The 60948-nt window shown below is 40.5% G+C and overlaps 2 protein-coding genes across 5 annotated transcripts; both read left to right on the top strand.

Moving 5' to 3' along the window:
- Nucleotides 1–1904: 1904 nt before the first annotated feature.
- Nucleotides 1905–22862, top strand: EMB1220 (pre-mRNA processing ribonucleoprotein binding region-containing protein). Of its 4 annotated transcripts, none has more exons than XR_734550.3 (10): nt 1905–2057; nt 2772–2842; nt 10661–10726; nt 10937–11074; nt 12172–13064; nt 13150–13220; nt 20368–20470; nt 20623–20698; nt 22262–22440; nt 22524–22862. XR_734550.3 is itself a non-coding variant. In XM_010253001.3 (9 exons), the coding sequence occupies exons 2-9, from the start codon at nt 2840–2842 to the stop codon at nt 22367–22369; spliced, it is 1458 nt and encodes a 485-aa protein (XP_010251303.1). In that variant the 5' UTR covers nt 1905–2057; nt 2772–2839; the 3' UTR covers nt 22370–22862. The 4 variants fall into 4 exon arrangements, 2 of the variants coding, with proteins under 2 accessions (XP_010251303.1, XP_010251304.1); XR_016083789.1 differs by lacking the exon at nt 1905–2057 and adding an exon at nt 2316–2422; XM_010253001.3 differs by having other exon boundaries at nt 22262–22862.
- A 27225-nt stretch (nt 22863–50087) lies between these two features.
- LOC104593234 (cyclic nucleotide-gated ion channel 18-like) lies at nt 50088–59987 on the top strand. Its single transcript, XM_010253000.3, has 6 exons — nt 50088–50795; nt 54142–54354; nt 55074–55384; nt 56691–56802; nt 57876–58112; nt 59031–59987. Exons 1-6 carry the CDS (start codon nt 50352–50354, stop codon nt 59793–59795), a joined length of 2082 nt encoding a protein of 693 aa, XP_010251302.1. The 5' UTR covers nt 50088–50351; the 3' UTR covers nt 59796–59987.
- Nucleotides 59988–60948: the final 961 nt, after the last annotated feature.

Genomic DNA, 60948 nt, shown 5'->3' with positions numbered 1-60948 from the left:
CAGCGTACAAACTGGGTGCTGCATCTGTTGGTCTGGTTCTTCGGGACCATGGTTTTTAAAACTGACCCGGTGACCGAACCGGTCAGGGGTCCGGTTAATGGGTTGAACGGTCTGACTGTTTGAACCGAATGCTTGACCTATTCTGATTAAAAAAAATGGTCAAAACCGTTCAAACAATTAACCACCTGGTTCAACGATTCACTGACCAAAATCAATGGTTTTGAGGAAAATTCAATTTTTGAGAAAAACGGAACCGAACATTCCCAGTTTTTCTGGTCCGATCCGATTTTAAAAACCGAGTTCAGGACCATAACGGTGCTTTTTTGTTAGCTAGAGCTTTCCCTGTGTGGGAGCTCTGTCATGACTGAAGGAATGGCTCTCTCTCTCTCTATATATAAAGGTCTCTTATTAATTCAAGAGCTCCAGTTATCAAATGTTATTATTGAAGGTGATGTTTGCAGTATTTTCCAATTCATCTTGGTGGATGCTCCTATCCAATGTGGCCGTGCAAAAGTCTATTATGTCACTTTTGTTCATGCTCAGTGAGTTGTATGTGCCAGACGACAAATGTTGCTGCTCATTTAGTTGTCAAACGGGGTTTATCTCTTTCTCTTATGGACCATTAAACCTTTTATTTATTTATTTCTTCTCGGGTAATACTATTGCAAAGAACCAACGAAATCTTGCCATGGGCTTTTCCATAAAAAGAAAAATAAAAAGAAAAAGAAAAAGAAACATGGCCATGCTATGATGCTAAACGCCCAATTGCCAACTAATTTGGGAGTCAGATGGCCCGATGGGTTAAACTCAGTTCTAGGGGTGTCTACAGTTAGGTTAATTGAACTATGGGTAATTTTTGCAAATTGAACCAGTATTATTGGTTTTTCCATTTCTCTAAATTGAAATCGAATAGAAAACACGGTTAACCAGTCCATCGGTTTTGGTTTTTGACTGGTTTGGTTCTTCGATTTTTTGGTTTTTTATATTTATAATATATTTTATAAATATATGTATAATATTATGTTTTAGATAATAAATGATATATAATATATTATAAATATTATAAAAATATATAATATATTTATAAATAGATTATTATAAATATAATATATGTATATATTTATATATAATATATAGAAAATATGTGACATATATTAAAAATATATAAAATATACATATAAATATATATACTAGTCGGTTCGATTAACCACCATTTTTTTTGTAGGTTAATCGAAAACCAAACCAATCCTTTGGTTTTTCAAAACCAAACCAAAATTGAACCGATTAATTCAGTTAACCACATTTTCTTGTTCAATTTTCTTGGTTCAGTTCAGTTTTTCATGGACACCCCTACCTAGTTCCTGCCCATGGGCAAAAAATGTAGCTAAGGCTGTGTTTGGTTGTAATGCAAGTTTATTTGCACTAGTACAAAAGCATGGAAGTGCAAATGTAAATAAAAACTACAAATTCTTGTTTAATTTTGTTTTGGGTTTTACTTCATTATGCTTAATGTCTTAATTTACTTCATTTGTACTACAGTCAAACAAAATAAGCTAAAATTTAAAACAAAAATATTGTAGAATTCTTAGTTCCACTACAATCCTAAACAATTCAAAGTGACAAATACCCCCCACACTAAAACACTAATGCCCGCCGTAGAGCTGAGAATTCTTAAGGTGTACTTTATTATTAATATTTAAGTATACGAGTATATAGTTACCTTTTTGTTTTTTTCACGCGGATGTGTGAATTGGATTGAATCGGATTTTATCGGATCATAGTGCATATTTGATCCAATATAAACGGATCGAATTCGGTTACCCTTAACAGGATCGACTTCTATTCGGATAAACGGATACCTTGAAGCCCCAGATCCGAATTACCCGCCCGCCCGTGTCAGAAAGGAAAAATGGTGGAAGAAAAGGCGAGAACGGTTTTACGAGCCGGTCAGTACTTGACACTGCAATGTGCAATCCCTCTCTCTTTTTCTGTTTCTCCCCTTGCAGAGTTACGCCGGTTAGATCTTTTTAAGAGTTTCGGTCTGCGTATTAGAGCTGGTACGAATTCCTTCCCTCTCTTCGATGTATACATTTGACATCGTTAGGGTTTGTATTACAGTTAATTTAATTTATTTATTATGAATAAACTTTCTTTCTGGTATGAATTTTATTGGCTCACATGACCTCATCTAGCGGGATTTTCATACAATTTAGGTTTCTCAAGTTCATTTCTCTATCTTCTCGTCCTAAACTCATACCTATAATCGAATTTAGGGAATATAGATAAATGAACAAATAGAATAAAAGAAGTAGAAGGCGGAAGAAGAAAACCTTTGAAGTTGAAGGTTGTTAGGTATCTTACAGTTTTGACTTTTTAGAAGACGAATTTCGTCATTCAACCATTCCGGGCCGAAAGTTTGCAGGTTCGTCCCTCTTGCGACTTTCTTCGGTCGAATGCAATTTGTTAATTTCTTTAGTACCTAAAGAGAGAAAAAGTTAGGGCCACTCAAATTTGTTTAGTGTCATGGGTTTTATGGAGCATTTAAAATAACAACTTCAATATCTTTACGTGAGAAAAAAGGATGTAGTTTGACAATAAGCTTGGATGTATAGAAAGTATCCGGTTCTTCATAATGTTAGTTGATTGTGTTTCGTGGGGCGTTATTTATATTGGAACTTAAGCCAAGACAAAATGAGGCCATTTGACAAGTTAACTTTTTTTTTTGCTTATTTCTCTCTTGTCTGTGCTCTAATTCCCCCCTCCCCCCACAGGAACCTGTTGGATCAATAGTTGCTGGACTTGGATCTGTTTTAGTGAATAACATCCCTAAAAACCGAAAATGGTTAGTTATCTGTATCTTATCTCCACTTCAGTTAATGTGCCAGTGAGTGTTTTTTGCAGGCTCATGCATATATGTATGTATCCATCTGTTGGTGTACGTATGTATGTATTATGCGTTTGCATTGTTTTTATTGATTCTCTATTTATTCTCAGTTATCTCCCTAAATGTGTTTATTTACTTCGTTGATTCTATGTACCTATTCTGTTGTACATCTAGTTCCACGACCAGTACATTCAAACATTCTAGGTGCCATTTGGCAAGTCGTTTTAGGGAGATCTTCCAACAGCCTAGATGGCCAAAAGATGTATCATGTAATTAGCTTTTGGGGTAAAGATATAGACTGTTTGGTAAATATCCTAGTCTACCATAATCTATAGAGCTGTTAAATGAAAGATTTTAGGTGCAGAAAGACAGGAAGTTTCATTTGAAGCTTCCAGATTTTTGGCCATTTTGGGATTCCATGAGCTTCTTAGGGCATAGGTCTTTCTGGCTTCCTGTCTTTTATTGCCAAACAAGAAAGACCAAACTTTGGTTTTCCAAAATTTGAAAAGCCCGAAAGACCACACGGAAAGGCTTGCTAAATGCCTCCTTAGTCTATTCTTTTTCCAACTGTTAGACATTCGGTATGGATTTTTCTTCTTTAATATGTATATTTGTTTTTTTTTTCCATCAAATTGAGGCTGCAGTGAAAAATATATTCCATTAGCATGGTGAATGGACAATATCTATTAGTCATGATCTTAACAGGAAATTTTGAGGTTAGTTATATTAGGCACATTGTCAAAACTAGTCTGTGGTACTGGCTATCCTGTGATAGCAAGGTTGTCCTATGATCTAATTTCAAAGGTGGGCTCTTTTTTTGAAAGAAGGTAAAATATAACTGTATTAAAGCAAAAAAAAAAGGTCCTTTGTACAATCAGAACCTGTACAAGAAACCGCCAAGTGATTATCCATTCAATAAATTACACCAAGTTGAATGGTGGTCCTCAATGCTGATAGACAGTATATCAGATTTCAAAGCTGGAGTTTTTTGATCATGGCATCTGATCCACTCTTTTTGAAGTTCAGTTGTATGGAGTAACTTTTGTTCAAATGTTTGGATAATGTGGTGTACTTAGCTGAGCTTCATGGCAGATTGTCCCTTGATGCAGCTAATTAGTAGAAGAATGACTAAGCCTTGCAATTTGCAATTTGATTTCACACAAGATTCTTAGGATTTGGACTTCATGTCTAATATTGGCCTACTTAACTTTGATGACTCATAACACTCTTGTGCTAAATGATATAAAATTTGGGAATAAAAGAAGGCTAATAATAAGAGTGTAGGGAAGGAAAAATATAGTGCTTGTGGATGATACAGATAGAATCACTCTTGTAAATTTACTTCTTTTAACCTGATGGTGCGTGATCTGGATACTCCTAGCTGGAAGGCGATCCAAACTCCAATTGGGCGGCGAGCTGGACCGATCTGCAAAACAGTGGATCAGAGAACCCAGGGCAGCTATCCCGATGACGAAATCGGTTGAACGCGCCCTTTGGCGTCCGCGGAATCTATAAATAGTGTGACGTCTGCGCGTGCTCAAGACGCGACCTGGGTCATTTCGTGGTTGAGTCAGATGGTTGAACAGGCCCGACCAACGGTTCGCCCTCCAAATTGACTAGACCTCGCACCAAATCCACCTGGACTCTTCATGAACTCCCCGCACTGGGTTAGGACCCCTGGCACGAGGAGTGGGGGCCAATTGATGAAGGGTGATTTGGCATGACCTAGCAAGAAGGGGACACGTAGGCGCGATCTGATCGAGGGGTGACAACTCAGCCAGGCAAGCCCAGTTTGCAACATTCGGAGTTCGGGTATTCAACCGGCCCAAAAAACCACCTCGGTGTAGAGGCACTTCGACACCCAATCCAGTTCGGGACTAAAAAATCGAAGTGCCATCTTGGAGCTAATGAGCCGAAACGTCACTTAACCGACTCCAAAGGCCTCTCCAACAGATCCCGAATTTCTCGAGACCACGATGAGAACTCGTCCTAACTCCGCCTGAATCGGAGGTAAAACAATAAACCTTATCAACATAATGCTCTCCTTCAAAAACGGAACAAACCTTATCTGCACAGTCCGGAGATCTCGGAGATCTTTCGTAAGGCCCACGACTACTCCAATATATAAAGACATGGAGCCTCAAGGCAAAAGTACGCGTGATTATTCTACTCACTAGCACTCAAGTTCTCAAGCATTCAGCTCGCATTCACAACATAAGTACTGACTTAAGCATCGGAGCGACCTTGCCGGGTTAGCTGCCCCGGGTTCTCTGATCCACTGTTTTACAGATCGGTCCAGCTCGCTATCCAATTGGAGTTCGGATCGCCTTCCAGCTAGGAGTAGCCAGATTGCGCACCATCAATTGGCGCCGTCTGTGGGAAGACGATCGAAAGGTTATCCCTATTTCTTTACAATTTCAAACTCAATCTTAACCTCAATGGCATCTTCTAACCACACCGGAAAAAGTATCGAGATGAACGTCACCGGGAGGTAAGTTCAGCAATCAACCTTCCCCCAAGGTCCTACGGTATGCATCGGCCAGTTCACTATTCCGCTCACAGTGTTTGGAGTTCCGTCACTGTCCACACCACAGAGCATTGCGCAAGTGAGCGTCCCAAGACTCTCTAGATCGATGCCTCGAAGTGTCTCGGTGGCAGAGACTGGTATGTGGACGTCTCCTCTTTCGGGGCAGCTCGTTCGTTGGTATACTCCACTGGTCGCTCGAGCTCGACATCCTCTACTAGCTTTACTTTTCCTTTTAGGGCAGCCACGTAGCACTTTCGTGATTCGAGCTGGTCACCTCGCACGACTCCCACTCCGTAATCAGTTGGGAACTTCATCGCCAAATAGTAAGTGGATACTATCGCATGTAGAACATGCGTGATGGGTTGACCTACTATGGCGTTGTAGGGGGAGGGAGTCGCGACTACCAGGAACGTGTGTTCAAATCGCACGATGTTTGGCCATGTGCCGGCTTCCATGGGTACTGTGATTCGACCAAGAGGTCTGACCTCCTCGCCGCTGAACCCTACCAAAGGAGTATCTGCCGATTTCAGGTTGCTCTGTTGTAACTGTAGTTTGTCGAAGGTCAACTTGAAGAGTATATCTGCCGAGCTGCCTGAGTCTACCAAGATGCGTTTTACCTCGAAGTCTTTAATTCTTAGCTTCACCACTAAGGCATCATCGTGAGGGTACCAGATCCCGTGTGCATCGTTCTCAGTGAAGTAGATCGGTTCTTCGAGCCGAGGTTGCTTTGGCGGGTTCTCCCCTTCATTCTCTAACTCGTGGACCGAGGTCCTCTCAGCTGCTGATGTATATCCGACGATGATGGACCCGTCGATGATCATGTTAATTACCCTGTAGATCGGTCTTTCCTTTGGCAACTGTCGCGGTGGTTGCTCATTCTGCCTGTTGACCTCGGGGCCACTCCCCCTCTGGTCCCCCTGTCGATCTGCTTGTCCCCTCTCTTCTCGCAAGATGAAGTTCTTTAGGTATCCGCGACGGATAAGTTCCTCGATCTCGTCACGGAGATTCCTGCAATTCTCTGTGCTGTGTCCATGATCTCGGTGGAAATGGCAGTAAACATTTGGGTTTCTTGTTAATAGCCATTAAGATATCTCCTCGCTTAGCGTTCAAAGGCGTGTAGCTCGTTCTCTCCACAGGTGGGGTCCTGGAGCGCCGACCTGACTTGCGAGTTTGCGAGGGGGATCGACTTCTTGACTTGCTTCTTCCCCTGCTCGGGGACTTGCTTTTCTTCCTTTTCTGCCCACCATTGCTTGTTCCTTCATTCTCTCTCTTCCTCTTTTCTGGAGGTGGGTTGTCGATCTTTTGGTTGATCTCCTCCTCGGTACCGATGAAATGATCTGTTAACTTGAGATATTCGGTGATGTCCTTTGGTTTGTTAGTTACCACATGTCACTTAAACTCTTTATGGGTGATTCCTTTCTTTGCTGCAGTGAGTTGCACCACCGGGTCGAGGTCCGGTATCTGCAAGCAAGTGTCGTTGAAGCGCTTTATATAGCTTTTGATTGATTCTCCTTCCCTTTGAACCACGTTCAGAAGGCTTTCCTGTGATTTTGGACACTTCTTGCTGGTAATGAAGTGCGCAGTAAACAGGTCGGCGAACTGGGACCAGCTTTTGATGGAGCTTGGCGTGAGGTTCCGATACCAAGTTCGGACTACCCCCTTAAATGTAGTGGAGAAGGCCACACACACATGCTTCATCAGCCCCAGTTAGGTGCATCTGAGACTGGAAAGAGTCCACATGGTCGTTGGGGTCAAACGACCCGCCATACTTGTCTAATGGGGGCATCTTAAAATCTTTTGGCATTGGAGTTGCCAAGAGCTCGGGAGACAGAGGGGATGATCGGCAAAGTAGTGGAGGTGTAGTCTTCGTAGCCACCGAGCTCGCTTCTTCCTTTCCTTTGGCTTGCTCTTCTTAATGTTCTGGCTTCACCAGCGGACTGTCTCTGGCCGAGGGGCTGCTTGTTTTGCAGCGTCGCCGCTGCTGCTTCTTCACTGACTCGGCATTGGTGCTGACTTCAGTCTCGTCTGGTACTTCGGCCTTGTCGCGAGGTAGATCCTGGTTCTTTCTCGATGGGTTCCCTTGGTTGTGGGGCTCAAACTAGCTATCACGGGGGACGGAGAGGTCTTGTCTCGAGTTCGCACCTCAAACTCCGAACTGGTTATTATCTGCTCGTGAGCCATCATTTTCTTGCTGGGAGTATCGAGGCGGATTGGGTTGACTATCCTTGGACCTGTCTCTGAGATTTCCTTGCGAGACTGGAGGAGTGTGCTGACCATCTCTCCCCCCACGGGGCGAAACCTGACTCCTGAGAGGAATCGGTACTTGCGAGGTCTCTTCACCTCGATGGGGAGGGGAGATCAGATGATGTTCTGGTTGGTTCCAGGCCAATTCAGGTTCTGGCCCTGACGGGGCCCTGGGTGCCGGGGTGGAATCGGCTGTTGGTTTGGCTTTAGTGGAGGGAACTAGTGTTGATTCTGCTGGTACTGTTGGAATTGTTGGACCTGCTGCATTTGGATCTGAATTGTCCGAACGCACTGAACGAGGTCATGAAACTGGGAATGCCCGATTCCGGGGGGAACCACGGATGGCTCAGAGAAAGTCGCGCCTACCACTGGGGGAAGTGGGACGCTCACTTGCGCGGTGCTCTGTGGTGCGGACAGTGACGGGACTCCGGACATTGTGAGCGGAATAGTGAACTGGCCGATGCATACCGTAGGACCTTGGGGGAAGGTTGATTGCTGAACTTGCCCCCTGGTGACGTTCATCTCGATACTTTTTCCGGTGTGGCTGGAAGATGCCATTGAGGTTAAGATTGAGTTTGAAACTGTAAAGAAATAGGGATGACCTTTCGATCGTCTTCCCACAAACGATGCCAATTGATGGTGCGCGATCTGGCTACTCCTAGCTGGAAGGTGATCCGAACTCCAATTGGGTGGCGAGCTGGACCGATCTGCAAAACAGTGGATCAGAGAACCCGGGGCAGCTAACCCGGCAAGGTCGCTCCGATGCTTAAGTCAGTACTTATGTTGTGAATGCGAGCTGAATGCTTGAGAGCTTGAGTGCTAGTGAGTAGAATAATCACGCGTACCTTTGCCTTGAGGTTTCATGTCTTTATATACTGGAGTAGTCGTGGGCCTTACGAAAGATCTCCGAGATCTCCGGGCTGTGCAGATAAGGTTTGTTCCGTTTTTGAAGGAGAGCAGTATGTTGATAAGGTTTATCGTTTTACCTCCGATTCAGGTGGAGTTAGGACAAGTTCTCATCGTGGTCTCGAGAAATTTGGGATCTGTTGGGGAGGCCTTTGGAGTCGGTTAAGTGGCGTTTTGGCTCATTAGCTCCGAGCTGGCACTTTGATTCTTTAGTCCCGAACTGGATTGGGTGTCGAGGTGCCTCTACACTGAGGTGGTTTTTTGGGCCGAGGTGGCTGAATACTAGAACTCCGAATGTTGTGAACTGAGCTTGCCTGGCTGAGTTGTCACCCCTCGATCAGATCGCGCCTACGTGTCCCCTTCTTGCTAGGTCGTGCCAAATCACCCTTCATCATAACCCATTCAGATTACAATTTATTAGCCTTCTATGGGCTGATTGGCAATGGAAACTCCATTGTGGCATAACTTCAAGTTTTATTACAAGGGCTGAGACTTGCAGATGAAAAACATATTAAGGGATTGTTAATGGAGAGGGATTCAAAATCCATTATGATGAAAGGGCAAATGGGTGGTCCATGGAAATCATCGATATATAAAAGCAGGAAAGCAAAACAACTATGTGTTAAGCTGCAAACAGAAATCTGCTAGTTTCCAAGATCAACAAATTCCTTAGCTGATTCCCTCACCTGGGGAGTGGACAGACAGGGTTGTTTGGGGGGAAATATCCTTTGGATTAAAGAAAGCGTTTTATTGGTATGAAGCTATTGAAGGAGGAAGGTTCTTGATCTGGTCTTAGACTTTTCATCTTGTCTCCCTGAATGTGCACCTTGTACATTTTCTTGATGTTAATAATTTTTTTTTTCGGTTACTGATAAAAAAACTTCCTTTAACCAATTTTTATAGGACAAAATTGCTCAGAGAAATGTAATGACTGATTTCTTAAGTGAGGATTTCTTGGAGTTACTTCATTACTTTCATTAGCAGAATTTGTGGTACAATTGCATGCAGTGCTATAGTAGCTTATTTAGGGGCCATTACTTGTGTAATGGCAAAATCTTGGACCGGCAAGTCTGATAATGCAGGTTCGAGTCTGAGAACAACCACTTTGTGCCAAAAAAGGCCAAAGGTTAGGACCATATCAAATCTACCCTCCCAAGACCCTGAATAGCACCAACATTGGGTAATTGTCTTTTGCTATTGTAGCTGACTTGTGGTATGAATAAGGGTCTATTCTTTCAATTCTTAATTTGTATTTGTAAGACTGAGTACTCATTATCTCCTTTTTTTTTGATGAATGATCATTATCTCCTTTTCTTACTGGCTGTTCTCTCTTGATTAAACACACAACAACAAAAAAGGGCTGGCAGAAAAATAGAAAACCAGGAAATCAGAAAGTAACCAGTAAGGAGCGCCCCCCCCCCCCCACCCAAAAAAAAAAAAAAGAAAAAAGAAAAAAGAAAAAAAGGAAAAATAATGAATATGGCTATATTTAGCTATTCTTTATTTTTTTGGGATCAATTTTTAGCTATTCTTTATAGAACTCATAACTTTGTTATTTACCTGAAGCATTGCGCCGGGCCCTTAATAATAAAAAGGGCATTATACTGGGACAATCTTGTTCCCATGGTGTGATACCTAGTAGGATGATGCATCTCTGTTTTGTTCTCAGATGCCTAATATGTGTGTTTCATTAAAAAATACAGTACAGTATTTTTGTTCTCAGTGGGCAAACTGATGTCTTGGGTGTCTGTGTCTGAGGATTTCAGAAATTGTAATATATCAGCTGTTTTTCTTTCTAGTTCCTGGTGGAATGTGTAATTGCTGATTTGATCAATCGGCCTTTTCTGGGACTGATCTCAGCCTCCTTTTTGTATTTCTTATCTCAATAAATATTACTTTACCTTTTCCAAAAAAAATACAGTACAGTATACCAGGTGCTTCTTGATAATTCAGTGGAATGCTGTATCTCTTTTTTTATTTAATTTTAGTGGATATTATGCTTCAAAGTTTGTTTCTCCTTGGTTATTTGAGATTCTAAGTTTCTCCGCAAAAAAACTTCATATTTGCATATTGATTTTCTTCCATTTCTGGTTTTTCAGGCAACACTTGCTGATTCTTTCTTAGCAGATCTTGATGAATTATCTGATAATGAAGCCAATCTACTTGTGAGTACATCGCCCTTTTCTTTTCATTAAAATATACTTTTATCTTTTTCTTTTTTTTTTGTGAAGGAAGAACTACTTCTATCTGTTCAGTGGAACATGCCAATTTAGAAACTTATTATTTTACCTTAACTCCATCCTGATTTCTTTATGCTAATTTGTTTGTGTTTTATTAGCTCTGGCTTTATTCACAATAACAATATTTTGTGACAGGATGAAGATGTTGGTGATGCTGGAGACATGGAAGAGGATATTGATGGTGATTTGGCAGATATAGAATCTCTTAACTATGATGATTTGGATAGTGTTTCAAAGCTGCAAAAGACACAGCGTTATAACGATATCATGCAGGTTAGTTACAATTTTTTTCTTATAATATTTTTTTTTTGGTTTTATTCTTTGATCTACAATCCATGTTTAACTAAGATGATTTTGATTGTGTTGCATTGTTTGTAATTATTTGATGCTTCTCTTTAGGAGTCAAAATGAAATAGCCATGTGATAGGAACCTGTTGGATGACCAGGGTCCAGTTAGGCCCAAACCCACTTCTGTAGCTCCCACTGGTCCGCCTAAGCGCCCATTCAAGCATTTGGTTCCTCCTTACAAACGGGACTATTTTAGAAGGCCATGTCAGAATCAGAAGTTGGTTATAACTGAGGTTCACAGGATCTGACCTGCTTGTTATGTGCTTGTACTCCCCATAAAGAGGCACCAAAGCTGAATAAGAAAATACCATCAATCCTGAGTTTTCAATTCCCCTCTTTTCTCTTGTAAGAGGCAGAGCTTCCCTTGAAGTAGAGCTAGGTTGTTTCCCAACACCATTTTACCACATGCATTGATCTTGGGAGTTAGGAGTGAAATCAGAAAATTATCTAGGTTAAATAAGTTCAGTAGTACTGCCATAGCCCCATTATGTGGTCCCAAGCTAAGAATGTCTCATGACTCTGATCCTTCTTGCATTATACTATGAAATGAGGATTAAAATAACTTATTGGAACCACAAACAAAATGAATTGGGAGGTTACCACCATTATAAAATAATCCATTCCTTTCTGCTTGTCTTAGGTCATATTTCTTTGTTTCAGTAATTGTTAAAATGCCTTGACTTGAAACTGGTAAAATTCATTCAGTTAGCTATTCAATAAACTCATGATTGTCATTTTAGATGTTCTACAAGTGAGCTACCATTGCACCTTTTAAATGCTATAGATTGTAGATGCTAGGGTCATGTTTTGTGGAGTTCCTTCATACTTTGAGTGGGGTTGGTATTGTTTGAGGCTGATTCAAACCTGACTAGACTGAACCTAACCCTGAACCATGCTTCCCTTAACAAATTTAAGTTTGGGGCTTAGACATGAACAATGGATCTATAGGTACTTTCATTTGCATAAATCCAACTTTGCATTTTTATGTGGATGGAAAGAGTGATGCTGTCTCTGAAATGCAGAAAGTTGAGGATGCACTTCAGAAGGAGACTGATGTTTCCAACCAAGGCATGGTGTTGGAGGATGATCCTGAATATCAGTTGATAGTTGATTGCAATGCTTTGTCGGTTGACATTGAGAACGAAATCATTATCATCCACAATTTTATTCGAGACAAATATCGCTTAAAGTTTCCAGAACTTGAATCTCTTGTTCATCATCCAATTGATTATGCTCGGGTTGTAAAGAAGATTGGGAATGAAATGGATTTAACTCTTGTTGATCTGGAGGGACTTTTACCCTCAGCTATCATTATGGTTGTTTCTGTTACAGCATCAACTACTAGTGGCAAGCCACTGTCTGAGGAGAATCTTAAAAAGACAATTGATGCATGTGATCGAGCTCTTACTCTTGATTCAGCTAAGAAGAAGGTCCTTGATTTTGTTGAGAGTAGGATGGGGTATATTGCACCAAATCTTTCTGCTATTGTTGGAAGTGCAGTTGCAGCAAAACTGATGGGGACTGCTGGTGGTCTGTCAGCATTAGCTAAGATGCCAGCTTGTAATGTTCAGCTTCTTGGTGCCAAGAAAAAGAATCTGGCAGGTTTTTCAACTGCAACTTCCCAATTTCGTGTAGGCTATCTTGAACAAACAGAGATTTTTCAAAGTACACCACCTTCTTTGAGGATGCGTGCTTGCCGACTTTTGGCTGCAAAGTCAACACTTGCTGCACGAGTAGATTCAACAAGAGGTGATCCAACAGGGAAGACTGGAAGGACCTTGCGGGAAGAAATCCGTAAGAAGATTGAAAAGTGGCAAGAACCACCTCCTGCAAAGCAACCGAAACCACTTCCAGTTCCAGATTCTGACCCTAAAAAGAAGAGAGGCGGTCGTCGGCTCAGGAAGATGAAGGAGAGGTAGTGCAATTTCTTTTACACACATTACTTGTTGCAGATATGTCATTTCCTTTGGTTTTCTAAATGTTTAACTTCACATTTTCAGATATGCAATGACAGATCTGAGAAAACTGGCTAATAGGATGCAGTTCGGAGTTCCAGAAGAGAGCTCTTTAGGTAATACTATGTCTGTGCACATGCTGAAACTAGTGCATCTTCTGTTTCTTGTTTGGAAACTGAAGTATGAATTTGTCAGTGTTAACAAGTTTTGGATCTTTTGGTCCTGTTCTTTTGGATTATTAATTATTTCATCATTCTTATTTTTTTTGGTAATAGAGGAATATCTTAAATACAAGAAACAAGTATCAACATGAAAAGAAAAGAAAACTAAAACAAGCAGTTTGGGCCTAAATTGCCACACCCAGACAAGTCTAAAAACAAAACATCTAAAAGTCAACAAGAAGGAACATTAAACCACTCTTCAAAAGTCTGTGATGCCATGCATGCCAGATGGTGAGCCACCCAGTTTCTATTTCCTCTCATGAAATTGAACTTGACCTGCCTATCCTCCAAAATCTTTAACGAGTTTAAGAGAATAAGTTTTACACCCAAAGCAGCATCAATATCTCTTTTGCATAGTGCACTACTATTCCCTGCCAATAACTTTCCCAAAATAACAAACTGCAAATTAAGCTTTTGCCACATGATAGAACCGTGGAGAATTGTATGAGCTTTACTTTCCATCGAACACTTCCTGCTACAAAAACCCACACTAGCTGCTATGAATCTCCCTTCATGATTATGAACCACTACACCAAAAGAGGCCTCTCCTGACTGCTTAAAACTTCTGTTCGCATTGATTTTCAACCAACTTCCTTGAGGTGGATGCCAACAAAAAGATTGACTTATGTTCCTCATTAGATGAGGCAAGATGTGGAGGGTCAGAAATCGTTTTAATAGCCAGAAGATTCCTGTTAATGACAAACAAACAATCTATGGGGTTATCCATATAATTGTTAAAAATTGAATTTGTTTTTTACTTATCCAAAATTTCCACAAGGATTTTTATGTGAATGCAAGGATGTCTTTTTGCCTTTTTTTTGTTGCCCACTGCCCATCTTTTTTGAGAATTGAAATAGATTCATAACATTACATTCTGAGATGCAATCCATCTTGAGGTTGAGATAAACTCGGAACCATATGGCTTTAGAGAAGGCACTTATGGAACACATGTTCTACCAATTCATTTTCTTCCCCTCAGCAGCCACATCCCCATCTATACTTATCCCATCCTTTGACAATTCATGATAGACAAGGTCAGTTGTGTTTGGATATCAAGCCTTTATTAGAGTTTCACTTTTACTTGTTTTGGTTTTTATGTGAGTAGCCTCTATTATCCCCTTTTGCTCCATTTTATGGAACCATAATTATTAAAATGTGTGATAATAAGCCTTTAAGTTAGAAATGGAAGCCAATGTCAAACCTTAAAATGTATACTTTTGAGATAAACTTGTTGGTTATTCTTTTATATTTTTTTGATTGGAAACGGTAACTTCATTAAATAACTTTCCAGATTTAAGTACAGCTGTCAACCCCTAAGTAGGTGTTGAGCCCCAGTTATCTTTCTTACAAAACTGCCCAGAACATACTCTCCCTCACAGTCCCTTTTTTAGCCAACGTGTCAGCTAAACCATTAGCTGATCTCCCTTGTTGTATTGTGGATTTCCCTTATGGGCTGTCTATAAATCCAGGCTCCCAACTTACCAGATTGCAACCACTCGATCAACAATTTAGAGTCTCCCTCAATCTCAATTTGGTGTAACCCCAACTGTTTTGCATATCTTACACCTTGAAGCAAGGCCATCACCTCCACTCTCAATGAAATGGATTGCCATTTTTTCTTTCAAGGAAAAATCATATTATTCTTTTGTTTTTCTTGCAACCACCTAAATAAAAGAGTTTTTTGTTAGGAAAAATATTTCACCCTTTTCCTTTGGTAATCTGGGGAAAGCAGGAATAGGGTGAGTTTTTGGAATCATCAAGGAGTAGTAGTGGTACTGTTTTCAGGACCAATTGGATTTGGTGACTTGATTCCGGCTTAAACTCAGTCTCTCTTACAAGGCTTGAAACTTGCCAAGCAGTTAGGAGCAAGAGAACTGGAAATTGAAGGGGGTTCACTACTGGTCATAACTTGGGTAAAGCAAATCGACTCGGTGCCATGGAAATTCTGATTTATCTTCAGACAAATTGACCTACTTGCAAAGAAACATAATTCTAGTTTTGGATGGGTGAAAATGGAAGCAAATGGGTTGGCTGATGTGCTAGCAAAACAGGGGGTTGTAGATCCACTTTATTTTGGGCAATGCTGTAATCTGTTTTAACCTGGGTCACGTATATGATGGATTGTCTTTGTACTGTAACCAGTAACTAATAATTTAGTAAATGAAATTTTCTTTGCTGATAAAAAAAGCCTTTTACCAAAATACAAAATTCATCCCCTTAGAAATGGCTTTGTCTTCATGTCAACAAAACCCTTTCTTGAGTTTTTGATGATTTGACTGTTGGATGTGTGGACTGGCTAAGTCTATCATTACCGTGCAAAACATTTTTCAGAACATTGTTTTTTAGTGCCTTAATTTATGCTTTTGGCAGGATAGCTGCATATGGATTGTTTGCATAAAAATGGGTTGGCTGGGATATTTCGACTTTCCCTTCTCTTGAGCCTCATGTTCAGACCTTTGTTTACAATTATTGTATTGTTTTTGGAGGGACACTTTAGGGTTAAGTGTATGGAACAGTATATCAATGCTGATTCAGTAAAGGTGGATCATGTGGGCTTGAAGTAGAAAGTATAAAAATATGTGTGAAATTATTTTCTCTGTTTATAAATTTGTTTTTTAGAAACCCATGCAGTATTCTCTGTTACTTCAAAATTTGTTTTCTGTTGTACATCCTTTCTACCTCTTGTGGAATTTTACTAGGATGTGAGGTTTCTGGTTGTATTAATGAGTGTAGCAGAAATGCAAAGGTTGAGATGGATGGGGGGGAAAACTAGGAAGGGTAGGATCAGAATTGAACTTGTTGAAGGAACCTAGGAGTGGTTCCAATAGGTAATAGAATGGGGGAAAGTAGATTAAGATGGTTTGGTCATGCTTATATGATTGCCTTTTCATGCTCATGCTGGGGCATTCCTGAGAAGCGGCACGCTACACATAAACTCGAGTGTGGTGTCAAATGGGCAAGGGTTGCTAGGTTGTTACTTGTTAGTCAGAAGCAATGCATCACACTATGCCGATTGTTGTGGAAAATGGGCCAAGGTTTCCCGCATCCTTTTCGATGTGGGTGGGTAAAAAAGTTAGTCCAAGAAACACAAATTCAATTAGCCACTTGGAATGTAGGAACTTTAATAGGAAGAATTGTGGATTTAGTAACATTATGAAGAGAAGAAGGATTAATATTGCATGCTTAAGAGAAACTAAATGAAAGGGTAAAAAGTTAAAGAAATTGATGACTTCAAATTATGGTATATGGGAGAATTAAATAATAGAAATGGAGTAGTGATAATGGTAGATAAGGATCTAAAAATGAAATTGTAAATGTTAAAAGCATTATAGATAGAATAATTTTAATTAGACTTGTTTTAAGTGAAGAAATACTAACAAAATTAGTGCTTATGCACCTCATGTGAGTTTAGAAGAAAACATTAAAAGACAATTTTGTGGAAACTTAGAAGGACTAATCCAAGGTCTTCTAAATGAGGAGAAGATATTTATAAGAGGAGACCTCAATGGACATTTGAAGAAGAGAAGTGCAGGATATGATATGGTGTATGAAGGATTTGGGTTTGGGGGAAAGGAATGAAACAAGAGATATTATTTTAGATTTTGCAATAGCTTATGATATGGCAATAGTAAACACTTTTTTTTTAAAGAATGATGAATACTTAATAACATTTAAAAGTGGATCAAACATAAGTCAAATAGGCCTTTTGTTACTAGAGAGAACAGAATGAATGATGTGTAAGGATTGCATAGTTATTCTAGGGAAAAACTTAGCCACACAACATAAATTTGTTGCAGATATGCACAATTGGAAAAGGAAGAGAAATAGGTTTCCAAGAATTAGGTGGGAAAACCTACAAAGAGGAAACTAACACACTTTAGAGGTATGATGATAGAAGGAAAATGGAATTTAGATGGAAAGACTAATTATACATTATTTGAAATGGCTAATTGCATAATAGCAAAGGACATTTTATGAGAATATAAAGGGAAAAGGCAAAGCACTAAAGAAACTTGGTGGTGGAATAAAGGGGTTCAAAATGTAACCAAATTAAACTGAACATGTTATAAAGATTGACAAAAGACTAAAAATGGAGAAAACTTGGAAAAGCATAAAACTATAAGAAAGTGAAGTTAAACAAAAAGTAAATGAAGTTAGATTTAAGGGCTTAAGGCATGTGATGAGATCTATCATAATTCATAAATTAGACACAAGAAAGAGGGAATGGAATTTATAAACCAGAAAAGATGAGAGAAAGCAAAGACAAATTTAAATCATGTTTTAGGTGCATTAAAGAGGAGGATCAAATAATCTTGGCAAAAGATGTAGAAATCAAGGAAGGATGGAAAAACTATTTAAAATTTATTAAATGAACATGTAGAGGGTGTTAATGGAGGAGAGATTAGCAACTCTAATAGTGTTAAAAATAACATGTAGGTATGTAAAAATAAAATTACTAAATGCAGTTGTCACTATATAAGATGAAAAAGGGAAAAACATTAGGATCCGATGGTATTCCAAATTCCAATTGAAGTATGGAAAGGTATGGGAGAGGTAGGCTTATTATGACTAACTAAACCATTTAATAAGACAATGAAAGAAAAGAAGATGTTTGATGAATGGAGAAAGAGCACTATGGTGCTTATTTGAGAACAAAGGTGATTTATAAAGTTGTAATAACTATCGTGAGATTAAACTCGTGAGCCACACTATGAAACTGTGAAAGAGAATAATTGATCTAAGTTTATGACATGAAAAGGAACTCTAGAATTTTCAGAGAAAAGGAAAAGAATAAGGAAGCGTTGATTGAGGTCATAAGCCTAAGAGTGGCACATTGGGTTAAGACCTTGAATTTGTTCTCAGACTTTAAGATTGATGATTTCTTCAGAGCTTGGGGGGGCTATATCTGCCTCATCTTCTAGAAGACTGATTGCAACAGTGGTCTGGTCTCCCCCTGCCTTGTGGCTGGTTGAAATTGAATTTTGATGGAAGTAGTGTGGGCAATCCAGGCCCTGCTGGAATTGGAGGAGTTATCAGGAATATATGCGCCTTCTTCTCGAGTCCTGCTGGGCAAAGTGATGTGGCATCAACAGAATTCTTAGCAGCTGTTTTTGGGCTTGAGAGAGACAAGGATTTGGGTTTTGAAAGGCTAACTATTGAAGGTGATTCCAAAACAGTTGTGGACTGGTTAAAGAAAGGGGAAGGAGTTTCATGGCTCCTAAGGAATGACCTTAGGAGGTTCAAAAGGCTGTCCAGGGATATGTTGATTCAAATTAATTGGATTAGAAGATCGGCTAACAGTTTGGTGGATAGTTTAGCTAAACAAGGGGTGCAAAGACAGTTTATGTTTTGGGCTTATTTTGTAATATTTGGGGGTTTGGACACTCGGTGTCTATTTGTATCCTTCACTACTTGTTATGCTGCCTTAATCAGCTTTATGAAATCTTATTTCTGAGTATATATATGGGTTTATGCTAGGGAGATCAACCATTGAAAACTGCGTTCTTTTAAGACAATTGATAGAAAAGTTTATAGAGAAGAAAATAGATCATATGGTGTTCATTAATTTAGAGAAAGCTTATGATAGAGTCCCTAGAGAGATAACATGGTAGGCTTTGGAATACAAAGGGGTTTCAAATAGGTACACAAACATTATTAAAGAATGTATGAGCCTATGAGAGTGGAACAAAGGGGTTCCAATAAGTATGGGAGAGACATCAGATTTTATAGTTATGATGGGTTTTGACCAAGATTAAGCACTTAGCTCTTATTTATTTGCATTGGTCATAGATGAATTGATGAAACATATTCAAGAGGAGGTCCCATGGTGCCTGTTGTTTGTTGATGAGATTGTTTTAATTAATGAAAGAAATGAAGGATTGACTAAAAATTTAAGTTTAAAGGTAAATACTTTAGAAACAAGAGATTTTAAACAAAGTAGGACTGCAAATTAGGGTACACTGAGGCCAAGGGATAACTCAATGTGACATTTTTTGGTATGTTGGTTTGATAATTCATAACAAGGGAGAGATTGATGAGGATGTCACCCATAGAATTAGAGTAAAATGGGAAAAACAGAGGGGTGCATCCTGAGTCTTATGTGATTGGTGAATATTACTAAGATTAAAAGGAGAATTTTATAAAATAGTTGTAAGCCTCCCAACTATGTTATATGAAGCAGTGTTGTGCAGTCGAGAAGCATGTTCAAAAAATGAAGAGTGGCAGAAAGGTATATGCTTAGATGGATGAGTGGAAAAAACTAGAAAGGATAGGGTCAGAAATGAAGTCATTCTTAGGAACCTAGGAGTAGCTCCAATAGGTGATAAAATGAGGGGAAGTAGACTAAGATTGTTTTGTCATGTGCTTAAAAACCATCTACAGCACCTGTAAGAAGAAGTGATAGGTTACAAGTTGAAGGGACTAGAAGGGATAGGGGCAGGGAAGACGGGACATGGGTTGAAGTAGTAGGAAATGATGTTAGTGCTCATAATTTAACAATGGATACTGGCATTAAATAGAGAATGACAAAATGGGGTTCATGTAGCCAACCCCATATAATTGGGACAAGATTTAGATGTTATTGATGATGATGATGGTCATGCCAAAAAAAAAAAACTATCTACAACACCAATAAGAAATGATCTGTTACAAGTTGAAGGGTTTAGAAGAGCTAGGGACAGGCCCAAAAAGAATTGGTTGAAGTATAAGAAAAGATTTAAAGGCCTATGATTTAACAATAGATATGGCACTGAACAAAACGAAATGGCGGAACAGGGATCATTTAGCCAGCTCCATATGGTTTGGGACAAGGCTTAGATGATGATGATGGAATGTAATAATTTTTTACTGTTAACAGTATTTCATAAAAATTTCTGAGAGTTGTTGCCAGAAAGGATACCTGCTTTATGCAAAAGTGTTTTTTTTTTTTTAAATGTTGTAACTTGTTCCTGGTTGAGCATTGGTTGTTTTAATACATTGCTTATAACGTTTGGCTTACTGTGCACACTGCAGAACTTATTTTTCATTTACTGTTTATATTTAGGGGATGGTCTGGGTGAAGGGTATGGCATGCTTGGGCAGGCTGGAAGTGGGAAGTTGCGTGTAGCTGTTGGTCAGAGCAAGCTAGCAGCCAAAGTTGCTAAGAAGTACAGTTCCTTTGCATATCCCTATTTTTCTGCTTCATATACCTGTCATTACTTATTAGTGTAGTTTCCTATTTTGCAAATTTTACTGTGTTCTTTTAATGTTCCATTGTCAACCTTGTCTAAATGACCTTAAACTACCTTACTGTTTTCAGGTTCAAGGAAAAAAACTATGGAAGCAGTGGTGCTACCTCAGGATTGACTTCAAGTTTGGCATTTACACCCGTGCAGGTTTGTCCTTTATATGATATGTATGTATATTTTATGGCACAATCTCTTTGGTTTTGGACAAATAAAACGTAAGATTTACTGGGTGGATGAATAATTTGGTTAAAAGAGCCTTGTCAACTGAAGCCAAACCTGTGCCCAATTGTGTAAGCTGGATGCACTTGGACAAACAGAATGACCCATAAAATGGAAGGAGTCTGGGTAATGTGCATGTTTGTTAGTAGGACAAAGCACGTTTATGATTTCATAATGCAGATATCTTGAATCTAGAAGTAAACAGATCTGCAGTTTTGAAGCTGCTTTTACACAATATTTGATGTGTTAGGCTTTATAAATTGTCATTTGATAGTACTGTTGATTTAACTCCATTTGTGAGGAATCTGGTCGAATCTATTGGTTAGAGGGACATTTAGGCTCCGTTTGGTTTGTGGGAAGATTTGTGTGGGATGGGAAAGTGTAAAAAATTAAGTTTCCATTGTTCGGTTTTATTGGGATGGGATGGGATGGGAAAATGTAAAAAGGGTCACCTTCGTCCTCCTCTCAACCGAACAGAGTGGCAACTAGGAACAGAAGCAGCGGATCTGAACCCATTCCGGTTTCCCTCTCCCGCTCTCTCTCCCTGATCTTCTCTCTTCTTCTTCTTCCCCTCTTCCCCCATTTTCTCTCTCGCTCCGTTTCGTCACCGCTTCTGCAACGGCGGTAGATCTGTGCGTCCCCTCTCTAATCTCTCACTCTCTCTCTCTTCTTCTTCTTCTTTTGCTTCTTTTTCTTCTTCGTTTTTCGTCTCCACTACTCTGGTTCGCTGCCTGGTTTGCTTTGCCTGCGTGTCACCGCTGCCTGGTTCGCCCTGGTTCGCTGCAGATCTGGTGAAGACGGGAAGAAGGTGAGAAAGAAGAGGAAGACGGTGGTTCTTTGACTTCTTCCAGTTGTAACAGTGTTTTTCCAAAATTTTCCACCGGGGTCCCACGGTTTTGGTGCGACCTCAAATCCATGATTTTGGGATCTGAAATCCCACACTTTTCTCTTCCCATCCCTCTGTTTCCCTCAAAACAAATGAGAGAAAAGGGAATATTTTCGGAATATTCCCTTCTCATCCCCATCCCACAAACCAAACGGAGCCTTAGAGATGAGGGTGATGTTGAATTGACATATTGTATCTGGAAAGACATATTGACCATGACTGAGCACATAAGAGAATATTCTTGAACTTAGGCAGCTCTTTGGTTGATCCAATAGTAGGGGATTTTTCTTGAGAGAACTACTGATTATGCTTTTGTTTCTTTTTTCTGTAAATTATGAGTGAAGTCATTATCATTTGTGATGTAAAAGGGTAAATATGATCTTTAAGGTTTACGAAGTATTGATGTGGTTATGAAAGATGCATCATTGCCTTTGTTAAATGATATTATAATTGTTTTCCTTGTCTGTTTACCTGCTAAATTCTCTCTCATAGTAGTATTACTTCATGAACTACTGAAACAGATGCTGTTGATTAAATTGGTCTTTTTTTCTGCTATCATGTAATTTTTTTTGCCAGTAATGAGTCGGTTCTGTTCTGTATTTCAGGGAATTGAACTTACAAATCCACAGGCTCATGCAAATCAACTGGGAAGTGGAACTCAAAGTACCTACTTCTCTGAAATAGGAACATTCTCAAAGATCAAGCGCACTTGAATCATCATGAGGCAGTGCTTATGTCACTCCTAATTAAAGTACACCCAGTCTTGTGACTCTTTTTACTTAAAGTAAGTGAAATTTAAGGGAACAAAGTAAATTACCAAATGAACCTTGTTAAACTGATTCTTCTGACTTATTTTTTGTATATCAGCTTCCTATTCAATGGAAGTTACGACTGCAGGACTTGGCTATGCAGATTATCAGCAAAAAAATGACACTTCGTTGAATATTCATTTGAAGGTAGCCTGAAACCATCGATTTCTTATATATGGTATCAATAGATTCAATACTGATACATCTTTTACCCCCCCCCCCCCCCCCCCCAAAAAAAAAAAGAAGTAAAATACAGCTACGTCTGTGCATATGGTCATTGATGAACATCTTGTGCTTGTAAATTGTTTTTTTTTTTTCTTTTAAATTTGTCAAGTTAGCAATTTAGCATGAGGAAAGCTCAAGGTCAAACGAAGATGCCCGTTGTGACTTTGATCCATTTGTAGTCCTACAAGGCTACAACCATGGACGACACACTCCATGAACAGATAAAACGTGTTTCTGGTTTTGGAACCAGCCTGAAAACGAAACCAAAAACGTTCCAAACATCCTTATATTGCATATCGCCTGGTCCCAATCGTGTAACTTTTTCTCGACTCTTGAGTTACGGTTACGGAATTAACTTCGTAAGCATCCTCAACCATGAAAATTAAAAAGAATCCTCGTAGTTCCTTTTGGCTGTATTCATTTGATTGATTGATCTTGGAGGATGGAAAATTTCCAAAAGGCCTATAAAAATGATTACTATATTGAAATTGGACTTTGAACCATCAACAACTGTTGAGACGGGTTCATTTAGGGGGCGTTCGGCATCATGTTTTGTTTTGTTTTACATAACCAAAAAAAAAAAAGCAGCTACATCAGCAGAATCAACTGGTGAACGATTTGAATCATTTTTAGAGGGCAAGTTTAAGGATGCTTGTTATTTTTGGGGTTTTTATTGTTCAGTTCCCTCAAGAATCTTTATGTACATTTGAGAAACCAATACAAAGTTTACTTATAGGCTGTGTTTGGTTGCAGTGCAAAGAATGTGCACTGATGCAAAATTATAATAGTGCAAAAGATTTAGCTGCAAGTTTTGATTTGTTTTGCTTCAAATTTTACCTTTGTTTACTTGCATTAAAAATAAAGTAAAATAAGACCTAAAGCAGAAAAAAGTAAAACCTAAAACAAAATTAAACCAAAATTTGCATTTTTTTTTATTTGCACTCCCATACATTTGTACTAGTGCAAATAAAATTGCACTGCAACCAAACACCATAAGCGTTAAACCCAAGTTCAAAATGTCACAAAGAATCAGTGTGCATTGTGCAATATGTGAGAAAAATGAATTAATGAAGGCAACCGTTTGCCATCCAAGGAGCAAAGAGCTCTCCATGCTCTCAGATTTGGCGAAACACCACTGCTGAGAGCAACGCAACTAATCAAGCCTAAGTTTTCCTTCAAGAGCCCTTGATTCAATAGAGGACCTAGAATTTGATCTGGGATTGTAATCGAAGATTGAGAGGTAAAAACGGTTCATCTTAATTTCTGTTGTTGGTGCATCTTGTTGGCGGAATCTTTATTTTTTTTTCCTCCCTTGTTTTCAGAGTGAGACTGATGTTTTGTTGGCTTGCTTGATATGTAAGAGTTGAGTTATTTTATTCATTTTTTACTTTCAGCTTTGAGAGTTCCGGGGAGATTTGAATTTGAATCGGTGCTTTGCAAATTTAAATTTAACGAAGCACCCTGCTTTTAGTTTTCTCGATTGCAGGATTAGCTTTGTTCTTGGTATGCTTGTATGTATTTATTTTCTGGTAATGCAATTACGGGAAAGCTGGATTTGGTAGGCTTGGGAAAGAAACACTATTTTTTTAGTAAGATTCATTCTTCATGTATAATAGAGAATTTCCAAGATAATTTGAATTTACAGGACTGTTTTGTAATTGTATTCTGAAGCATATATAAAATTATAAATAGATTCCGAGATTTATTAGAATTAATAAATTGGTTCACATTGGGGCTTTGGTGGAAGTTTGTTATTGTCACTCGTGAGTTCATATCTGTTGACCACATTCACCCAGTCGCACATTAAGAAATAAGAACATATATTGTATTTTATATCACCAATAATTTTAAATGTGCGATTGGATGAACTTGACCAGTAATGTGTTGTGGTTAGCAGATTCAGATTCATCACTCACCATTCAGCGTATTGTCTATTTGTCGTCTTCATAATCAAACGCCAATGACACCATCGTGCTTATGAAGGTATGTACAAAGAAGTTAAGTTAGAATGAATGTGATAAATGAAAATCAGCTTCAGTGGTGTTTACATCATTTGCAGTCTTTACAGCCTTGCATTAGGAATATATCCCCATGAAAAAAAAACATATAAATAGAGAAATATTTCAATGCACAGCTATGAAAGGTTGTAAGAACAGTGTGAGCATATTCTAGTGAGCATTCTAATGAATGTGTTATCCAAGGAGCTTGTTTGTGGCACCGATGATTGAAGCAATGACGTACCAAGTGTAAATTACATGTAGATGAAAGAGGTCTGGACTATATATAACATTATTTACTATTTAGCGGATCTAGACAAACTTATAAAGGAGAATTTACGCACCAGGCACCCGTAGAAATATTTATCATGGACAGCGGTGTACAAGAATTGAAATATCTTCATTCCACGAATGGGGATATTAAAACTCAATTCACTCCACTGGCCCACCTACAGAAATGCCATGTCATTTATATTTTCAAAAATACCTAAAATGCCCATCGAGAAATGCCACTTCAATTCACCCCATATTCTGAAATACCCAAAATGCTCATTTCACACGTGAGTGGTAATTTCCCTTTCCTCCCCCCCGGTTCACTCTCACCCTTGTTTTCACCTCCGTCTAACAGCTTGAACGTCTTTGCCGGAAAATCTACAACGTATCACCTTCAATCCTCTTCACTGGCGCACAGTGACGGAAGCGGAGATATCTCCCTCTTCCCCCCATTGACTCCTATCTTCGTTTTCACCTCCATTGAAATTGATGAAGGGAAATTTGGCCTGACCTCGCGATCGCCCGACACGTGGCAAAGGCAAGCAGCTCGGGACAGTAGAGCACCCAAAGCGAACATCAGAAGCAAGTCCAAACTCACTACCGAGCCCGAACTCCAGACCGCTGTACTTAGTCCGAGCTCCTTGTTAAGAGAGAACTCCCTGTTAAAGGTCCGAGCTCCCTAAAACCCGAGCTCCCTAAGTCCTAGCTCGGTACTAGGAGCCCGAGCTCCCTAAATCCGAGCTCTCTACTAGGAGCCCGAGCTCCCTATCAAAGGTCCGAGCTCCCTAAAACCTGAGCTCCCTACTAGGAGCCCGAGCTCCCTGATAAGAGCGAGCCCCCTCCTGAGAACCCGAGCTCCCTGCAAGGAGCACGAACTGTACTGGGCCCCAAGCCTCACAAAGTTGACCCGAGCTGACCCGTGGCAGCTCGGAACACTCCAAACCGAACTCAAGGCACCTCGCTCTCCACTCCAACACTTCACTTCCAAAGCACCAGGCCAGCCAGACGTACCCGATACCAAGGACGTCTTTATCCAAGGGCGGCGTACCTGACTGATTTGGGATCTGACGCCTGACAGCCGCATTTCAAACGGCTTCCTGCCACCGCCACCTACAACCGTCGTCACTAGCCGCAGACACGGCTCCGACAAAAGGAACAGTGGCGGTTCTGTCCGACCAGAGGAAATGACACCCGAACTGGCAGGAGTTCAGAAGTAATCATGCCCGACCTGACGGAGGCCTGGAAGTGTGTGCGCGAGGTGGTTATAAAAGGCTTCTACCCCCCCCCCCCAGGGATGAGGTATGCTAACTTTCACGCTATCTGGTTATTCTGGCCTTTGAAGGATTCTAACTTGAGCTTCAGAGCCTTTACGCCGGGTTCTCCCCGGAGCTTCTCTTCTCCTCCCGTTTCAGGTCTCTGTTACTCATTTCAGAGGCAAGATCATCAACAGCTAAGACCGGCCAGATTGTGCATCATCAATTGGCGCCGTCTGTGGGAAATACGCTTCAAAAAGCCTCCCTCCAAAACTTTCATACCCTTTCCTTCTTCTCTGAAAAACTCATTACTTATGGCCTCATCCAGCAACGCCGGACGCGGCACAGAGACAAACACCACCGGGGAACAGCTCCAAGTCCCTGTAGTGTGTGTTGGGCAGTTCACCATCCCCCTCACGGTGGATGGAATCCCCAACCTGACTACGCCACAAGCAGTGGCACCTGTAAGCCTGCCCTCCGCAAACATCCCCTTCCCTCTTCCCATCGAGACTACCTTCACTGAACCGACCGCCGTCCCCCTGGCAGCTAGCCAAAATTGGTTGGACGACTTAATGCAATGCATGCGGGCAATGCAAGCCCAGATGCAGCAGTTCCAGCAACACCAGCTTCACCAACACCAAGTGTTGCACAACCTCTCCCAATACCACTATCAGCAGCAGTTTCCCCAACTGACACCGAACCAACCACTGCTTCCACCTCGCCACCCTGCCCCGAAGCCAGTAAAGGCCTCTCCGCAGGATGGGCGCCTTCACCAAGGAAAGGCCTCCAGGCCCCAGAATCCCCCAAATAGCTAGGCCTCGTCCCCAGGCCGGAGAGAAAGAAAAGTCATCCCCGCCTCGCGGCTCGCAGGCGGATCAGGAACCTCGCCCGCGAGGTCAGCATTTCGGGTCTCAAAATCGGAGTCCCCACTGGTGGGAAACCGATTCGGCGCACTGGCAGCAGCGGACTACCAGAACTCTGAGCCCCTCGAGCTCGGCAACACGGAGGCCAGCAGCGCCAGCACAAGGCCCACTCAGCAGCGAAGACGCCGTCGAAGTCGACGAACCGCCACCCGCGTCTTATCCGAGCTCAGAGGCAAAGGCGAGACGAGCTCGGACGAGGTGGGAATCGCCCCGATTCTCTCAGTTCCTTCCCCCCTCGCCTCAGAACTCCTGGCAGTCCCCTTGCCTAGAGATTTCAAGCTCCCACCCCTAGACAAGTACGACGGATCCTTCGACCCCAACGTCCACGTGGACGCTTTCCAGTCCCAAATGCACCTCGCCAGGGCCTGCGAATCATGCATGTGGGTGGCCTTCACCACCATCCTCAAGGGGGTAGCCCGCACTTGGTACAGGAACCTGGCCCCCGGATCGATAAAGTGTTGGGCTCAGTTCGTGCAGGTCTTCACTGCACACTTTGTTACCAGCAAACGGTGCCCCAGAGCAGAGGAAAGCATCTTCGGAGTAGTCCAAAGGGAAGGAGAACCCATACGGGGCTACATCAAACGATTCAACGAGGCATGCTTACAGATACCTCGGTTAGACCCCGCGGTACAGCTCGCCGCAGCAAAAAGAGGGGTGACGCACAAGGAATTCAAGTGGCACATGGTAGCTAACTAGCCCGCGACCGTGGTCGAGTTCCTCAAGCTCGCGGACAAGTTCATTAGGACGGAGGAGGAAATCAACCAAAGAACCGAGGGCGGAAACGAGAAAAGAAAGAGGGACGGCGAGCCCTCTAGCTCGGCCGACCGGAAAAACCCGGCCCGGGACCTGAAACCGAACCAGTCATTCCGAGCTCCCCTGCCAGCTCGGATGGATTACACGCCACTGAACACAAGGCGGACTGAGATCCTAATGACGATCAAGGACGCCCCCTTCGTGAAATGGCTACCTCGCCTAAAGGGAAATCCGAACGAAAGAAACAAGAATTTGTATTGTAGTTTCCATAGGGACCACGGTCACAGTACCGAGCTATGTAATAACCTCCGAGACGAGATAGAGGGGCTCATCCGTCGCGGATACTTAAGAAACTTTGTACAGCACAACAATAATAGCAATAAAGCGGATCAGCCGGGCGAACACTTAAAAGACACCCCGGAGACTAGCAGCAGGCCTGCCGAACCGATGCAGCGACAGCCTCCGGCAGAAAGGCCAGTTCGGGGAACCATCCATGTAATTGTGGGAGGTTCAGTGGTGGCGGGGTGCACATCAGCGGCAGCTCGGACCTCAGTTCGCGAAGCGGTCCTCGAGGAGCGGAAGGAACCCCCCGAAGAGGTCGAAGACCGAGGAGCCGATCCTCTTCACAGAAGACGACGCGCGGGGAGTTCGCTACCCTCACGACGACGCACTCGTCATTAAACTCAGGATCAGCGACTTCGAAGTTAGGCGCGTGCTCGTAGATTCAGGCAGCTCGGCGGACATCTTATTCAAGTCGGCATTTGATCGGCTACAGCTACCAAGGAGCGAACTAAAACCTGCAAGCACTCCCCTGGTGGGCTTCAGCGGGGAGGAAGTCAGGTCCCTTGGAAAGATAACGGTGCCCGTGGAAGTCGGCACGTGGCTTTGTGCGGTCAGACTCAACCACGATTTTCTGGTGGTCGCGACCCCCTCCCCATACAACGCCATAATAGGACGGCCAATCACGCATATCCTGCGGGCGGTGGTCTCTACCTATTATTTGGCAATGAAGTTCCCTACGGACTTCGGTGTGGGGGTAGTGTGGGGCGACCAGCTCGAGTCCCGCAAGTGCTACGTCACCGCCCTAAAGGGCAAGTCCAAGCCGGCCGGCGACCTCGACCTGGAGCGACCTACGGAGCAAGGCGAAGAACGAGCCTCGCCGACAGAAGAGACAGTCGCGATCCCGACCTCACCTACGGACCCGTCTCGCGCACTCCAGATTGGTGCTTCTGTCAAGGAACCCCTACGGACCGAACTGGTAAGTTTTTTACTCCAAAATTTAGATATTTTTGCATGGTCCGCGGCCGATATGCCCGGTATTGACCCTAGTCTTATAACTCACAAACTTAACACTGACCCTTTAGTCAGACCCGTTAGACAGAAGAAACGGAACTTAGCCCCGGAGCGCTGGAAAGCGGTCGACGAGGAAGTCGAAAAGCTCATCGCGGCAGACTTCATAAGGGAAGTCCATTACCCGAGCTGGGTGGCCAACCCTGTGCTGGTGAAAAAGGCGAACGGCAAGTGGCGCATGTGCGTCGACTACAGCGATCTGAACCGAGCTTGCCCGAAAGACTACTTCCCCCTTCCTAGGATCGACCGCCTAGTGGACGCGACCTCGGGACATGAATTGCTAAGTTTCCTGGATGCCTACTCAGGCTACAACCAAATCCGGATGGACCAGTCCGACGAGGAAAAAACCAGCTTCATAACCGAATTCGGTATATACTGTTACAAGGTGATGCCCTTCGGGTTAAAAAACGCCGGGGCGACCTTCCAAAGACTTGTAAATAGGCTGTTTCGGCCCCTGATCGGCACAAAGATAGAGTGCTATGTAGACGACATGGTCGTCAAAACACAGTTTTCGAAAGAATTAATACAAGACTTAGATTCTGTCTTCCAAATCCTGCGTCAGTATAACATGAAATTAAACCCCAACAAATGTGTCTTTGGTGTCACCTCGGGCAAGTTCCTGGGCTACGTTGTCAATCGACGTGGCATCGAGGCCAACCCAGACAAAATACAAGCCATCCTAGATATGAGACCACCTCGGAAAATAAAAGAAGTCCAAAGGCTAAACGGCCGCATAGCCGCCCTAAGCCGCTTCATGTCCAAATCGGCAGACCGCTGCCTACCCTTCTTCAAAGCAATCAAAGGCAAAGGGTTCGAATGGACCCAAGACTGTCAGCTCACGTTTGACGAGCTAAAAGGCTACCTCGCCAAAGTGCTAACCTTAGCTCGGCCCGAGGAAGGCGAAGTCTTAGAGCTATACCTCTCGGCCAGCGACGAGGTGGTCTGTTCGGTACTAGTAAAGGAGGTAGACCGGGTCCAATGACCCATATATTATGTTAGTAAAATCTTGCAGGGAGCAGAGACAAGGTACCCGCAGATAGAAAAGCTAGCGTATGCCCTGGTGGTAGCAGCACGAAAACTCCACCCGTACTTCCAGGCCCACACCGTCATCGTCCTGACCGACAAACCTCTGAGGCAAGTTTTACTCAAACCCGAGGTTTCCGGCCGGCTGACGAAGTGGTCCATCGAGCTCAGCGAGTACGATCTCCAGTACAAGCCAAGAACTGCCATCAAGGCCCAAGCCTTGGCAGATTTTATCGCAGAGTGCACATTCAACCCCGAAGCCCCTGAGCCGATCGAGCCCAAGGTCCCCAGTTCGGGCGAACTCGGAGCTCTCAAGCCAAACGAGTCCGAGCCCTGTGAAGTAGCAGCCAGCGTGGCTTCCCTCCTGGTTAGACCAAGCGCGAACTGGGATGAGGAGCCCTGGATCCTTCACGTAGATGGCTCCTCGAACCAACAAGGCAGCGGGGCTGGAATAGTGCTACGCGGCCCGGGCGGAACAAAACTGGAATACGCACTACGCTTTAAGTTCGCGGCATCCAACAACGAGGCGGAGTACGAGGCACTGATAGCCGGGCTAAACGTAGTGCGCAAGGTCGGGGCAAAGCACATGGTTATCTGCAGTGATTCCCAGCTCGTGGTCAACCAAGTTACAGGCGAGTACGAAGCACGCGAACTCACTATGATTGCGTACTTAGCAAAAGTAAAGGAAGCTCTGCTCAACTTCCAATCACACTTCATCAAGCAAATCCCGAGGTCAGAGAACGCTGAGGCCGACGCCCTGTCCCGACTGGCTAGCACGAGCCACAACGCCAGGAGAACCGTGTACGTAGAAGACTTGCCTCGGCCCAGCATTCTCGATGGGGCAAGAGAGGTCGCTCCCGTCACCGAAGCGGAGCAGAGCTGGATCGACCCACTCGCGAGCTTCCTGTTAGACGGAACCCTCCCCGTGGACCGCAACACAGCCAAGAGGGTGCAGCGCCAGGCAGCCAAATACGTCATGATAGACGAACGGTTGTACCGACGATCCTACACGCTCCCCTATCTGCGATGCTTGTGCCCAGTCGAAGCCGAGCTGGTACTCCGCGACATCCACGAAGGCTTGTGTGGCGGACACCTGGGGGGTAGAGCCCTTACCCAAAAGGCACTTCGACAAGGATACTACTGGCCAACGATGAAGACAGAGGCAATCGAGCTCGTCAGAAAATGCAGCAAGTGTTAGAAGCATGCCAGCATCCACCACCAGCCCGCTGCCGACCTCAAATACCTCACCAGTCCATGGCCCTTCGCCCAATGGGGCATCGACCTCCTGGGGCCATTCCCACCAGCGACAGGCGAGAGAAAATTCCTAGTGGTGGTAGTAGATTATTTCACAAAGTGGATAGAAGCTGAACCCCTGGCAATAGTTATGGCCCGAAACATACAAAACTTCTTTTGGAAGAACATCGTATGTCGCTTCGGGCTACCTCGGGTACTGATCTCCGACAATGGCAAACAGTTCGAAGACATCAAGTTCCAAGAATGGTGCCGAAGTATGGGAATTAGTCAGAACTTCACATTGGTCGCACACCCGCAGGCAAATGGCCAAACAGAAGTAATGAACAGAGCCATCCTCCGCGGACTAAAAGCGCGATTGGACCTAGCCAAAGGTTTGTGGGCAGACGAACTACCAAGTGTTTTATGGGCACACCGAACCACGGAAAAGACCGCCACGGGTGAGACCCCCTTTAACCTCACCTATGGCACCGAAGCAGTGATCCCGGCGGAAATCGAAGTGCCTACGTTACGACTAGAAGCGTACGACGAACGGACAAACGAGGGTGAGTTGCGCACCAACCTTGACCTACTGGACGAAGTGAGAGACCTCGCGCACATCCGAACTGCGGCTTACCAACAAAAGGTAGCTCGGTACTACAACGCGCGAGTAAAAAAGAGGAACTTCCGCGTCGGCGACCTGGTTCTCCGTAAGGTCATGGTGCCCGAACCCGGCGTAGGGAAACTTGGACCGAACTGGGAAGGACCCTACAGAGTAATGAAAACACTCGGTGGGGGAGCGTACGAGCTCGGAACCCTAGAAGGGAAACAAGTACCCCGAGCATGGAACGTTGTCAACTTGAGAAGGTACTATCTGTAGGCCACCAAAGCAAGTACGCGGAAGTCTTTTCATAAAACGAACTGAGGGACCGAAATGGTCAGTTCGGCAAAAAATATAGCTCGAAGACACCAGTACATGAATAAAAAGACATTTCATTTCAAAACAGATGTGTACATTTCATTTCATTTCATTTCACAAGCCTGGGGCTACTTCATCGTTATCAGAAGCCTCTCCGACAACGCCCGAAGGACCTGCCTCCCCCTCGGAGTCTGGTTCGGCATCCGCGGCATTAGTCATCTCTAGAGTGATGCGCGAAGTGGATATGGCGCTGGTATCGAGGTCGGGGTACGTATTCCGGATCATCCACCGACTTAGCTTGAAACCCCTCCTGTAGGAGTCTACCATCAGGTCATCGAAATCCGGCGAAGCAATGTAATCGCTGACAGCCTTCTTCTTCGCGTCTTCGATGCCTTGAGAGAAGATCTGAGTCCTCTCCCTGATATCCTCCTGAAGATACTCGACCTGGTGCTCCAGGTCCAGCTTCATTTCCGCCATGCGCTGCACCACCACCCCCATGGCCTCGGCATCCCTCTGAGACCTCGTCTGCGTAGACCGCGCACGGTGAGCAGCAGCATCAGCAGCACGAGCATTCTCCTCGGCAGCTCGCGCCTTCCGCGAGCATTTCTCCACCTGGTTTGCCAAGGCGTGAATGGAGGAGTTCACCTATCAAAGGAAAACGAGGTCAGAGAAACGAATGAAAAAATAGAAGCCGAGCTCTAAAGAAGGGATCACTTACCACCATGGCATGAGTAACGGCACAGCAGGCCACTTGGTGCAGAGGGAGCTCAATCCACGCCGCAACTTCCTCAGGAAACATCGCCTCCTTACTCCGTTGAAGAGCATGCACAGGCGACAGCACGCTCCTGAAGTCCCCCGGGGCCTCCGAGCCCGACGGCCCGGCTCGCATATGAGCGGACTCGGAATAGGCGGGAGCCCCCGTGTGTGTGGTTTCGGCATAAGGAGCCCCTGCCAGCCCCTGCATAGGAGGAACCATCTCGGGCTCCTTTGCCGGACAATCCGGCACCTTGGGCTCCGCAGCTCGGGATGGCTCGGCGCGAGCTCGCTTGGCCACCCGCTTTCTCCTCTTCATCCCCTCGAACAAGTGCGCACCTCGGGACCCTCGAGAATCCATTGTACCTGCGAAAAGGAGTTCGGCATCAGTAAGACGTAAGCGAAGAGCAAGACAAGATCACTAGGGAAAGAACCTACCCGAACTCAGGCCCGCAGCAATAAGCTTGGCCTCCATCAGATACCATTGGCAATCCAGCCCAAGCCGCGCCCATTGCCGGAGGCCCTTCGCCGTCTCCTCATCAAGTGTGATGTCGGAATCAGGAGCGGCCACCCCCCAGCCGGTCTGAAACGGCCACCCCATCGCACTTCGCACCCCGAAATAGTCCCGCTTCCACGCCGGGACCTTATTGGGGAGTCCGTGTAAGAGCTTGAAGCCCGAGCGAGGGGACAGGTAGTATGCCCGCCTACGCCCAGGAAGGGGACCCACTTGCTTTTTCAACATTAAGATAGAAGAAAAAATCTCCAGATCCAGAGGGAAGTTCTCGTCGCAAAATAAAGAGATCGTTCCCACTAAGTTCCTAATAGAGTTTGGGTGAAACTGGCCAACCGTCACACCGAAGTGGTTTAGGACCTCGACAAGAAGAGGGTGGAAGGGCAGTCGCAGCCCCGCGGCGAGCTGTTCCCGGAAAATCACCATCTCATCAGGACCGTGTTCCCAAGGAAAGCTCCCCGTAGGGATAAAATAACCGTACTCACTGGGCAAATTATAGTAGTCTACGAGGGTTTGAAGTTCCTCAAGCGTCATAGTCGAAGGGCCGAACTGATCTACAACCCGGCCACGGCGGGAGGTGGATGCCGACCTACCCGAAGCACCTCGGGTGGTAGGCCCGACCCCTTCCTCAGGACCTACATCGGGCTCACTTGAACTACCGTGGGACGCAAACTGGTTCGTAGAACCCACATCAGACCCGCTTGAACAGTCTGAACCCTCCAAACCAGGCATCGTGAAACGGAACGGGATTCCAAAAAACACTCACCCGGGAAGAAGACTGAAGCAGACCGCGAGAACTCGAACAAGCAAGAAGCCTTGGGACGCGAGCTGAAACTTAAGGCGCGAGCTCAAGATATACAACAATAGCAAGGACGGGTCCCCCCCCCCCCGCGCACTATTTATATCCACAGCGTACGGAAAGCGACGGCCCAGATCGAAGCCAATCCAACGGCCCACAGCCGCGCTAAGCCGCACGTCTTCCAAGACCAATCAGCGCACGTCTTTCAGAGACTGACGGAACGTCGCGCACGTCTTGTCAGAGGACAGGTGTCGGCACGTGTCTTCCCGAAACTGACGGGGTAACGGCGCACGTCCCCTCGCAATAAAAGCGTCTGCAGCGCAACTCCCGAACAACTGCCGTCACGACTTCCGAACGCGCGCCCTTTTTTGAAAATCAAATTAGAGCAAGCGCGCTCAGCACAGACCAAAACCCTCCCACTACCTTGCAAACTCCCCGCGCCAAGACGGAACCGTTGTCACAGGGAGTGGGGGGCAATTGATGAAGGGAAATTTGGCCCGACCTCGCGATCGCCCGACACGTGGCAAAGGCAAGCAGCTCGGGACAGTAGAGCACCCAAAGCGAACATCGGAAGCAAGTCCAAACTCACTACCGAGCCCGAACTCCAGACTGTTGTACTTAGTCCGAGCTCCTTGTTAAGAGCGAACTCCCTGTTAAAGGTCCGAGCTCCCTAAGTCCTAGCTCGGTACTAGGAGCCCGAGCTCCCTAAAGAACCCGAGCTCCCTAAATCCGAGCTCCCTGATTAAGAGCGAGCTCCCTACTAGGAGCCCGAGCTCCTTGATAAGAACGAGCCCCCTCCTGAGAACCCGAGCTCCCTGCAAGGAGCACGAACTGTACTGGGCCCCAAGCCTCACAAAGCTGACCCGAGCTGACCCGTGGTAGCTCGGAACACTCCAAACCGAACTCAAGGCACCTCGCTCGCCACTCCAACACTTCACTTCCAAAGCACCAGGCCAGCCAGACGTACCCGATACCAAGGACGTCTTTATCCAAGGGCGGCGTACCTGACTGATTTGGGATCTGACGCCTGACAGCCGCATTTCAAACGGCTTCCTGTCACCGCCACCTGCAACCGTCGTCACTAGCCGCAGAGACGGCTCCGACAAAAGGAATAGTGGCGGTTCTGTCCGACCAGAGGAAATGACACCCGAACTGGCAGGAGTTCAGAAGTAATCATGCCCGACCTGACGGAGGCCTGGAAGTGAGTGCGCGAGGTGGTTATAAAAGGCTTCTACCCCCCCAAGGGATGAGGTATGCTAACTTTCGCGCTATCTGGTTATTCTTGCCTTTGAAGGATTCTAATTTGAGCTTCGGAGCCCTTACGCCGGGTTCTCCCCGGAGCTTCTCTTCTCCTCCCGTTTCAGGTCCCTGTTACTCATTTCAAAGGCAAGATCATCAACAGCTAAGACTGGCCAAATTGTGCATCATTAGAAATAGCCTGAAATATAGCGCCTTCGTGGGAAAATCAACAATACCTTTGATTCTCTTCACTGGTGCACACCAAAGTAAGCAAAGATATATTCCTTTGTTTCTTTATTGTGTCTTGGACCACAGTCGGACAAGAGGCATAGGAGCATGAGCTGCGAGGTATTTCAAATGCTTGCTGCATAGGTATTTTTTTTTTTCAAATTCATTTCACATATCAGTTGGATTCGAATATATGTTCTACGTTGGATTTTTGTGGTGGATTGTGCATCATCTAGTTATCAATGTAGTGTAATGAATTGGTTGTTCAACCAAGTGGTGGTTGTCCAATGTATATTGTTCATATCTTTGATATCAAGCATTCAGGACACATTTCCTTTCCCTATTCAATTCTTGTTCATCGAATCTAATGCCTAGTAGGTTGTTGAATGTTTTTGAATTTTTTTTAAATGTTTATGAATCCAATGTTTTAAAAACCAATTCAGAGGCTGAATTAGGGGTGAGCATTCAATTAATTTGGTTAAAAATTGAACTGAATAAACCGAAATAAAAAATGAAAATCGAACCAAAACTGAATTACAATAAAATCGAAATAACTGAACCAAAATTGTTGGTTAAAAATTGAATTTAATTAATATATGTATATATATATATATTATAATATATATTATGAAATTTAATTTCATTATAATACATTATATATAATATATTAATATATAAATACATAGCATATTATATATTAAATATTATATTTTGTATATTATATAATGAATTTTAGTTAATTCGGTTTTTTCGGTTAACCAAAATTCCAAATTTGAAAATTGAAATTGCTAAAAACCGAATTAACCAAAAATTGAAAAAAATGAACAAAAAAAAAACCAAAACGGAAATTTTCGGTTTGGTAATTCGGTTTTAACCGAATAATGCTCACCCCTAGGCTGAACCATTTTTGCCTCCGGGTTGTAGGTCACCGGTTGGATCATCCGGGTTAGACCGTACCACAACATCTATGTATTTAAGGTGTGTGTGTGTATATACCACATGTATATATATATGTGTGTGTGTGTGTGTACAAATACATATTTTATCAATAAATAATCCATAATCATGTTTTAGATATGTTATATATTATTTTATATTTAATTTATGTTTTTTAATTTTTTATTTATAAAAAATATTAAAATTTGTGATTTGAGACCAAAAAATGTGTTTTTTCACAAAAATAGCAGGGCGGGTGCCTATGACAATAGGACGCATAGGTCTCAAAAAGTTACCCAAACTAAAAAAAGACCCTAATCGAACATCAGAGTGCAAAGTTATAGTTTTCGAAAGTTTGCATGCATTGAGTGTGCAACCTACGGCCCGATGACTAGTTGAACGAGTTAATGGTTGAACCAGTCAGATGAAATGGTTTTTGATTGATTGACGAGTTTTAACATAACCCGACCTAGAATCTTGGTCGGGTGGTGGTTCGAATGGTTCAACGAGTCGGGTCTACGATGGGTTGAAAACTATATATGAATATTTTTTTAATCAAAAAAATATGCTATACATTATATTATTTGATTATAAATTGTTGTATTGATTTACAATTATCTATGTGCATTAGGGAAATACTTTGAAATAATGGCATCTAGGGGAATTGGCATGAGGTCTTCCCCAAAATGGTTTAGGAAACTTATTGCAACGTTGCCCTTGAGAGCAGAGCATATCAAAGCAATGGAAGCCACTTTGTTTAGACACTTCCTGCGCATCTCACATATCGCATTTGATTAGACACTTATTCTTGAGTTCGTTCAATGTTGTGATTTAGACAATTGCTCGTTCAATCTAGGTGGTGACTCCATACCTTTCACAGAATGCGACATTGCACTCATATTGGGTTTGAGACTACATGAACGACTTGTGGATACAAAGATGGATATTCTGAACTCAGACTCCATTGTCCACTTGTTTGACGGTAGTGCTAATGCTTCAACACAACTATTATTGACTTTAGTGGAGGAGAAGGTTTTGGATATAGTGCATAAGGAGTCATAGGAACACTATGTGCATCAATTCCTATTTGGGTGGAATAGTTAATGACCTAGCACACATATGGGATTATTCATGGACATGATATGTGCATCAATTCCTAGTACATGCCCTTGATAGAGTTGCTAGTGGTGCTCATCGGTCTAGTATCAATGGATGAAGACTGTATTCGGGCAATGTGCTTTGTTGTGTTATTGCTTTAACGGTGGGTGTTAGTCTCTCATATATATATATATATATATTTCAGTTCAATTTCTCATGTTATATGGTGTGGAGAAATTTTATTTTTGTTGTTAGTTTGTTATTAAAAGAGTAAAATCTTTGGTACTCTTCACTTGCAAGCATGCTTGTATGAGCATAGTACAACATTCAAGTCCACAAACCCCACTATCATGCCACGATTATTCAAAAGGGGCAATATGATGTATTATTGGAGCAACAACAGTACAACAAAAGTAACCACTGGAATGGTAAGTGTCATATATGAAGTCTTGTATATTCTCTTCATATTATCATTTGTAATGCCTTGATTTTCATCTAGGTATTTCCCCAATTATGACTATAGTATCTCACAGATGATCAGGTGATTAGTTCAATATTTTGTTTTAGAATTTCATGTGATGGTTGATCAAGGAAAGATAAAATTTGCTCTTATGGTTTCTCTGTATTATTAATAGGAGTAATTATTTTGGTGGCTTCAAGTTGTAATGTTGATCTTGCTAATATGAGTATTGATGTTAGAGTTAGGGAGCTATGTATGATGGTGCCCTTTTGTTTGCTAATTATTAGGTTGGAAATCCTTGGCGTTGAATTGGACTATTTGATTGTTGTTGCTTATCTAAAAGGATAGGATAATGGGATTCCATGGTCTACTTGGTATTGGCTGTAGGGGTGTCAATGGTATTTGGAAATCCGATTTTGAATTCGAGATTTGAAATAATCGAATCGAATTCGGATAATACGAATATCTAATCGGTCAAATTTAGATATCTTATTCATATTGAATAGTTAATCGGATTCGAATTCGGATATGATCTGATTCAATAAATATTCGAATTTGACTGATTATTTAATTCTTATATATAATATATAAAATATTTAAATGTTTTATATAAGTTATATATAAAATAATTAAATCATACAAATAATTTATATATTTATATACTTTATATAAATAATTTATTTTATATATTTATTCATTACCTAAAATAATTAATTGGTCGAATTCAAATCGAATTGAATATTCAAATATTTAATCAAATTCGAATATTAATTTTCAATACTCGTCAGATATTGTCGAATTCAAATATCAGATTTTCTAATCGGATTCAAATTCGGATATTGCCTGATTCCATTTGATTCCGATCTGTTTACACCCTTAATTGGCTGAGCAGTGCTTTGAACTATTTATTATTATTATTATTATTATTATTATTATGTTTGATAAGATTGACTTTTTGTATATTTCTAAAACTGTTAATGTATTGGCTCATACTATAGTCCAATGAGACAAATGCTTTTCTTCTCCTAAAGTCTGTTAAAACTATCCAACCTTTTGGTTTTGTAAGCTTGGATTTTGTTTTTTTTATTCATTCAAAATATATTCTAATGCTCGGTAGCGACTTAGCGGTCATGTCATTAATTTAGCTTTAGTTAAATTATTTAATTGAGCCTTTCAGCCATTGTCAAACGGATATTTTAGAAGTCAGCATAAGTACATAATTACTTGCCCTTCTTAGATGATTCTTTCCTAATTGTTTTAATAAAGCTTTCTTAACCCATTTGGAGGTTCGCAAGATAGCAAATAAGCTGGGACGGGGGAGGGCCTTAAATTCGAATCACATCTTATCAATAGGATTTGTCACAAAGAAATGGCATTACGAATAGTATAAATAAAATAAAGGATCAAAATGTTATACAATTAATTACGTTTAGGTATTAATTGACTCGAATGGTAAAAGTAATTTCCAATTCCCATCATATATTGCCCAATGTAATGGACCAGATCCAAATGTGCCTGTTGGGTTAATTAATGTTCAGAGAATTGGACCGGGCATAGAATCGGGTAAGGGAGAGGTTCACGGGTCAGATGTTCGATTAGGGTTAAACCGGAGGTCGAACTGTGATGATGTGGCATATATATATATATATATATATATGCTATGAGTCATATAAATACTATATATAATATATTTTACAATTTTTAATAAACTTAAATATGGTGAATGGATAGTAAATTTCTTAATTTTTCAAATAAATTACTAAGGTTCAAGCCTTTTAACTTATATTTTCTTTAAAATACATGCATAGTAATGTAATATGTATAATAAATAGTCATTAATTAGTACTAGTAAAGAGGTGGATTAGTGGTAATTAATTAATCTATGAAAATAAGATGTCTTGGGTTTAAATCTTGTTAACAACATTTTAAAATTTCACACCCGAGTGGTTTCATGAAATCAGAACCGATTCACCAGTTTTTTGGTTCAACCATCTGGTCAACCGGTTTTCAATGGGTTTTGATCAAGTTTGGTTATTGGGGTATGACTGAATCGGTTAGAGCCCCGGGTTACGATTCAATCGGCCAGTCCACTCCAATTTTCTAAACATTGGGCTAACACAAGTGAATCCGATTATGTGAATGCCGTCCACTGCTGTCATTACTTCTGTTGCCACGGGATTGGGACAACTGGGTTAACTACAACCTACTTACAATTCTGCTTTACCCTCAGAAGCAATGGAAGTGAATCCATACTAGAGGAGAAGATTAAGTGGAAAAGGGAACTAGATGTACATCAAATTTTGCACCACTGATATGATTTTGTAAGCACCGTCCACATGTATCCCGCCATGGATTTGTGATGAATTTGTAACATAAACCTCACTTACCATCCCGATATCTTCTTGGAAACATTGGAGGTGAATCCATGTCAAAGGAATCAGATTAAGTGGAAAGGGGAACTAGATGTATGTCGAATTTTGCACCGTTAGTCTGATTTTGTAAGCATCACTCATCGCCGTCTATGCATATCTCACCATGGGGTTGTGATGAATGGGTTATGTAAACCCTACTTACCATCCCGATATCCTTTTGGAAGCATTTGAGGTGAATCCATGCCAGATGATTCAGATTAAGTGGAAAGGGAAACTAGATGTATGTCAAATGTTGCATACACAATTGATATGATTTTGTGAGTGCCTTTTATCGTTATTTGCATGTATCCCGCCGTGAGGTTGGGACGAACCGGTCACATAAACCTACTTACAATCCCGATATATTCTCGGAAGCATTAAAGGTGAATGCATGTCAAAAGAATTCGATTAAGTGGAAAGGGAACTAGATGTACGTCAAATGTTGCACTGTTGATTTGATTTTGTGAGTATCGTTCGCATGTATCCAATCATGGGGTTGTGACGAATTGCTCATGTAAACCACTTACCATCCCGATATCTTCTTAGAAGCATTGGAGGTGAATCCATGATAGAGGAATCAGATTAAGTAGAAAGGAGAACTGGATGTATGTTAAATTTTGCACCGCTAATATGATTTCATAAGCATCGCCCACCATTGTCTACATGTATCTTGCTGCGAGGTTGTGATGAATGGACACCCCTTGCCATTCATTCTGTGCATATTCTGTCATCGTCATTGCTTCCATTACCATGGGATTGCGGCAACTGGGTCAGTTAAACCCTACCTACCATTCCACTTCCCCCTTGATAGCAATGGAGGTGAATCCATGTATGAGGAAATTATTAAGTGGAAGGGGAACTGGATTTACGTAATTCTAACTAGGAATCTGATTTCATGACCGGTACTCACTACCATCTGTGCTTTAGTTGACTTGGACTTCTACCTACAAGGTGGATTAATTCCTGCATTTCCAACTTTAACCCCACTAATGGGGGTAAGGCAAAAGTTGGGGTCACCGCAAATGGGCGCACAAAAATTTCTAGTTCCACCCTAACAACTTTATTAAACCCAGGTTCAGGTATACCCAATGGCATTGATTCAACTTCTTCTCATCTGTCGTGTGAGCATTATTGGAGGTACTTCGTGGTGCACCGACTCAAAGACAATGACATTGATTAACCTTGTTATCATCCATAGGATCAAGGACAGTGGGAAACATATATAACATATCGCTATGTTCTGGGGGTAGGATCAATACTCATTGGTTATTCGCGTTATTGACTAAAAGGGTGCCCTCCTCCACTATCCCAACATTCAAAGGATATGCATTCACAGAAGTCTGTGCAATGTGTGCTTCAGTTTTACAAAATTGGCACTTCCCCAATCTCATCTTCATATGCAAAGCTGACTTCCACTTCTAACTATGGCATCAATTAACCCTCTTCTCTTACTCACAGGGTGCAAAATAGAAGATATGAATTAGAGGCACTCATAAATATGAGATTGTTAATAGAAACATCTATAAAGGTAAATTCGAAGCAAAATAGGTGTACAATAGTTATCCATCACCCACTGAAATGTTACAATTATAGCATCATTGCATAACAATTAGATTTTATGTTCAACTTAAATTGTTAACCCACCACCAAATACCCACCAAGTTGAACTTGCTACATCCCCTCACACTAAAAGTTAGAGAATGGATTATTAATCATATATCTATTTCCCATAAGTAAAAGGAATAAAACAAAATACATTACTTGAATATCTTTTAAAAGCTTACTACATGTTCAAAATTTAAGTTCAACAAAAAAATGCATAAACACTACATGAACATTTAGTTCTGCATGAATCATATATGCATTACAGTGCACCTTCTAAAAAATGACCATTTACTGTTGGCTCTTAAATATATAAGAAAATAGAAATACAATGGTGTAAGAAATAACTATAAACCTAATTGTTTTCATTCCTTCCAACATTAGGTTCTGAGATGGCATCATTGTCAGCACCCAATTTTTACTCGGTCTCTTCTCTAAACCACTTCTTACACCCCATATGCCCGACCATACCTCACCAATTTCTTTAGAATGTATCAAAACCCTAAGAAACCAAATTTCATTCCAAATACTCTCAAATTCACCATTAAATCTATAAGATTCCCTTACAATGGTTATGATTGTGCCATATCACCACACCCGCCACACGATTAGACTTCATCATATGAAATAAAACCCTTGAACAACTAATCACACCAAATTTCAGCCCTAAATTCCTTAACTTTGCCATTCACCATCAGAGATTTTATTTTGATGCATTTGACACACTGACACTTCTTAAATAAAAAACCTATGACCCATATGTCCTTGACATGACCAAACCCTCTCCATAGCCTTGTAATTTAAGTATGTGTTTGGTTTCATTTTTGTTTTTTCATTCAATGTTTGTACTTTATTTGCTTACAAAACCGAGAAAGGTAATAATTACATTCGTTTATGACCACTAGGCACCACATCAGCATAACAGTGAAAAATTGCCTAACCATTTGAGGAAGCTTTGAAAAATAACTTCCCTAAATGAGAGGGAAACGACTGAAGTGGCACCTATGTGGCAACGTTTATTGAATAAATGCCCATGGTTCCAAACACCCTCTAAATCCGTGCCACTCTACCAGGCTTAAACCTAAAATCCCCTCATTTACCCATTCATCAAGCTAAGATTCCATTTTGAGCCCCTTATTGGCCAAAACACCCATGACGTAAATTCCCTAAATTCTAACACCTCTAAAACCATCAACCACTATCATTAGACCCCAAATATCTCAAGATATCCATTGCCCAAATTTCATATCCAAAAATCCCCATTTTGCCCTTCATACACAAAGATTCCAAATCGTTGCTCGCTACTCTTAAAATCTTAGATCTCTATCACAAAACCTATCATAAGACACATAAGCCTCATCAAAACTTTCATCAACCACTTGATTGTCCACCTAGAAAATTTCATACCTAAAGATGCCCCTTTTACCCTTCGTACACAGATTCCAAATCGACTACTCTAGTCATTTGCTATTCTAAAAAATCAAAAATCTCGATTACGATGCCACTCCTAATACACTTAAATCATACAAAAACCTTCATTGACATCCTAATTGACCATCCAACAAATTTCAAATCTAAAAATGTTCATTTTGCCCTCCTTACAAAAGGATTCCGAATCGACCACTTTCATCGTTCGCCACACTCAAAATCTTAAATCTCAATCACGACACCTCTTTTGGTACATCAAATCCTACCATAACCTTCATCAAAATCCCAACCATCCATCTGCCAAATTTTAGAGCTTAAAATGACTATTTTGCCCCTTATCCAAAAAGATTCCAAACTGACTATCTTCATTAACCGCCACTCTCCAAATCTAAGATCTTCATAGAAATACTCCATCTAAGACCCCAAACCCTATCAAAACCTCCATCAACTTTCCGATTGACCACCCATCCAATTTTAGACCTCAAAACATGCATTTTGCCCTTATCAAAGAAGATTCCAAATAGATGATCCTCATCGGCCGTCATTTTCCAAATACAAGATCTTCATTAAGACACATCACCTAGGACCTTCAAAACCTACCAAAACTTTCATCATCCTCCAAATTGATCATCCATTCATTTTTAGATCTCAAAATACCCATTTTCCCTTTATCGATACACACTATCTAGGACCTTGAAACCCTACCAAAACCTTCATCAACCATTTGATTGACCATCCAACAAATTTTAGATTTGAAAATACCCATTTTTCCCCTCATGTGCATAGGTTCCAAATCAACCATCCTCATTGGTCGTTACTCTCCTATTTTAAGATCTTCATTGCGGCAAACCTTTCATGACACCCAAACTTTACCAAAACCTTCATCAACTTCCTGATCAATCACCCATCCAATTCTAGACCCTAAGTTTACCATTTTACCCTTTATCCAAGAAGATTCTAAATAGACGATCCTCGTCACCCGATACTCTAAATTCAAGATATCCATCGTCATGCATTTTCTGAGACCTTTAAACCACATCAAAATTCCATCAAAACCTCCTGATTGATGATCCATCACATCTCAAACCCTAAACTGACCATTTTACCCTTCGTTTAAAAAGATTCTAAATTGACCATTATCGTCGCATGATACTCTCTGAATTCAAGATATCCACTATTACACATCATCTACACCTCCAAACCCCATCAAAACCTCCCAATCGTCTATCCATTAAACTTCAGACATTGAAATGACCATTTTACCCCTCATCTATGAAATTCCAAATCGAAGGCTTTTATTGCCCACTACTTTCCTATTTTAAGATTTGCATTGCGATACACCCTCTGATACACCTAGGCCATACCATCACCTTCCTAGAAACTCAGGTAAACCCTCCTCCATTTTTTAGACCCAAAATGACCATTTTACCCTTTCATCAAGAAAAATCCTAAATTGGTGGTCCTCGTTGCTTAATATATTATAAATCATGGTTTTTCACTTTGACACATCCCTCGAGGTCATCAAACCCCATCATTACCCTTTTTGGACACCTTAGAACCCCCTTGGAAAATTTCATTGCAAAATTCCCCATTTTACCCCTCCATCTACAAGGATTCCTATTCATGCGATCTCATCGGTCGAGATGAACCCTAAAATTTGGAGGTTTAATTCCAACCCTTCAATCCTACACACCACACCCCCTAAAGCCTTGAATTTCGTTCTAAAACCCCATACATATTTTCATTTAAGTCCTCTCACACTTTTGGAAATTACCTAGGACCCCCATCAACCCTAGATACAACCTTGGTCCTTGATCTAAACCCCCTTTGCTTCTCTACCCTAGGATTGGCCTAACCCTCACTTTAGCACCCAAAAACCCTAAATTCTAAAACCCTATCTACCCCTCTAGTTTTGCCTCCTAATTTCAAATTTTGAAATTTAAATTTCAAATCCCCTTCATTCTAGACATTAAATGGGGATGGGGGACAAAAATGAGTGATTTAAGGAGCCTTATCTAAGAAGCCCCTACCCTTTGGATTAGGATCAATTGATCCAGCCCATCCATCCTTTTGAGAGAACATCCAAAGCCCTAGAAAACCTAATCTTTCTCATTCTTTTTCAAACCAAACTAAACTAAACTCCCTCCATTAATTCATGGCCCCTATTGCAGATTAATGTTAAAAATTCATTCCTTAATGGTGATTTGCAGGAGTAGGTATATTTGGACATCCTAGCTAGTTTTTTATGAAAATGTTGGTAAAGGAAGGGTTTGTAAGCTAAAAAATCATTGTATGGTCTGAAACAGTCACCTGGGGCATGGTTTGACAGGTTCAGAGGGGCACTTATTTGTTTTGGAACACACAAACCCAGTCTGATCACACCCTTTTTGTGAAAAGAAGATATGCACTTGTGTTAATTCCAATTGTGTATGTGGATGATATAATAGTTATAGGAAATGATCTAAAGGATATTGATGCTCTCAGGAAATCATTACAGCAAGAGTTTGAGATAAAAAATCTTAGTGAGTTAAAATACTTCATGGGGATTAAGGTTGCAAGATTCAAACATGGGATTTTCATCTCTCAGAGGAAGTATGTACTGGACCTACTATAGGAGACTGAAAAGTTAGGAACCAAACTAGCTGATACTCCTATTGACCCAAATCATAGAATTAATGCTGTGGATGGTGAGTTGGTTAAGGATGTGGGAGATATTAGAGAATTGTAGGCCAACTATTATATTTGTATATGACACGTCCATATATATCCTATATTGTTGTGAGTTAGTGCATGCATGCACCTCGGGTTCAACATTGGAAAGCCATTGAAAGAATACTTGCATACCTGAAGAAGTACCCCGACAGAGGTATTCTTTTCTCAGGCCATGAAAAGTTGAAACTAGAGTCCTATACAGATGCAAATTGGCCAGATTGTTTAGATGACAGGAGATCTACATTAGGGGTATGTACCTTTGTGGGTGGAAAGTTGATTTCATGGAAGAGTAAAAAACACGTAGTTGTGGCTAGATCAAGTGTAGATGCTAAATATATATCCATGGCTCATGGTGTTTCTGTGATGTTATACTATGACAACCAAGCTGCAACCAATATTTCCCACAACCCAATTTAGCATGACAAGACAAAACACATTGAAATTGATAGGCACTTCATAAGAGAGAGGGTGACAGCCGGAGAAATTTGCTTGCCTTATGTCTCTTTAAAATTACAGTTGGCTGTTGTTCTCATTAAAGGAGTTGCAAAGAATAAGCTTGAACATGATCTACACAAGTTGGGAATGTGTGACATTAACTTCCAACTTGAGGATGAGTGTTGAGGATTTAATCAGTTTTGTGCACATTTAGCAGTAATATTTTATATGTTTATTGTTTAGACATTTGATGCACAAAATTACTAGCATTCCTCTAGACTTAATTCTTTTTAGTTTTTTTTTCTTTCTTTTCACTAAATTAGGGGAATGGTACAACATGTTGAATATGGGAGAGGGGTGCCTAACACTTTCCCTCTCTTCTCTAAAATGTACATAGATAGAATAACTTTACTTTGGGGCACATGAGAGTGTTGTTTTGTTTCTTGAACTTATGAAGCCCATCACTCTCATGTTCCTTGCATTGATGGGTGGCGGCTCCATACTAATTTCAGCCATGAAATGAACCCCAAACTCAATTGTGATGTTCACAATCATGGACCCCATATATTTGTGGCACTCACACACCACTCTTTCTAGCTCAAGAACACGTTTGCCAATATTCCTGCCAATGTTCATAAGAGAAATAACTTCATCAATAGAGTCAATGGGAATTTCCCAACAAAAAAAGTTGCAACGACCATTGATGCGTGTTTCTATGTAACTTGGGTTTGATTGCCTAAGAATTGACAAATTCACATTTAAAGAAAACAAATGTCAATATGAATATTGAAGCTTTAAATATCTAAATGATGAGCTACATTAGATGGCAATATTATCGAGGCAGGTGTAAAAGATCCTATTGGGATTCCACAGTATTTTGGACAAACGAATAATTGTTGGGGTAGCAACCTCCTATTGACTGAGAACTCATAGCTATAACACAAACAACATGCTTTTGGTTATAATTTACATACTATTAAGAATATTTCAATGCACAACCCAATTTGGACCGGTATCATGCAAATTGCATACTTGAAACAAAGACTTAAAATGCACGAGTCACATTCTTCCGTATAACTTAAGCCACATAACATTTGCACACTATGAACTTCTCGCAAAATACCCACATGTTTCAGAACCATTAACCATAGTAACCGAACTATGCTAATGCATACATAACAAGCACTGCCATGCAAGAGACAAATAAATTCCAATACCATTACACAAGATATATGCACACATTTTACTCTATGACTGGTTAGAGTGAAATAATGTAAATTCATATAAATATCCCTATATTGTCATCTATTATAGCTTGGAATAAAAAGAATATAGATTCAATTACAAAAATGGTTTTTATTGTTGGACAAAATCATATTGTGTATAAGGCACATAGAAGTTCCAAATAGTTTAGTGATATTGGCTGCCATTAACTTCAATGTATGACTTGGCTTAAGTTTCAGATTCCATGTGCTTAGGGTCACATGGTTAATGAAAATTTCAGAAATCATGTGCCTAGGGCTACCTAAATTAGTCATTAAAACTACTATAGACATTTTTGCCTACTCGGGATTACCTTCCCTAGACAAGAATTCAATAGAAGAAACATAGATGAATAATATACATTGGGTGAAAACCACTTGGTTGAATAATCAATTCATTTCATTGATGCCAAGATGCACAATCCACACCAAAAATCGAACATAAAATATATATTCGAATCCAACTGATATTTTAAATGAATTCGACATAAACCCTATGCAGAAGAAATTTCAAATACCTCGATTTCGAGTTACAACAACTCACACTTTTAGGAGTGTGAGTTACAAAGAACACACAACAAAGGAAGGAAGGGATATATCTCCGCTTCTGTTGGTGTGCATTGGTGAATTAGATCAAATGCGCTATATTTTCAGGCTATTCAATGGAGGTGAAAACGAAGATGTGAATCAACAAGAGGAAGAGGGAGATATCTCCACTTCTGTCGGAGTGTGCCAGTGAGGAGGATCGAAGACACTGCAGTGTAGATTTTTTGGCAAATGTGTTCAAGTTGTTTGAAGGAGGTGAAAACGAAGATGGGAGTGAGCGATGTTTGAAGGAGATGGACATTTTGGGTATTTCAGAATATGGGGTGAGGTGGCATTTCTCAATGGGCATTTTAGCTATTTTGGAAAAAATGTATGACATGGAATTTCTATAAGTGGGCCAGTGGAGTGAAATTGAGTTTTAATATCTCCCCATTCGTGGAATGAGAATATTTCAATTCTCGTACATCAATTTCAACGATAAATATTTCTACGAGGGCCTGGTGCATAAATTCTCCAAAAAACATTTCTTTGAAATATTTTTAGCTTAAGTTTTTTTTTTTTTTTTCTGCATTTCGTTGAGTTTAACTATATTTTTCAGTTTTTTCTTGTATCTTTCTTTATGCATTTTCTATCCTTTTGTTCTATTTTCCTATATTTTTTGTTTTTTATATTTTCATTCTATTCATTGTATGCATTTTCTATACTTTTTGTATTCTCTCTCTCTTTTTTTTTTCAATTTTAGTTTTTTCTATATTTTCTATTTTTTTTGTTTTCATCTTTTCTTTGTTCTATTTTCTATATTTCTTTTGTTTTTGTTTTGTATTTTGCTGTATTTTCATTTTTACATTTTTTTGTTTTATCTTGTTTTTTATAATTTTCTCTTTGTCATACATTCCTTTATTTTCCTTTTTATGTATTTTAACAAATTTATGCAAAATGATCTATGAAGGTAATTTGGATATTTTGAAATGTTTAACGCACATCATAGTCAAATAATAATCTTTTTTGAAGTTAACTGAGGAATATTAACGAAAGGGGAAAATTAATAAAATCTAAAATTTTTTGGGGCAATTGCCACTATTCGTAATTACAGGGTGGTGGTAATCTGTAATTTACTCTATTTTTTATTTATCATATATTTAAAATAATTTTAAAATAATAAAAAATTTATCAGCAACTAAGCCCGGCCAGACCCGGCCCACGACCGGGCCTGACATGCGTATAGGCTATAAGTTTCCCGCGCTCTTCCCGCAGGCGCAAGGGCATGGTGGGTGGTGGCTAATGGATATGGCGACTCTCCGACAGGTCGGCATCTTCTCTGGTTTCCCGCGAATCTCGCAACGAATGAACCCCCCAACCACAGTTCTCTTCTTCCATGTTGTTCTGTTTTCTTTCTGCCCCCCAACCACAGTGCTCTTTTTCCATGTTGTTCTGTTTTCTTTCTGTTCTTTACTGCATGGTGTCATTCGCTCTCCAAGGTTTTCGCAGGATTCAAAAACTCGCTCTCTACGCCATGGAAGATGAATACTAGTGATCCATCTCCCGCTTTGAGGTTCCTCCCTTTCCGGCGGTCTTCTCCGCCCATCCCCGACGAACAGAAGCCATGGCAATATCAAATTCTCGATCCAGGTGGCGAGCTTGTTACACGATGGAATCATGTATTCCTCGTTTCTTGTATGATCGCGCTCTTCCTCGATCCCCTGTATTTCTATCTTCCTTCTATTGGAGGCCCAGCCTGCTTGAAGATGGACTTCGGTCTTGGGGTAGTTGTTACGTTCTTCCGTACGGTAGCCGATCTTTTCTATTTGGTGCATATGATCATGAAGTTTCGGACAGCGTTCGTGGCACCAAGTTCTAGGGTTTTTGGAAGGGGCGACCTTGTCATGGATGAGCGGCAGATTGCAATACGGTACTTGAAAAAGGATTTCGTGATTGATCTCGCAGCAACTCTACCACTTCCTCAGGTAAGCCACACTTTCCGCCCAGGCCTTTTCTCTTTTGAGGTTTTCCGTTTCCCTCCCCCAAATCAGACGGTATTCTCAACTTATTCTTATTCAATTTTGGAAATTTGGAAAATTCTTATGGACCAAAATCGATCATCACCTGTCTGCTTCAGCTTAACGATTGCTATTGCTTTAACATATCTCTTGAATACACAAACTACAGTCTTATTTAAAAAACAGTAGCATTCAGACTTTTTCTTTTTGGAAACACAGTCTTGCTTAACATACTTTTCTGGAACTTCTGAGTTAATTTAATGATTCTTCTTTTTCGTTGACGTTTATTTCACTACCTATTGTTGTTCAACTTGGGTAAATATGACAAATGCTGTTTTTCATTTGTAAAGCTAAATATATTATTAACATTGCTTATATACACGTGAACTGAGATTCGTGGTAGGGAATGTAGTTTTGAGTTAAACAGTTTGGGACTGTGGGACTTGCATGTTTTTACTAACTTCGAAGTTAAGAACGGAAGTTGGTGGACACTGAATTCTGAAGATGTATAGTTGAGTATTCTAGGAGAGTAATTGATAGATTCTTTGTGCTTCGGTAGGCTGTATTATTAACTAATGTCAATGGGACAGTATCTGGATGACTTAAAATTTAACTCAAATCAAGTGATATCTGGTACATCGTTTTTTTTTTTTTTTTTGCTGAAAAAAGGTTGAGTGAAAATAGGCCCAGGGCATTAGTTTACTACCAAAAAATGAATGCCTATAATACCCTCAAAACAGAAATGTTTTCATATTCGGAAGAAGGAGAGATTTGGTGCAGTCCTGATTTGATGCTTGACAGATCAACAACATGCAAACTTGGACATTCTTAATAATTGTCAAGTCTGTTAAATGGAAGTGCTGCATAATATATTTTTAGTATGATGTTGTTAAAATCTCATGATTTGAATCATGAATCCATGGGTTTCGATTTGAATTTTATGTCTGAACCATTTTTTACAAAAGTCTTATTCATAAATCTTATGATTCCTACAATTCACTATGGTTCAAATAAATTCAATTGAGAATTAGTTCTCTACTTTGTCAACTTTTATTTATATTTAGTTTTGTCAAGGGAGACTTGTTTTAAATCCCTTACTAGAAAATAATTGAGATTATTTTCCATCATATGTAAGTTATAGAGCAATTGTATGTGGACTATTTGACTTGCAAGTTAAAACTTGATTATATCACTTTAGGCTTATATTTTACAAGTAATAAAATTTTATTGATTTAGGTACATATATGGTAGATATGGTTTAAAAATAGGGTAAAATTACTTTCCCTATTTAGTTTTTATATCTCAGTATATCTATATTTAGTTTTTTCTGACAAGGTTGTAAAAAACAGAAATAATCTTACAATTTATGATATGATTTCCGATTTGATTTGATTTAGCTTTCTCTACGATTTGTGATACAATTGCAATTTTCTGAACATTAGGGAGATAGTGAATGAAAAAGCAATACTTAGGTCTTGCCTAGCTAACAAGGTGCCCAACACTGCCTAGGTGATTAGAACATAAGACACAAGGCACCTACCCACCTACACACACAAAGTTTCTAGATAGCTAACGCTTAGGACCTATTCCATAGAAATATTAAGGTATGAATATGGTTATAGGTTGGTGAGAGTTTTAAAATTAATGGTCTACTTGTATTCCCATCTTCCCCCCTCCCCCATTCCCTTTAAGGGAAAAGATTCTTTTTTTTTTCCTAAAAATTTTCCTCCAAATCACTGATTGCTCTTTTATTTATTTATATTTTTCAAGTATGTTCTTGTGGAAACTTGTTTTAGGGCACAACAGACATCCCTTGTTCCTCTTTTCACTTTTTGTCCATGGAATAGATTTCAGCCTTAAAGAAAAACCCTCCAAGTGTTTAAAATAAAACTTTCTTTGTGTGCGTCTTTGTTTTCAGAAATTATTTTGGGTGGAGTTACCACTTTTACAAAATTCTAATAGAAGGTAGGTTACAAGGTTGATGTGGATGGTGAAAGTGATTATGTGGTCCCAGAAGGTCCCTTGTTTGACAGATGGCTGGGATGAGGCACCATGGTTCATCCACCTGGTAGAAATAGGTTGGGTCATCTAGAAAGCTTTCATCTTCTCTTCTAAGTTAGAAAAAGTATCAAGCTTCTTTTGTTGACCCAATTGACAAATCTTTTTCCTTCTTTCTTAGTGCTCGTCTTATCATGTCTCATGTTGCTTATCTTTTGCTAATTTTTCTTTTTCTCGTAATCATTTATGATAGGTAGCTTACTTGGATATTTTCCCTTTTTTATGCATGTATAAGTTATGTTTGACTATTAGTCTTTTGCTCCTTTTTTTTTTCATTTTTCATTCTTGTATTTTGCATGCTATTTTAGTTAGAAACTTGGAAATCAGAATGGAACCCATTTGTGTACTTTTGGGCTTGGTGCCTAGGGTTGTCAATGGGTCAGGTTAAATGGTAAACCCAGCTTGATCCGACCCTATAGGGTCAGGCATATTCAGTTTTAGTGTTGGGTTAGGGTTTTGATTCTTTGACCCAAGTTGGGTTCGGGTTTTGGTTGACCCACTCCGCCAAGTCATGATACCCCTGCATCTTGACTTCTAATTCCATGGCCTTAAAGTTTAGGATTTCTTTATATGTTGATTTTGGTTTTTGGTTTTCTTTTTTGTTTTTTAATGGAAAAAGTGACACTTTAGAATCTATAAAACAAATTCTTAACTTAAATTAATGGATTTTAGGTTTTCAAAACTTGTTAAAAAATACAATTGAAATGCTACGGGTCAGATCGGGTCGGTATCTGGTTAGACCCTATAGAATAAGGTCGGGACACTGGAGGGTTGGGTTAGGGTTGAGGCAAACCTGTGCGAAACCCGACCAATTGACATCTGTTGGTGTCTTAAGGTGTTGCATAAGCACCTATGCAACAATGAGTTAGTTCCTCCTCTTGCATTGATGCCTTGACAACCTTGACACATCCTGGTCCAAATAGAAAATTGAATATAAAAGAGAAGATTTATAACTTGGTTAGTCTTCTCACATGGTACCATGGCTTAACAAACTAAGGAGAATATAGAAATTAGCAGTGTTGAGTTTGAAATTGCCTCTGGACCTGATGCTAGCTTTACTGAATGGGCTTTACATTTGGTTTCAATTTGGTAGGTTCTACAATCCAAAACATTGTCATGTGGATTTGAATGCAGATAATCTATTATTGAAGGTGTTATATTATTGTGCTTTGAAAGTTCTGGAGAATTTGAATTGCAATTTCTGGATTTCATGCTCTACTCCTTCCCATATTGAAATTTTTGTAATGTGTTGCAGATTGTCATCTGGTTTGTAATCCCAGCTGTGCAAAATTCTACTGCTGATCACGCAAACAATACACTTTCTCTGATTGTTCTCATACAGTATGTTCCTAGGTTGTTTCTTATTTTCCCCTTGAATCGTCGGATTGTTAAAACTACCGGAGTTGTTGCAAGAACTGCTTGGACAGGAGCTGCTTACAATCTCCTCTTATATATGCTTGCCAGTCATGTATGTTTTAATTCCCTCAATTTTACCTGCATTAGTTTTCTAGAAATATCAGTAGATGATAAGAAGTCTAGGGTTTCACATAATCTATATGTGATGCTAAATTAGTATCCAAAAACCTTTATCTATTCATTTCTCTTATATATAAATGCAAAAACTTAAAGGGGCTGTTTCAACCCCAAAAAGGAAAAGGAAAAAAGGAAGGTGAAATTAGCAATTTGTATTTTAATCAGTGTTACCTTGCAACATGGCACTTGGAAAAGGTGCCAAGTATTTAGGTAACTAAGGTTTCTGAAATGTCAACTTCCAAGAATCATGGCATTATGAGAACACAATGATGAATGGTTTTTAGTTAATTAAAAAATTAGTAAAACTAGAAAAACAAAAGTGTGGACTCCTTGTTGGATGCGTCCTTCTGGTTTCTTGTTTACAAATGCTAAGTGCAAAGGTTTTTGGCTTATATCATCTTGAAGCATCATCAAGATAAGAAGCCTCGTGCCAAGTGCCAGGTGTTGGCATGGTTAGTCCCTTTAGTTTCAAGGTGTCCGTGTACCATTAATTTTAGCCATACTTTACATTATCTAGCACTGAAGTTTTTGGGTTTTAATGTCCCTTTTATTTCAGTTTGTTATTTATAGTTTCATCCTATGAAAGATAAGGTTTCATGTTAGGATCTTTTTAAGTGATTGCCATTACTTATTATTACTTTGCTTTTAATGCAGGTTTTAGGAGCTTCCTGGTATCTGTTGTCTATTGAGCAGTTGCATTCCTGCTGGAGGATGGAGTGTGAGAAGGAGTCTACTACTATTTTTCCATCTTGTAATATTGGTTTTTTGGATTGTAGCAGTTTAGATCATTCTGACCGGAAATCATGGTTCAATGCCACTCGTGTGCTAACTAACTGTGATCCCAATGATAGTGTTCTCCGTTTCAAGTATGGAATGTTTGCAGATGCTCTTTCTAATGATGTTGGTTCATCAAAGTTTATGGAGAAGTATCTTTATTGCCTTTGGTGGGGTTTGAAAAGTTTAAGGTATACTTCTTTTGTTTAACCTGTTTAATTTCTAAATGCAGCTGATAAAATGAATGCTTTCTCACTACCAATCAGAATTTAAAATACTCTGGTACTCATGTTGCATGCCTTTTTTCTTTTTATGGTTAGTGGTTTGTTTGTCAAACCACGTAGCATTTTCTTTATGGTTTTAACCTATATGTTGATAGCTGTTTATTTCTTGCAGCAAGATTATGGTATAACTTTTTTCATACAGGTATTATCATTGAGGAGGCAAATAAATTGATGTTTTAATATGATGCTGTACTTATGACATATGAGATGGTTTTTTGGTGCAAATTTCTGCATGTTTTCATATGATGCACTTTTTTGACTTGAAAGGGGGATTGAAGATGACCAGGTTCAACAAGGCCCACTTTTTGGTTCCATCTGTGCTTAGGGTTTCCAAACAGTAGGAACAATTATGTTTGTTGAGATAAGTGGGCAAAATTATGTTGGTTGAGATGAGTCAGCAATAGGATAATGAAATAGTAGTTAAAAACAAAGGATCAGCATATTGAACAGATATATCCAAGTGAATAATGTTGATAGACAAGAAATAAACAGATCATGTAATGAATTGCACCAATCCAGCACCATCATCATGGTTGAATTTTGACTGAGTCAAACCATTGATTCGACATTGTTCACTTATTGTGTGGCAGCAAGGCAGGATACAAGATTTCCTTTCATTTCATGAAATGAATAATACATGTTTCTATATATATGTTATGGGTAACCTTAGCATGTTCTACATGGACTAGAACTATGATGTATGCCAATCACTTCAAAACTAAAAGCTTTATTAAACTCCTATTCTTTGTTTTTAAATAAAAGTTCTCCTTTAACCTTATAGTATTCAGTATTCAATTTGGAACTGACTAGAATAAAATTACTTAAATCTTGCATATGTGTGGACTTTAATTCCTCTCGGCGATTAACCATACAAACTAGTTCCAATCTGAGATTTTAATGTTCTTCTGACAGGCAATAGTATGGGATACAATAAGGTGATGAGATGGTATAGCACCAACTTTTTCTCATTGTGGTTTTTTGTATATCGTACTTCCTGTCTGTAGTAATGTTGCATTCGCTTATTTTAGTTGCCAGTACTTGGTTTTGCATCCTTCTTTGCCATTGTCATTCACTCATTTGGTTAAACATCTTTGCACTTTGCTGTAACAAAATTACCTAAAGTGAATTGCTTTCTTCTTTTTTACTTAGTCTCTTCCTTGGGAATTTTCTGTGGGTGTTTGTACCAATGCATCTTTTCCTTGTTGCTATGTAGCTCATATGGGCAGAGCTTGGAAAACAACACTTTTGTTGGTGAGACATCACTTTGCATTCTTATATGCATTATGGGACTAGTTCTTTTCTCACACCTGATTGGAAACATGCAGGTAACATCTGGTGTATTTCCTGATTATGTATGCATATACATATACACAGTCATAAACACAAACAAATGTGCCTTTTTTAGTAAACATACAAATATGAATATGTATTTTCATATGGACTGTTGGATTGTACAGCCTTCATTTGGTAAGTCTTTCTTAGCATTTTTTTAAAACAGAATTCCCTTCACATTGTAATATTGTGAACTTTTGCAGGGCAAATTGATTTATAAATTGTCATGTTTGTGGGTTTTTATTCAAGGGTTTTGTATATATGTATTGTATCCATATTGATGCATCCAAATACACACAGATACACCAATACAAAAGTGTTTTAAAATATTTAAAAGTTTGGAGGTCTCTTTTCCAACCCCCTAATGGTTATAAAGTAAAAAAGTAAAAAAATGAAAAAAAAAGGGGAGTATCGGTCATATCAATGTGCACTATACCCAACTTTGGGTATTGGGCACCTCAATATTTGTATCCCTGTTTTTATTCAAAGGCAAATTCAAATAGTAATATAGCTATTTCTAGTTGAGTTGTCTTCTTGTGATTCATGCCCTTGATAAATTTACAACCATGATTGACTGTTGTTTATAATTTTGCTGCTTCCTTTTTTGTCAAAGAAGTTTGTAATGGTCTCTTCTTTCTCCATATTTTTTTCTTTTCCCTTGTTTCTACTTTTGGTTCTTATAGGATATGAGCATACCCTGAATCTCTTATTTTGACTTATGAATGATGTAATACCCACCAATACGAGTACCTTCTAGATTTTTTGTAGGTGCATCCATTGCATTGCTTAAACCTCCAGAAGCAGCTTCTACTACTTAAGTTCAATTTATTCATTCATTGGTCCTATTATGTTTAAGAAAACTTCACTAGCAAACTTTCACCGTATTAGTGATTAGTCATTCTCATTAAATTTCAGAGATATATCATCTTTTAGCAAAAAAAGTTACTTAATCACTTAGTCTGATAAATGTCAATTTTTTTGCTATTATTGCTCTGTATGGTGCCCCATAGCTGAGGTACTTTGGCATATAGAATTGTTTTAAAGTTTTTTTTTTTTTTTCCTGAAGAATTATCTTGCATCTATGACGGTGAGACTTGAAGAATGGAGAGTTAAACGGAGAGATACTGAAGAATGGATGAGGCACCGCCAACTGCCACTAGATTTGCAAGAACGTGTTCGCCGGTTTGTTCAGTATAAGTGGCTTGCCACAAGAGGAGTAGATGAAGAGTCTATTTTGCGGTCCTTACCTTTAGACCTTCGTCGTGAAATTAAAAGACATCTGTGTCTTGCTCTTGTTCGTCGTGTAAGTCTTTTCATGGTTTTTAACTTAAAAATGTCAAAGTAATATATTAATACTAATGTTCTGGAGTGGGTACACATACATATGCAACATATTTTGTATGTGAGCAGTGAGCTTTTCCATCTACTTGATAATTTAATTCTGCCAATCAGATCTTGATGACTGTAACTATTCTTTAGCTGTCATTAGCAATGTTTTCAATCCGCTGTTACCCGGCCGTTTGAACCGTTTGAACCATCACTGGGTCAGGATTCTGGGTGTGGTTCAGTCAAGACCTGTCAGATGGTAAAAAACCGTTGATTTGGTCAAGATCCATTTGATCTGGCCAGTCTGATTGTTGATCCGTTCACTGGGTCATGGGTTTCACATTGAGTGCATGCAAAACTTTCGGAAGCCATAACTTTGCACTCTGATGTCCAATTAGGGTGATTTTTTTTTTGGTAATTTTCGAGATCTATGCATCCAAGGAGCTGTAGGTTCCTTGCTCCACTATTTTCGCGAAAAAAACCCTTTTTAGCCTGAAATTGCAATTTTTAATATTTTTATAAATAAAAAAATAAAAGCTGAATTAAAAAATATAAATTAAATATAAAATAATACATATAACATATCTAAAACATATTTATGGCATTGGTCTGAAACGTTTGACCCGATCAGTTGAACTGGTGACCTGTGACCCGAAGGCAAAAACGCTTTAGCCTCCAGATTGGTTTTTAAAACATTGGTTACTAATATAACCTATCTAGCCAAGGATATCTTTGCACAAGCTTAGAGTTGCCTTGTTCATTGAAGTGCACAGAGACCACAATATATTGAACATGGATGCTGGAATAAATAATTGATCCAAAGTAGTTGTATTGTAATGTCTTTTGCATTATTAAATCCAAGTTTACAGGTTGAATACCTTTTTCCATTTAACAGGTTCCTTTCTTCTCACAAATGGATGATCAGCTCTTGGATGCCATATGTGAACGCCTTGTCTCATCCTTAAGTACAAAGGATACACATATTGTTCGTGAGGGCGATCCAGTGAATGAAATGCTCTTCATCATCAGAGGACAGCTAGAGAGCTCCACGACCAATGGAGGAAGATCAGGATTTTTCAATTCTATCACCCTCAGACCAGGTGACTTCTGCGGTGAAGAATTGCTTACATGGGCTTTAGTGCCCAGCTCAACCCTGAATCTACCATCCTCAACTCGCACGGTCCGAGCACTTGGGGAAGTTGAAGCATTTGCACTCCGTGCTGAAGACCTTAAGTTTGTGGCCAATCAGTTCAAGCGTCTTCACAGCAAGAAGCTTCAACATGCTTTCAGGTATTACTCCCACCAATGGAGAACATGGGGTTCTTGTTTTATACAAGCTGCATGGAGGCGGTTCAAGAAAAGAAAATTGGCGAAGGAGCTGATAAAACATGAGAGCTACTACTATATGCCACTTACAGACCAAGACGACAGCTACAATGATGGGTCCCCGGATGGGTATGAGGATGGTGGTGCAGAAAGTTCATCAGCGGAGAATGCAAACAACTTTCAGCATCTTGGGGCCACGATACTAGCTTCCAGGTTCGCTAAAAATACAAGAAGAGGAGTTCATCACAAGGTCAAGTTAATTGACACTTCTTCCACTAGCTTAGAGATGCCAAATCTTTTCAAGCCAGATGAGCCTGACTTTTCTGCAGATTAAGAGGACGATTAACGAGTAGTAGCATATCAAAGGTAAAATTGCAGATGGAACTGATCAAGGGTTTAGGTAGGATCATTTTAACACATACGTGTAAAATTTGTTATTGCTATTTGTTTAAAATAGGCTTATAATATTGGTTACTTGACATATAACCATCATTATATTAAACTAATACGGATTTCCTTTTTTTTCTTTCTCATTCACAATACAAAAGGAAAAAAAAAAAAAAAACTAACGTGGCCGGGCCAAAATATCCATTCACATTGCAATTAGCACCTTTGACCCAATTAGGAACTTCCCCTACTTAACAGGTCAAGAAGATAGCTTCCCTACATGAGTCCCCTATTATCTTTTAGCTAGACTTGGCAATCAGGTTGGCTTGGGTCAGGTCCGGGTTGGGTCAAGACTAACCTTGGGTCATTTTGGGTTGGGTTGCACTTCAAGTCGAGCCAGCAAAGGCTAGACCCTAACCCAAAATATTCAGGTTAAACTTGACCCATGGGTCAGATGGGTCAGGAGTTCAACCTTTTGGGTCAGCTGGTCTTTGGCTACGTCAATGTTTTTTTACTAAAAATATGGATTCGATTGTTTGGGTCAAATGAATTGAATAGTTGAACCGTTTGGGTCAATACTGATTTGAAAAGACATGGCTTGGCAGTGCCCTGTGGCCCAACCCCATTTCTTTTAGGGTCGGGTCAGGTCAGGTCATCCTCTAGTTCGGGTTCCTAGATAGGGGACCCTAACCCACTTTCTTTTGGGTAGGGGGATAGGGTCTACTTTTTGTCAGGTCTATTTGTAGCTGATTCAAAAGCCAGTCACAAAGGGTTGCACTGGATTGAGCCCATAATCAAGCCAACAGTTCATATCAACACCACGCCTAACTTTGTGTTGGAGTTCTCAATTTCTGATACAGTTTGTCCAGAAAAGAGCATCTATTTTGAACATGCAGCAATCTCTCATGCAAAAGGGTTCTGATTTATTGTGGCTGACTGGCTGAGCGTAAGGTTATGGCCACACCAATTATGATTTGTAAGAAGACTTCACCTAGTGTGTTGCTGATTTTGTTTGATTGATCCTTTGAGCTTAAGTTCTAATCATTAAGGAGGCCATGATAATCTCAAATTGAAGATCCATATATTCGGCTTGAATTGAA

This window comes from Nelumbo nucifera, chromosome 3 (assembly GCF_055504915.1).
Source record: "Nelumbo nucifera cultivar China Antique chromosome 3, China Antique-T2T, whole genome shotgun sequence".
Classification (NCBI taxonomy): Eukaryota; Viridiplantae; Streptophyta; class Magnoliopsida; order Proteales; family Nelumbonaceae; genus Nelumbo; species Nelumbo nucifera.
The sequence above is the reverse complement of the archived record's forward strand: the minus strand, read 5'-3'. Positions and strand labels throughout refer to the sequence as shown.

Excerpts from the sequence above, each read along its gene's own strand:
- EMB1220 (XM_010253001.3), top strand. Across the intron at positions 10,727-10,936 it reads ATAATGAAGCCAATCTACTT|GATGAAGATGTTGGTGATGC; the intron begins GTGAGTACATCG and ends ATTTTGTGACAG. Across the intron at positions 11,075-12,171 it reads GTTATAACGATATCATGCAG|AAAGTTGAGGATGCACTTCA; the intron begins GTTAGTTACAAT and ends TCTGAAATGCAG.
- LOC104593234 (XM_010253000.3), top strand. The coding sequence starts at position 50,352 with ATGAATACTAGTGATCCATCTCCCGCTTTGAGGTTCCTCCCTTTCCGG. Across the intron at positions 50,796-54,141 it reads CAACTCTACCACTTCCTCAG|ATTGTCATCTGGTTTGTAAT; the intron begins GTAAGCCACACT and ends AATGTGTTGCAG. Across the intron at positions 56,803-57,875 it reads ACCTGATTGGAAACATGCAG|AATTATCTTGCATCTATGAC; the intron begins GTAACATCTGGT and ends TTTTTCCTGAAG.